General features: G+C 41.5%; 1 protein-coding gene and 1 long non-coding RNA gene across 4 annotated transcripts in view; both read right to left on the reverse strand.

Moving 5' to 3' along the window:
* Positions 1-19318: 19318 nt before the first annotated feature.
* GOLGA5 (golgin A5) lies at positions 19319-60494 on the reverse strand. 3 transcript variants are annotated; one of them, XM_034993205.1, is made up of 13 exons: positions 60267-60494; positions 57769-58342; positions 49624-49851; positions 48050-48269; positions 47283-47406; positions 43786-43989; positions 39906-40076; positions 37363-37491; positions 34617-34715; positions 32679-32904; positions 29764-29869; positions 21091-21154; positions 19319-19797 (listed from the first exon to the last, which is right to left on the reverse strand). In XM_034993205.1, exons 2-13 carry the CDS (start codon positions 58310-58312, stop codon positions 19717-19719), a joined length of 2196 nt encoding a protein of 731 aa, XP_034849096.1. In that variant the 5' UTR covers positions 58313-58342; positions 60267-60494; the 3' UTR covers positions 19319-19716. The 3 variants fall into 3 exon arrangements, with proteins under 3 accessions (XP_034849096.1, XP_034849098.1, XP_034849097.1); XM_034993207.1 differs by lacking the exon at positions 43786-43989; XM_034993206.1 differs by lacking the exon at positions 21091-21154 and having other exon boundaries at positions 19686-19797; positions 60267-60492.
* Positions 60495-70707: 10213 nt separating this feature from the next.
* The window catches only part of LOC118002614, a 1458-nt gene continuing 76 nt past the window's right edge, over positions 70708-72089 (reverse strand). Inside the window, exons 2-3 of the long non-coding RNA XR_004677072.1 lie at positions 71614-71709; positions 70708-71031 (exon numbers count right to left, since the gene is read on the reverse strand). This is a non-coding gene — a long non-coding RNA (uncharacterized LOC118002614). The remainder of the gene's footprint in view (positions 71032-71613; positions 71710-72089) is intronic.

The following is a 72089-nucleotide window of genomic DNA, read 5'->3' on the forward strand; positions in this document are numbered from 1 at the left end:
AAAATGCAATCAGATAAATGCAAAATGCAGAACCTCTGCAGGACAAATGACCCAGTTTCTTCCCCAAATGAATTGCAAGGGGGAGACAGAGGGAGGCCTGATATAGGGACTTAAAGACACATCGGCCCAATGCAAAGTGTCCACCTCCTTTGGGGCCTGATTTGAACAAACCAGCTATAGGAAAAAAAAAGAGCATTTAAACATTGACTAGACATTTTCATGATATTAAGAGATCATTGTTATGTTTTAGGTGTGATATTAGGATGATGTGAGAAACAGAGGGACCTCATCTTCTGTAAACACAAACTTACGTGTTTATAAAAGACATTGTAGGATGTTGGAAGTCTATTCTGTACTAATGCGGGAGGGGTGCGGGGAGCCCAGATATAACAATAACTACCCGGTGGTTCATTATCCTATATCCTCTAACTTTACGTATTTAAATTTTCCCTCATTAGGAAACATTAAGACCCAAGAGAAGGAAAAAAATATTTGTGATTTAGAGTCAGACCCTGCATATTGAAGACGTTTCTTTTTCCTACAGTTTCCTTTTTATGAGCGCACAGAAGAGTGAGGACTGATGGATAAAATCCACACACAAAATGACACAAGGGTAAGTGTCACGGCGGCATTGGCTGTGGTCCCCCTGTTGGTGTCTCAGCGGCTATGAGACTCAGCCCTTGCTGGCTCTGCGGCATGGAAACAGTCTCGGCTGCGTTAAGGGGCTTGACAGGTTTGGAGGGAGAAGCCCAAGGTGGGTTCGGCCCGGCAGCAAGCCCTGGGGGCTTTCCATTGCACACAAGCCCTTCCCCTGGGTTCGCGCCCCCCCCCCCCCCCCCCCGGGAACCAGGAACCCGCTGCAGCAGGCACTGATCCATAGCGGCCATGGGGCCACTGACACTCAGCAGGTGGCCTCTCGGAAACAGAGCCAGGGCTGGCTGAGGGTCAGATCCCGCAGGAAATGTCAAACCCAAACTCAAACAGGAATCATGTTCGTCCTCCGCAGAGTTTGAAAGGATGGATGGAGTGTCCTTGCTTGGATCAGACAACTGTACTATTTCAAAACCCTGGCCGAAAGGCTGACAGGGTGGCGGGAGGGGGGGGTGGGCAAGGAGGGGCCAGGAGGCAGCAGGTCACCCCTTTTTCCAGGCCAGGGTCTGCTTGTGAAAGATCATGTCTATTTCCTAAGGTTCTGCTGCTCTAAATCCATGAGAGAGGGGGACGCCCCGACGGGCACAAGAGATGGGGGCAGCGGGTGGTACACGAGAGGAGATACCCAAGTGAACAATGAGCACGGGCAGAAACACGCAGCTTTGCCAGAAAGCAAAGAGATGAAAATCACGACAGGATATCATTAGGGCCTGTCAAACTAGCAAAACAAACCGTGTAGTCCTGCGTTTGGATCCTGGCGTGGGGGTTGGGGGGCACACACTACTGTGGAGGATGATATTGAAATGATAGGTAAATTTTGAATATGATTTAGAACATAGTATTGTATTAAGGCTAAATTGCTGATTAAAAAAAAAAAAGATTTATTTATTTATTTTAGAGAAAGAGAGAGAATTCCAAGCAGACTCCGTGCTGATCGCAGAGCCTCAAACAATTAATTTTTTGGTAATTGTTTCTCTGCTTTACGCCATTTCGACTTACGGAAGGTTGCATAGCCACGCTCCACTTTCAGATAGCGGGGGGGAAAGCCTGTATATCAAAAAGTTTTTGTTTTTTTTTTTAAGTAAAAAAAAAAAAAAAGCTCACAATGCTCAGTGCTGCAGGGAGTGGGGACATGGAAACTCTTGTCCTGCCCTAGGGAGAGCAAACCAGCATATGTAACCTGGAGGATTAAGCAAGAAAGATAACAACTTTTGACCCAGACCTTCTGCTTCCAGGCAGTAAGCCCCCAAACATAAGCATAGATGTGTATGAAGATCAAAGTACAAAGATTTTTACTGAAGCCTTAAGTGTTCAACAATCGGTTGGTGAAGCAAACGATGTACATTCACAGAATGGAAAGCTGTGTAGTCACTTAGATGATCCTGTGAAACACTATGTAATCACGTGGAGAGGTGTTCAGAAAACGTTAAGGGGGAAAAAAAGGTTCCAAGATACTATGTTCAGTGTGATCATTATGTTGAGTAACAGTCAAAACCAAACCAAACCCTGAGTGTGTGTGTGTAAGTGTGAGTGTGTGAGCGTATGGGTGTGTGTCTCCATGTAAAGCTCCTTGAGGTCAGGAATCAAGTCGTATTTATCATATTCCCTGTGCCTGGGACCATGCCCAACACCCAGTAAGCAGTAGTCAGAGTTTAGTGAATGAATTAATAGCTGTAGTAAAAGGGGCCAGAAGATGTACTTTCAAAATGTCCATAACGGTATTTCTAGGTGGGGTGAATATAGGTGATCTTCATTTTCTTCTGTCTGTATGGTCTAAATGTTCTACATTGAACATTGATCAGTTTTCCATAAATTATTTAAAACAATACATGTAATTATTTAAAAACAATTGTGACTTATTCCGAACAATAAATACAATTATTTAAAACAGTAAATACAGGGTGCCTGGGTGGCTCAGTTGGTTAAGCGTCTGCCTTCAGCTCAGGTCATGATCTCCAGGTCCTGGGATTGAGATCTGCATTGGGCTCCCTGCTCAGTTGGGAGCCTGCTTCTCCCTTTCCCTCTGCCTGTCTCTCTGCCTACTTGTTCTCTTTCTCTATCTTTCTGTCAAATAAATAAATAAAATCTTTAAAAAAAATAAAAATAGGGGTGCCTGGGTGGCTCAGTCGGTTAGGCGTCTGCCTTCGGCTCAGGTCATGATCCCAGGGTCCTGGGATCGAGCCCCGCGTCAGGCTCCCTGCTCAGTGGAGAGTCTGCTTCTCCCTCTCCCTCTGCCTGCCTCTCTGCCTACTTGTGCTCTCTATCTCTGTCAAATAAATAAATAAAAATCTTAAAAAATAAATAAAAATAAATAAAAATAAAAAATAAAAAATAAAATAAAATAAAATTGTGAGGTGAGGGGTGCCTGGGTGGCTCAGTCAGTTAAGCGTCTGCCTTTGGTTCAGGTCATGATCCCGGGCTCCTGGGATCCAGCCCAGAGTTAAACCAGGATCCCTGCTCAGCAGGAGTCTGCTTCTCCCTCTCCCTCTGCCCCTCCCCGCTGCTCACGCGCACGCATTCTCTCTCTCCTAAGTAAATAAAATCCTTTTTAAAAAAATTTTTTTTTTTTAAGATTTTATTTATTTATTTGCGAGAGAGACAATGAGAGACAGAGAGCATGAGAGGGAGGAGGGTCAGAGGGAGAAGCAGACTCCCCGCCAAGCAGGGAGCCCGATGCGGGACTCGATCCCGGGACTCCAGGATCATGACCTGAGCCGAAGGCAGTGGCTTAACCAACTGAGCCACCCAGGTGCCCCAAATCCTTTTTTTTTTTTAATCTTAAAAATAAATAAAACAGTAAATACAAACTGGAAAAAAAGTTGCTTTCATCTCAGGGCCCTTGGATACAGGATCTCTCTGGAAAAAGGGTCAAGGTTACGGAAATTACTCCATCCAAACCTCACAGTGTATCAGTATTCCCAAATCCCAGTCGCAAGGAGGTGGGATGGGGGCTGTGACTTGAGGCAAGTCATTGGACCTCTCGGGTGGCCCCTGGTTTCTCCCCTGTGGGGAGGGGGAGGGTGCATGGTACATAACATTTTTATTCCTCTTTTCCCCCACTAATTATAATTTAGCTCTCTTCACGTTGCAAGTGGTCTACAGGCATCTCTTCTTGCGCATTGTTTGAAGAGTCTGCAGTATTTTCCCTCGACTGCGGGTGTCACAATTTCTTAATCATGCCTCTGTGTCTCAACTTGTGATGGTTTTCAATTTTGTGCTGATGTTAATAAGTCTATCTTGAGCTGTTGGTGCTTAAATAATTGTATAGGTTTGCCCCCCACTTGCTAAAAGTGGAGTTGCTAAGTCAGAGTTTGAATATCTTTAAGATATCCCAGAGATTTCCTTCTTTTTTTTTTTTTAGTGCATTTTTATTGTGATTAAAAAACCCATAAAATTTGGGGCACCTGGTTGGCTCTGTCGGTGGGGCTTGTGACTCTTGAAATCGGAGTTGGAAGTCTGAGCCCCACGTTGGGTGTAGAGATTACTTAAAAATAAAATCTTAAAAAAACATAAAATTTACCACCTTTATTTTTTTTTAAAGATTTTATTTTATTTATTTGAAACAGAGAGAGCGAGAGCACAAGAGGGGGTAGGGTGAGAGGGAGAAGGCAGACTCCCTGCTGAGCAGGGAGCCCGAAGTGAAGCTCGATCCCAGGACTCCGGGATCATGACCTGAGCTGAAGGCAGTCGCTTAACCAACTGAGCCACCCAGGTACCCACCATCTTAATTTTTAAGTGTACAGTTCAATAGTGTTAAGTATATGTCCATTGTTGTGAGAAAATCTCCAGAACCTTTTCATCTTGCAGATCTAAAACTCTACCCACTGAACAACAGCTCCCCATTCCTCCTGCCCCTTAGCCCCTGGAAACTACCATTCTACTCTCTGTCTCTATGAGTTTGATTATCTTGGACACCACATAGAAGTGGAATCACACAGTATTTGATTTGGTGACTGGCTTATTTCACTTAGCATCACGTCCTCAAGATTCATTCATGTTGTTCCTTTTTAAGGCTGGATAATATTCCCTTGTATATGGATACAGGGCATTTTGCTTATCCATTCATTCGACGACGGACATTTGGGTGGACTCTACCTCTTAGCTATTGTGAATAATGCTGCTACGAATAAATAGCAATGAACATATGAACAATATCTGTTTGAGTCCCTGCTTTTAATTCTTTCGGGTACATGCCCAGAAGTGGGACTGCTGGATCAGATTTTTAATTTCTGGAGGAACTTCCATCCTGTTTGCCATAGTGGTTACACCGGTTACATTCCCAGCAACTGTGTTAATCCTTCTGATTTCTCCACATCCTTGTCAACACTTGCTCTTTTCTGTTTTTGTTTTAAATTTCTTTTAAGAGCCCCAAAGGGATCATCTGGTAAGTGGCTCCCAAAGGTCATGACTTCCTTTTTTTTTTTTTTCTTAAGATTTTATTTATGTATCTGTCAGAGAGAGAGAGAGAGCACAAGCAAGGGGAGCGGGCGGCAGAGGGAGGAGCAGGGTCCCCGCTGAGCAAGGAGCCCGATGCGGGACTTGATCCCTAGATCCTGGGATCATGACCTGAGCCGAAGGCAGACGTTTAAATGACTGAGCCACCCAGGCGCCTCAGGTCATGACTTTTATTTGAGCTCATGTTTCAAGAGATGTTTGTCTCACAAACACACTTTACCAAGAATTCGTTCTTTTCTTGTCTCTACCCTTTGGTCCGGCATGTCCAAGTCTGGAGATTTCCCTGGGAACCGACTGCTGGCTGTCTTCCCAGTTCCGTGCCCCCTTCTTCCTGGGTAAGCTTCCAGCTAGATATCTTTCCTGCAGCCAGCTGGGGCCATGACTGGGGTCTCCATTGCAATGGGCCCAGAAGTGACCCACACAACTTCCGCTCTTGGCTGTTTAAAAGCCCTGTTTGCCCTGGGCTTTCTCTCTTTCTCCCTCCTGCAAACCCAGCACAGGACAGTGGCCAAGGGGATGGTGGGATTCTGTCCTGTCATCCAAGGTCTCTTTGTAACAGCATTTAACCTGGTCACCAACTACTACAACCCTACAGCACACCCCCTGTGATATTTGTCCTCCCCTTAGTGTCCTTCCCTGGGGCATTGTTTGTAATAGCAGAAGATTGGAAGTGACCTAAGGGCCCACTAGCAGGTGACTGGCTAAAGAAATGGAGACACAGCTGTCCAGTGAGATTCCATGCAGTTGTTGAAAAAATGAGGAAGTTAAAAAATTTGTTTTTAATAGATTTTATTTTTTTAAAAGATTTTATTCATTTATTTGAGAGAGAGAGGGCACAAGTAGAGGGGAGAGGTAGAGGGAGAAGCAGACTCCCAGCTGAGTAGGGAGCCCGATGCGGGGCTCGATCCCAGGACCCTGGGATCGTGACCTGAGCTGAAGGCAGACGCTTAACTGACTGAGCCACCCAGGCGCCCTAGACTTATTTTTTATTTTTATTATTTTTTTAGACTTTATTTTTTAGAGCAATTTTAGGTTCATAGCAAAATTGAGCCAAAGATAGAGATTTCCCACAGACGCCCTCCCCCCACATGCACAGCCACCCCACCGTCAACACCTCCGCAGAGTGGTGTGCTGGTTACAGTTGATGAACCTACACTGGCGGATCCAAACCCGAAGCCCAGAGTTTACATTAGGATTCACTCTGGGTGGTGTCCACTCTGTGGTTTGGACAAATGTAAAATGACATGCCTCCATCATGATAGTATGATCCAGAATAGTTTCAGTGCCCTAAAGAAACACTTTATTAATAATTTGGGGGGAACGAAAGGCAAGAATTAAAACAGTGCACGTGACCCTTGAACAACACGGGGATTAGGGAAGCTGACCCCGCCCCCCATGCGGTCAAGAATGCATGTATGACTTTTTTTTTTTTTTTTAAGATTTTATTTATTTATTTGACAGAGAGAGACACAGCGAGAGAGGGAACATAAGCAGGGGGAGTGGGGGAGGGAGAAGCAGACTTCCCGCCGAGCAGGGAGCCCGATGCGGGACTCGATCCCAGGACCCCGGGATCATGACCTGAGCCGAAGGCAGACGCTTAATGACTGAGCCACCCAGGCGCCCTGCATGTATGACTTTTGACTCCTCAAAAACCTAACTACTAATAGCCTACTGTTGACCAGAAGCCTTGCTGATAATGAACAATTAACACACATTTTGGATGTTACATGTATTATATACTGTATTCTTATAATAAAGTAACCTAGATGTTATTAAGAAAATAATAAAGAAAACACATTTGCAGTACTGTATTTATCGAAAAAAATCCATGTATAAGTGGACCTGCACAATTCAAACCCGTGTTGTTTAAAGGTCAACATGTATATGCTAACATTTGTGTTTTTTGTTTTTTGGTTTTTTTTAAAGATTTTATTTATTTATTTGACAGAGAGAGAGACAACACAAGCAGGGGGAGTGGGAGAGGGAGAAGCCGGCTTCCTGCTGAGCAAGGAGCCAGATGTGGGACTCGATCCCAGGACCCCGGGATCATGACCTGAGCCGAAGGCAGACTCTTAACAATCTGAGCCACCCAGGCGCCCTGTTTTTTGTTTTTTTTTTTTAAAGTGGGAGACGACAGAGTGCATATTTGGATTTGCTTGCATGTGCAGAACTCAACTTCTGGAAAGGCCCCACAAAAACTGGTGACAGCAGTTCCTTGTCTACCCTTGGATGGGGACAGGTGGGGGACTCAGCAGATGGGAGTCAGGGGGTGGGGGGGGAAGGAGAATTTCTAGTTTGTCTTTTCATGCGTTTTGAAGGTAGAACCACATGAATGTATTACCTATTTAGAACTTAAATAAATATAATGTAACAATTTTAATAATCTGCTTTTCCATTTTATTGTAATTCAGAGTTGAAATATGCCCCATCCAGGCCTCTGATATTGACTCCCTGAGCTGAAAGTTGCCATCTAAAGGCAGAGCCGCTCAGGGCTCGAGCTGCCATGTGGCCTCCACGTGCTCAGGGCGGCTGGGCCACAACCCCTCGCAGGACTCCTGTCCCTGTCTGGCCTACATCCGGCCCACTACGCCTGGGCAAGCCCCAGCCCTCCATCTGCTGCCCGAACAGGCAAGCTGCTCACCCACTTCCTGCCAACTGAGCATCCTAATTACACGTTAATACTAATTGCCTGTGACTAGAATCTTCCACAGTCATAGACATTAACCAAAGTCACGCCTAGCGAGCCTCACCGTTAATTATCTGTGCTTGCTGCTCCAGGATTTAATTAAGCCTTGGCAGGCAAGAGCAATCCACATAGGATGAGCAGGGAAAGAGAGCTTGCAGAGATGCCCTCTTCCCATCAGGTGGCCTGGCAAAGCTACTCCAAGTCTTCCTTCCAGACCTCCGGGATTTTCCCAGGGAACAGGCAGAGATACTGAGGAAGGGCTTGCAGTTATCCAGTGCTGGCCGTTTGCCAGGCAGAACCAGACGCCGTTGCACACTCATCTAATAATCCCTGCAGTCGCTGTGGAAGCTGGGGCTGCACTTGATGGATGAGGAGACAGAGGCTCAGAGAGTCCCGATGACTTGCCCGGCAATTGGCAGAGCCAGGTCTGAGTTGCAAGCTCAAACATTTCCACGACTCGCTGGAGGAATGGTTGGAGGAATGGTCGTAATCACATTTTTTATTCTAACTTTGAACTTGTGTCGTGTTTTTTCTTTCTCCAAAGGAATCCCAAGCATTGTTTCATCTTAGTCCCACATTCGTTTGTTAAGAAAACAAAAAGCTGGGGCGCCTGGGTGGCTCAGTCGGTGAAGCGTCTGCCTTCGGCTCAGGTCATGATCCCGGGGTCCTGGGATCGAGCCCCACATCAGGGTCCCTGCTCAGCGGGGAGTCTGCTTCTCCCTCTCCCTCTTCCTCTTCCCCTCCCTCTGTTCGTGTGTTCTCCCTGTCTTTCTCTCTCACATGCTCTCTCTCTCTCAAATAAATAAAATCTTAAAAAATAAATAAATAAAACAAAAAGCTGAAGTAGCTGAAACCTAAAGTAGAGAGTGTGACGCACGCATGGCCGCACACCCAGGCCTCATGTTCCCGGTGTCATGGTGGGAAGGCAATGGAACGGTGGGTAACGGGGTGGCCCTGAGCCCCGACTGCCTGGTTCCTGTCCCGGCTCCATTACTCGCGGCCATGCGACCTTGGTCAGGTTACTTGTCCTTTCCACCAATGGTGCCTACCTGTTGGGCGGTTATAAGGACTAAATGATACTCACATCTCTCCCTTAGCATGGGGCATGGCGCCTGGGGACTGTCGTGGTGTCCTCAGCCTTCTTCCTTTAGAGCCACACCTCACTAGCTTGTCGCTTTTCCTTCAAAGCCACTTTGATTGTAAAAACTGGGCCCAGTGATTCGTGATTCCCTGCCCTGCCTTTTGCAACATGACAAGAACATCAATAGCATTCACTTGGTTGCTCTTTTGCTGAGTCTTCCTGCTAACATGGTTTTATAAAACACATTCAAATAGTAAATATGAAAAATGTTCTTTCTGACTATACTCAACCCGACCAATAATCAAAGAAACAAATGCTCAACCAATGAGATACCGTGCTCTCTGTTGGACTTCTAGAACTGTTCTCTCTCCCTTTTTTTTTTTTTTTAAAGATTTGTTTTTATTTGAAATAGAGAGAGAGGAAGAGCAGAGGGAGAAGGACAAGTAGACTCAGCACTTAGTGTAGAGCATGACGCAGGGTTTGATCCCAGGACCCTGGGATCATGACCTGAGCCGAAGGCAGATGCTTAACTGACTGAGCCACCCAGGTACCCCATCTGTCTTTTTTATTCTAACACTGCTGGTGAGCATGCACCAGGAATTGGATTCTCTTCTGGTGGGTGGGTAAGCTAACACTCTCTGGAGAGCAATCAGCCAATTTGCAGAAAGAGTCTGAAAAGTGTCTCTACCCTTTTACCTCGTTAATTCCACGCTAGGATATATTCTCAGCCACTCATTCTCAACTCAAATATATACACACACACAGAGCTTTCCATCACTGTTATTTTGAGTGGTGAAAGGATTCTTTCTCTCCAAAACACCCTGAATGAATAGAATGATTAAGTTGTAGTCCAACCACACAGTGGAAATATAATGAAGCAATTTAAAATGGTGGTTAGCAATTTAAAAAATTGTTATGGAAGATCCTAATGTTGAGATTGTTGTTTCTAAATCCTATCCATTGAAAAGAACCAAGGGGATTTTTGCAGAAATGGCTGATTCCAGATCCAGGGCAGGGAAAGTTCCAGGTTAGATTGGCATATCTTGGTGTGTCACAAAGCAAAGAAGTGTTCCAAAATGAATGGGGACAGGTGGACAGGACATGGGAGCTGGCTGAAAGGGGCTCCCGCCAGCCAAGTCTGGGACAATTTAAATACCAATTTAATGAAAAACTAAAAGAATCCATAAGTATATAGTGATCAAATTAAAAAAGAGAAGTGGAGGGAAATAAAATGGCCAGCTAACAATGGTAGAAAAAGGATGACAGATTGAGAAAAATCACCATTTTGCAATTACCAATACAAAAATTCAGACTAGGATTGTCAGTATGTTTAAAAACCACTGTTGGGGAATAGGACATTTCCATGCTCTCAAGGTACCACCTCAGAAAACATTTGTTACCAAAAAAGGGGGGAAATATGTCTTTATGATGGAGAGGAACCGTTTTAACCAAGTGATCAAATATAGCATCACCAACATGGCGTGCCTCCTGAATGACATAACACCACCTATGTAGTATTCTTCCCCAAAATATTAAACCTGAATCCGATCATGAGGAAATAGACAAATCCATATTAAAGGTAACTGGCCCATACTCTTCAAAATATCAGTGCACCAAAACCAAAATATATATATATATATATATATATATATATATATGTAATCAGTGCACAAAGGACAAATGAAGGGGAGGGGAGAGCTGTTTTAGATTAAAGGGATTGAAGAGATAGGTTAATTTCGTGCAATCTTGGATTGGATCCTGGATCAGAAAAAAACTTACAAAACAGCTTACAAAGAACATTTTCTGGACTCAGAAAAATGTGAACAGGAACTGGATATTAGGGAATATCTTTGCACAATGTTACGTTTCTTGGATGTGTTAATGGTATTGTTAAATAGGACACTTTCTTCCTGAATCCCAGCTGAGATATCCCGGGATGAAGGGTCATGAGGTCTGCAATTTACTTTGTCATTCAGAACAAAACCAGATAACAGGTGGGACAAAGTGTTAACCATGAGGGGATCTTGGTGAAGGGCATGTGGATATTCATTGTGTTACTTCTTCAATTTACCTGTGAGTTTAATATTTTCTGTGCTGATTTTTAGCAACATTGGCAAAAATTGCATGGCAGGTATTTATGACAATATTGTTAGAACCGTTGGGACATCAAAGTATTATATAAAGTTGCATAGACATGTACATATACAAGTAGGCAGGTACCCACGGTGAACGGTCATTACTTTTATCATTCAGCTTCCATTCCACCTGCTTCAACTAGCAGCACCCTTATTTACTTTTGGAGCTTACCCCTCCCTCTCTTGGTTCATGAGGTTTGGATGTGGGCCTATGAACCACATCCATCTGTCCCTGGGGATCGGTGGGCACGTCTTCAGTTAGTCCAACCAGAGCCAATGGACATCAACCCCAGGGCTTTTGCTGGACCTATATGGTAAAAGGAGTACTCTTTTCCACAGAGGTTGTCCAGCTGATGGGATGTGTTGTCATCTTTGTTTGGGGAGTAGCTTCCTGTGAATCAAGCTGACACTGAAGAAGAACTAAGAAGGAAGGAAAAAGATACCAGTTTACAGTGTCGGAATACCTGGATTTAAACGTGCCTGAAGTTAGGTGAACCTGTCGATTTCCTTGTTGCTTATACCAGTTAGAGCTCGTGTCTGTTGCTTGCACCCAAGGAGTCCCGACCACTACAGTACGGAAATGCATAGAAAAGCGTACTAGCTTTCTATCTCAATATAACCAATTACCACAAGTCTAGTGGCTTGAAACAACACACGCTCATTGTCTCACAATTGCTGTGGGTTAGGAGTCTGGGCACAGTTCAGTGGGGTGCTCTCTTCTGGGTCTTACAAAGCTACAGTTGAGATGTTGGCCAGGGTTATGGTCTCATCTGGAGACTTGCCTGGGGGAAGAATGTACTTCCAATCTCCTTCAGCTTGTTGTCAGAATTCATTTCCTTGAGGTTGTACGACTGGGGGCCCTGGGTTTTTGCTGGCTGTTGGCTGGACATTGCCCACAGTCACCTGTGGGCTTCCTCAACAGCCACAGCCACTCATTTCATCACCAACAAGGCGAATCCAGTCTGCTAAGACAGACTCTTATATAATGTAATATAATCACAAGGCTGACATCCCATCACCTTTGCCATATTCTATTGGTTAGAAGCAAGTCATGAGTCCCACATGCACTTGTGAGGAAAGAATGACCCAAAACCATAGGCAGCAGGAGGTGAGAAATCACTGGAGATAAGCTTAGGGTTTGTCTGCCACAAAGGGGGTGAGGAGAATCCACTTAACAAGTGTCACACGCCATTAAACAGTTATTTACTATTTATGAGTACTAAAGCATCATGTGTATTAACCTATTTCTTCCTAATTTCACAGTGGTTGTCACTGGAAAGGGGCTGGATGGGGAGGTGCTGAAAGGACACCAGAATGTTCTGTATACATTGGTGCTTGGAGTTTTTGCAATGAGCATGGATTCATTGAAAACAATGATTTCAACTATACCCACTCTTTCTCCACTTCTGGATCTTTCTGCATATACACAAGGGGTGGGGGGAAAGACTGGAAGGAAACAGGCCAAAATGTGAAGACTTATTAGTTTGGAGTGATGGGCCTATGGATAAATGATATTTTCTTCTTTATAGTCTTCTGTTTCTCACTATTAAAGGAATATTATTCTAATGATCCGGGGAAAAAGCCCAAGTGATTTGAATGGTTTTTAGGTCCAATTTTACAGTTAAAAATAACACAAACCCTCTTTGTTTACCTTTTGCAGAAAGGCAATTTCCTGCTTGCGTGGCTGATGGAATGTCTGCTCCTGGAGCTGCGGGAAATAAATCAGATGGCAGCAGGGAACACACACCTGCTTCCTTTCATGCTGATGAAGAACAATTAACTCTCATCAGAACATATCTGGCTTAGCCCCAGGACTAAGTGTTATTTGAAAAAATACGGCAGGTTTTCTCCAGCGACTAAAAGCTCTTGGAAGGTTCTAGCCAAGACGGGAAATGGAAGACTCGATACCAGACAGATTTGGTAAGGGGGCATGTTCAGTGACCAACGAGTTTAACCCCATGGCTGTATGAAAACAAACAAGCAAAAGATTCTATTTGATCTCATGTTTGTAACTACTTGGGAGGACCTTGACAGGTCTCCGAACTCATTTGCTTGCAGGTAGAATGAGAATTGAATATGGAGGACCTTCTATCAGATAGCCAACTGCTCAGAGCAGCAATGGCTCAGAGAGGAACAGTGCTTGTCGAAGAGGGGAGGTTTAGTCATTTTTGTGCTCCCAAGAATGGCCTTGTCACCATCTTGCTCTAGGAAACATGGTCAACTGGTTGTCGGCAGGGTTGTTTCCCACTTTCTCAGTCCATCCCAACTTTAAAATAAACACACCACCCAACCAAAAAAACTAACATTTGAATACATCTTCAACTTAGGAAATGCTCTTTTTACCTATGGGGAAATTCCGTATGATTCTTTCCCGTGTCTCCATTCTTAAAGATGTGGGAACTGAAGTCAGAGTTGTTTAGTGGCTTGGCCACAGCCAGGTAAGCAAGCCGGAAAGTAGCAGCATCCAATTCTTAGCTTTGTATTTCTTCGTTGTCACACATCACTGTTCCTCCTGTGTCCTACGCACCCTCCGAGGCTCTGAAGACACCACTGACACAAGACAGGTGTATCAAGCGTGGAGTCCAGCTGGAGCGACGGAAAGTGAAGAGGCAGCTCCGTTCTGCACAGTGTGATGAGTGGGGCCTGCGGTGTGCTATGGGAGCTCGTAACTGGGGGGACACCATGGATGTCTGTTGCCACTGTGACAAATGACCACAAACGTAGTGGCTTAAAACATACAAATGACTTTTTACAGTTCTGGAGGTCAGGAGTCTGAAAGGGGTCTCACTGGGCTAATATCAAGGCCTTGGCAGAGCTGCGTTGCTCTGTGCAGGCTCAAGGGGAGACTCCGTTTCCTTGCTTCTCCGGCTTGGAGAGGTCGCTTGCTTCCTCAGCTCACGGCCCCTTCCCCATCTGCAAAGCCAGCAACTGAACCCCTCTGACTTCTGCTTCTGCCACCACATCTCCTTCCGACTCTTCTGCCTTCTCCTCCCATCTTCTAAGGACCGATGTAAGATTGCTGCATAATTTAGGATAATCCCCGTGTCACGATCCTTAACCTACTTGAGTCCGCAGTGTCCCTTTTACCGTAACGTATTCACAAGTTCCAGGGATTAGGACATGGACATCTTTGGGGGGCCATTATCCTGCCCACTATAGGCACCCAGCATCCATCTCTTTTCTTCTTTGGGAAGGAGAGGGAGGGAAGTGTTTCTTTTTTTTAATTTTTATTTTTTTTAAAGATTTTCTTTATTTATTTGAGAGAGAGAGTGAGAGAGAGAGAGCACAAGATGGGGGAGCGGGAGAGGGAGAAGCAGACTCCCTGCTGAGCAGGGAGCCCAATGCGGGACTCGATCCCGGACTCCAGGATCATGACCTGAGCCGAAGGCAGTCGCTTAACCAACTGAGCCACCCAGGCGCCCAGGGAGGTGTTTAGACTTCGTAGATAAAGTGGCATTTAAACTGACGGCAGGAGGGACGGGGGTAAGAAGGCAAGTGTCATAAGCAGAGGGGAGGTCTGGAGGTGGAGAGGAGGCATGGTGCATTGGTGGGTACATGTCAGCAATCACTAGGTTATGTTCCCCAACAACCAACCTCCCAAGTCTCAGGGTCCCACAGAAGCGAAGACTTACTGCTCATTTAAGCTACATGTCCCCTGTGGACACACTCCACGTCTGACTGTGCTCCATGTCATCATTCCAGGACCTAGGCTGAAAGAGCAGCGCCTATCGGGGACATGCTGGGCTCACGGCAGAGGAACGAGGGGCAAACCACAAGATGATGCTCAAAGCTCTTGCTTTGGGATGACACATATCCCCTCCACTCACATTTCACCAGCCAAAGAAGTCAGTTTATGGCCAGGGCTGACATCGGCGGGACAGAAAGTAAAATCCTCTCAAGGGAAGGGGCCGTGAATAATTGGGGAGGATCGGACTGAAACGGTCCAAGAGACCGGAGTGCAGAGTAAGATGTGTGATGGGGCTTGAAGCTCAGAGGTGGTGAGGACCAGACCATTCATGGCTCCGATGTGCATCAGTTTCCCTTGTTGGGGTGCAGGCTCCATGAGGGCGGGAGCTGGGTCTCTGCCTTATGGTCCAGCCCAGTGTCTCCCAGCCTTTTCTGTCCTCGTCACTCCCCTCCATGAAATCTCAGTGCCAGGTCGCCTGGTATTCACGGCACGTACACCCGGGCTTTACATACGAAAACAGTGTTTTTGCCGTCCTAAGAACCAATTTTCACCCCCTTGCTGGTGATATCGGCCCGTTAGAGAGCATGTTCTAGCTGTGATTCCATTTAAGGTTTTAATTAATTCTTGAATTCAATTGACTTACACCATATTTGTGAGTTCAAGCAAATTGCTAGTGGCTGAAAAGTGTGCACGCACCAACCTTACTACTTTATGCAAACTTCGCCTAAGCATCACTCCTAGAGGGGAGAGGTCCAGTGGGGAAGAGAGGGAAATTTGGTATGAGGAACAAACCTAATTATATGCAGCTGTTGCTTTGCCGAACTTCCAAAAATTGAACCTGAGTATCTTTCTGCTTTCAGAAGTCTTCTCCACTGTCTTTTGGGAAAGTCCATTAGGCATGACTGAAATTTCCCTGATGATTAAAGCAGCAGTATCCTCGGGTCACCTTTTGGTTTTGTTATTGTAAATACTTACGGCCTTTCTCCTTTTGGGGAAACCCTGGCAACCTGCCCAGTCTGAGCTCTCAGCACTGTCAACGTACCCAGCTAGTTAGTTGCTCGTTTTTGGTCTGGTTTTAGGAACCAGACGCACCGCACGAACGGGACAGATGCTGAGCGAAGGTCTCGAAGCACTAGAGGAAATGTGCAGGAGCTTGGTGCTCTGCCTGATGCAGCCAGTGAAGTTCAGTGAACATCAACTCGAGGCCAGTGATGGGCCAGGAATTGGTCTAGGCACCGAGGATACAACAGTGGATAAAAAAGGGCAGTCCTTGCCGTCTGGGGATCAGAGATGTCCAAAGACATTGGGGTTTCTGAGGTCTGACCGTGCGACAGCGGTGGGGCCAGGAAGTGAGTCCTCCTGCGCTTGGTCAGTCAAACCTGGGACACGTTTGTCTTCAGCTGTACTCTTGGATTTCGTTTCATTTTTGTTTGTTCTTGGCTTGAACAAACATGAGGAGTTAACAGTGAACGTGGAGACCGAGAAGTTGTGGGGGAATGCACAAGTTCATTGATCTGGTATTCTTCGTAACTACATAGGACAATGTAGTCACCCGCCTTGGGTTCAGCCTGTCTTCACTGCAACAAAATGAAATCTATACTGTTCATCATTTGCGTGTGGAGCAATTGTAGCCTGTGGATTTTTAAATACAGATTTTTTGAAGTTTTAAAATTTAGAAAAGAAATTTAAAGGAATTGGTGGTTCAAGGTCAGAGGCGGTTACTAAGGAGAAACAAAAGGATTTCACATTCCAAGTCCTTACCTCGGGCTATAGGTCGCTACCACACTGACCGCACCGCTCTCTCTTCCCTCATTCTGCTCCAGCCACGTTGGCCTCCTTGGCCTCACCAAGCCTGCTTCCATTCCAGAGGCTTTGCCCTTATGTAAGCTATGCCCAGGAAGCCCACTGGGTTGCGCACGGCCCACCCCTGCACTCAGGCCCTGTGCCGGGGTCACTTCTGCAGAGGACTCCCCGGTCCCCTCCCCTACCTCTCTCTGTACCTTTACATTGTTCTTCCCAGCATTTATTATCAAGGGTCATGTTATGCATATGTTTGGTCTGCCTTCCCACCAGGGCAGAGACTTGGTCCCTGCTACTCCCAGTTCCTAGAAGGGATTAGCACACAAGGCACTCATAATTTGAATTACTTTGTAGCCTGATTATAGCTTAAAATAAAACTTGAGCACTCACTTTTTTCTTTGAGATATCTTCTATGAATAAGGCTTTGAAGGTAACACACTTGACGCTGACATGTTCTTATAAAAAAAAAAAAACTTATTTTGAGGTCTTGTGTGTTTGAGTCTTAGAAGTGTGAAGTTCATTTACTCTGTGTTCTTCTCACTCAGGAAAGAGTTAATAGGAGTACTAGTTAAACATGTTCAGCATAACTACTAAGACATTTTTCCTCAATCATTTCTTTCCTCTGACCAATCACAGCCTAAAGAGCCTGCCTTAGGCCGTCAGTCCCTGACTATGCTCTTTGGCTTTAACAGTTCTTTCCTTCTACTTCCATCCTACCAAGGTGCCCATACGGGCCTTTTCCAATACAGCCGGCCTCTTGCCACAGACAGCTAGCACCCAGTGAGGCATATTCGAGTAGTTTGGGTTTTTGCCTCCACAGGGTGAGTTGGATTCTTAAGGCTTCTTAAGCTGAGGCTGGACTGCCCAGCTCCAGACAGCCTATCCCCTCCTCCACCAAACAGGCCGTTTAACATGTGTTTACAAAACCCATGCTTTTCCTTTGATGGTTTTGTTTTGTAGCAACCGAAATGATAGCTTTTGGTAAGCACAAAGTTTAGAGAAAGAGAAATATTCTTATAATAATAAAACAATCTTATTTTCTAACTGATAGCTATAAATACAAAGCAGTATAAGAGTTCTGATAATATATGTTAACATACATATATATAATGTATGTATATTATACACTCTATGTATTATATATATGTATATATATATATAACGTCTTTAAATGAATACACTGGATAGAAAAGGAAAACGATTGGCTCTCATGCAATCCTTTTAATTAGGTCAAGGTTTCGTGCTGAGGATAAATGAAAGGGAACACTTTTTAAAATTCCCCAGTTGTTAGTGGCTAAGAATACTGAAACTGAAACTCAGTTAAAAAGTAACTTTAGAAAAATAATCTTGGAAACACTTTGTCAAACTATTTCCAAAGCCAAGAAAGTGCAAAGACTGAAAAAAGATTTAGAGGCATCCCTACAAAAGCCAGGAGGACACACAGAGATGGGAAGTCTGGCAGGACACGACGATGAAGCATGTGCTGTTTTCCATTTTAAGTTACGTAACCTGGTTTTAATCATTTTCCAGGAATTTTTCCAAATTAGAAGAGAGGAAAAATCACCTTTAAAAGATATCAGTAAGACTAAACTTTTACTTTATCCTGTTTGAGATCAACCCTGGCCTCACAGCTCCACTCTGACAGGCCATCGCACCCGAGTTAAGAACGGTGACATAAACCCGCAGACTGAATAATGCGTCTCTACCCCCAATCTCTCATCTCTACTTTTAGCTGATGTGGCATTTCTGCCTTTTTCATTCACGCTAAGTTGAGAAAAAGCTCAAGCCTACATCAGATGACCTTCAAAACTTCATTTTCTGATGAAAAATAAGAAACATATACATTTCCTAGGGTATCAAAACTTTTGAAGAATGTATAGGTCAGTTGAAGTCACAGTACAGATGTCATTAAGAACAGAAACTCTGGTCAGGTTTTCAGTTGGGCACCAGCAGACGTTTTCAACAACATTCCTGATACGAAGAACTACACCCCTGCCCAAGAACTACATGTATTAATCACACGTGAAGAAAGACCACCAGTAATCAGAGGACAAAATAAGAATTCCGACATGTGGAGGAAAAGGAAAGCCAAAAGAGACATTATACTGAATTAAAGCAAAGAAAATGTCTCTTTTTAGAGAATAACTCTGCAATGTCTTTGCACGGAGTGTCTTAAAAGTGCAAAGGTTGATAAAACAGATTTCATTCCTAAATGCTACAAGCAGGGTTGTCTTGAGCTTAACCCAAGGTACAGGCTAGAGAAAAGGAGAAGAGGACAGTGAATGGGTGTGTAAGAAGCAGAGGAAGCTGGTACGGTGGGGATGGGAGGGAGAGGTGCATACAACGGAGCAGGGGCAAAGCACCAGGAATCACTTACACGTGACGCCACTGCTGATTTCTGCTCTACTCACTACAGTTCGTTTGGAAAGGTCCTATTTAATGGGGATGAGAAACTATTACTTTAAAAAAGAAAAATGCGGGCGCCTGGGTGGCTCAGTCGTTAAGCGTCTGCCTTCGGCTCAGGTCATGATCCTGGGGTCCTGGGATCGAGCCCCACATCGGGCTCCCCACTTGGCGGGAAGCCTGCTTCTCCCTCTCCCACTCCCCCTGCTTGTGTTCCCTCTCTCCTCGTCTCTCTCTGTCAAATAAATAAATAAAATCTTTAAAAAATAAATAAAATAAAATAAAATAAAAAAGAAAAATGCACAGTAAATTTTATTTATGTGTTTATACGAAAACTTATACCAATCAAGTCTTTAACATGTAAGAAGTAAATCCATATTTGCAAAGCTAAATATATGAAAATACAAAAGCAGACTGAATTATCAAAAAGAAAACATTTTATTTGTATCACTAAATACAATTAGTTTCCCTGATTATAACCCATAATGCGTGTCACCTAAAATAGGATGGTCTGTACAGAGGTGAACAAACCCAGCAGGTCTATGTGTGTACAAATATACACTGAACCTCTGACTTCAGAAAAAGCAGAGCTGAGCTTATTAAATTATTGTCTGTCTGTTTTAGAAACTCTTACCATTTGAAGGCAATGAGAGGAAGATTTAGGTAGCAGAGCACTTGTATAATAACTTAACGAGTTAAAAGGTTGTAGTGATGAAATAACCTTGTGCACCATTCTCAGCAATTTCAGCCAATGGGTCCTTTTGCAGATCCCAAGTCTGAAAAAAGACAACCAATCACTGAAGTAACTGGGCTCAGTTCATTTGCCATGTGGTTGGTCATGGTGCATTTCTGGTGTGTAAGTCAATAGAACAATCATGACCCAGAGGTGAAGCAAAGCCTAAAGAAAGAGAAAACAATTTACAGATTAGCCAATAAATCAACCTTCACCAAAGGCCCACTGTGTCGTACCCTGGGGGCGGGAACCATGTCTTGTCTTTGCAGTCCTGTGGTTAGCACTGGGTCTCTGCAACCTTGCAAGGGCCCAGTACCTGTTTACTGGATAAATAATGAAGAAACAAACATGCAAACAAACGAGCTAAGTGCAATGGAGGGTAACGGTTTGGATACCTACACAATTCTCAGTTGAGAATTATCAAAGTCGTTAGCACATTCATAATATGCATGGGTACACATAAATAACCAATCAGGTGATTACAATGCAGAGTAGATGCCAGGATTAAAATTGCTAGATATACATGAAGTTGGTTGCAAAGGCTTTTTAGAACAGAGTCATGGTGAGTGTTTTTGCAAAAGGGTTTAGCCATGATTTGGTGAAGAGGAGATGGGAAGACATTCCTGACAGGAATAATGTGTCAGGCTTCAGAGGCTGATTTAGGGTCTAGCACAGGACCTACAGTGAGGAACGTGCCCTAGCTCCCTCACGACAGCGCTGAGTATGACACATGGCACAGGTGTTCGTTATCATCTCCCACACCGGGAATCCACCTGTGTGGCGCCTATTCTAAAACCTTCTTGATGCTGTTCCATTTGTTTCTTTTCCTCTCTCCATCCCTCACTTCTTAAAAAACTTTTTATTTGAAGGAGTAACTCTTCCCTCTAGTGGATCACATAGAAATTTCTTTCTAAGTAAGCTTTTTTCTTTTTCAGGAAGACTGCTTGTCTTAACTCAACTAGATGTCCTCACTCAGAACAGTTAGAAGACTTTTTAGGGTCAGAGGACACATGAAACAGTATCCCAAACCATGGTGACCATTGTATTAGAGCTAAGAAATTGGAAAGAATGAAAATCAGCCTTGAGATCCTTTCAGAATATAAAGCAAAACAAACAAAAATAATAAAAAAATAATCAAAGAAACTTTACATCAACATAAAAATGAAATCAATTGTTTTGCACCATATTTTTGTCATTAGAGGGGCTCAGAAGTGGAGGGAACTATTAAACTGCATTCCAGGTAAATTTATTGTAGGACAAGCCTTTGAGCAATTTATATTTTAGATGTAATAACTGTAACTCTACTTGCATCCTTGAGAAAAAAAGTTTTAATGACCAGAAACGAGTTCTATTTTCTTTCAAAACTAATTACTGGACTTTTAGTCAAAATGATCAGCAGCTGAAAAAAACTTGTTAAAAATCAAGTGTAGCATTATTTTTTCAAATAAGTTTACTTACCATATATATAATTACAAAAACTCGTGCTATGGGGTATCTCCGGAGAAAAATTCCCAGGCGGATGCTGTGCAAATGGAGGTGAGGAGGGGGGGAGGAGAGAAAACAGTTACACTCAAAGCACATCTTCCTGTGGTCACAGCTAATGATGCTTTTTAGCATTTCTCTCATTTAAATTATTTATGTGGCCACCATAAAAGAAAAATCATTTTACAGTAGATTGTTAAATGACTACTTAAAATAACCATATGGAAACATCACAGTAAATACTTTCTCTACTGTTTGTGGCTTGACTGTTAAATACAATCTATTTCCCTTAATTCTTCAGCTACAACTATAGGAGGCAAACTCTCTAAATAATTTTTCTTTTAGAGACCAAAAAAGTTAGAAGAAAGAGAAGGCAAGCGTCAACACATGAATAGGAAAAAGAGTCTGTTTGGTTAACAAACTTGCAATAGCTAATCTGGAAGCTGGTGCACCGACACATCTTCGAAAAGGCTGAGAACTACAGAAACTCAAGTAAACACTTAACTAAAGTAAATGTGGGAAGAACATGAAGTCCAGACCTGACTACTCATGCCTCTTTGCAACATTTTTTCCCAGTCAAGATAGATACACACACAGGCAAAACACACCTTTCTTCTAGGCCTTTCTGCTTCTTTCACTGCCATCAGAATAATGCCTTGTATCTAGTTTCTCTAAAAATTATAATATAGGTTGAATAAATGAATAGTTGAAATAAATGTGCTTAATAATCTGGACATAACGACTATGGCATCTTTGGTCCATGGCCTCAAGAACCTAAGCAAATCATCCTCTTGATTTTTAACATCACAGCTCTATTCTGACACAAAAAGAAAAGACTGCTCTATTTTGCAACAATTCATTATAATTGTGTTTAATTATAAACACTAAGAAGCAAAAGAGTTTAGTGGATTATTTAAACATGAAGTTTATCAAGGCAAACATATACTGTTAAAACATTTTCTTCATAAGGTGCATATCTGCTAGTGTAAAGAAGTTACACATATACAATAACATGTATACAAATGATACATTACTTACATAGTATATATAAAGTATATATTAAAACGAATACTGTTTACTTGTACATATTGGCATCTTTTATTGTCATCACATGATAAAGTAATGAAAGAAAATATTCCAATGGATGTATTTACATGAGATAGAGGTTTTCTCACTGAAATTTGTAAGAGTTTACTATAGAAAGAAGAGAAATGTGGTTAGGGAGCAAGACGGCGGAAGAGTAGGAGACCTGGATTTCGTCTGGTCCCAGGAATTCAGCTGGATAGGGATCAAACCATTCTGAACACCTACAAACTCAATAGGAGATCGAAGAAAAGAAGAGCAACAACTCTCTGAACAGAAAAGCGACCACTTTCTGGAAGGTAGGACGTGTGGAGAAGTGAATCTGAGGCGATATTCAGGAGAATAGATGGTGGGGGAAGGGGCCTCCGTCGGCCGCTTCTGGCAAGTGACAGAGCCGCGGAGCACAAAATCGGAACTTTTAGAAGTCGGCTCCACTGAGGCACGTCACTCCAGTGACTAAGCAGGGGGTGGAACCCTCGCAGGACAGTGTGGGCTCAGGACCCTCGGGGTCACAGAAAGACCGGGGGTGCCTGAGTGTGGCAGAGCTCCCAGGTATCGGAGTGGGGAAGCCGGCTGCAGAGATGGAGCCGAGGCGCGGGCTCTCAGCTCGGGGTGGCCATAAGCCGTGATCCACGGCACAGTCGGGCCACTGCTCCTCCAGCAGGGACCAAACAAGTGGCAGATCCGGGGAGACTCCCCTTCCTCCCCCAGGAAGAGCGGCGTGGGAGCACACCACAGGGATCTGCTGGGTTTGGAGATTCCACACGGGGTCGGGTGCCAGAGATAGAAACGCGCAGTCACAGGCTGGGTGAGCACGGAGTGCGGCCGGAGACCGGGGAGACGGGAGTGACTGACTGCTTTTCTCTGGGGGCTCACTGAGGAGTGGGGCCCTGAGTTCTCGGCTCCTCCGAGGTGGAGATTGGGAGGACCGCCATTTTCACTCTCGGCCTCCAAAGCTGTACGGAAAGCTCGCAGAGAACAAAAGCTCCCGAGAGCAAACCCGAACAGATTACTTAGCCTGGACCGGCAAGGGCGGGGAAATTCCGCCTCCAGCAAAGACATTTGGGAACCATGGCAACAGGCCCCTCCCCCAGAAGATCAGCAAGAACAGCCAGCCAAGACCAAGTTTACCGATCAATGAGAACAGAACTCCAGCGCTAGGGGAATACTGCACATTAGAATTCATGGCTTTTTTACCATGATTCTTTAGTCTTTCAAAGTTATTTATTTATTTTTTTTTGAATTTTTCTTTTTCCCTTTTTCAACCAACATCTTATCAATCCCTTTTTTTTTTTTAAAGATTTTATTTTATTTATTTGAGACAGAGAGAGACAGAGAGAGCACAAGAGGGGGTAGGGTGAGAGGGAGAAGCAGACTCCCCACCAAGCAGGGAGCCCGATATGGGACTTGATCCCAGGACTCTGGGATCATGACCTGAGCCGAAGGCAGTTGCTTAACCAACTGAGCCACCCAGGCGCACCCTCTCAATCCCTTTTCTAAAAAAACATTTTTATTTTTCATTGTTAGAGTCATATTCTATCCCTTCATAGTAGTTAGCCTTATTTTTGGCATATATATATATAAGTTGTTCTCTCTTTAAAATTTTGAGATACAGTTTCTTCTAACAGATCAAAATATACCCTAAATCTCTAGTGTATGGCTTTGTTCTAGTCTCCTGCCTGATCACATTTTTTTTTTTAAATCCTTTTTCTTTTTTCAAACAACTTATCTTACCAATTCCTTTTATATAATTTTTTATAATTTTCATCTTTACAGTCATATTCCATCCCTTCATCGTATCAACCCTTATTTTTGTACATATGTAAGTTTTTCTTTCTTTAAAATTTTGGGAGGCACTTTCTTCTAACAGACCAAAATACACCCAAAATCTAGTGTGTGGCACTGATCTATGTACCAGCCTGATCATATTTGATCATATTCTGTTTTTTGTTTTGTTCTGTTTTTGTTTGTTTTTATCTTTTTCTTTTTCTTTTTTCTTTCTTTCCCCCCCAGCTTCAGGTCTTTCTGATTTGTTTAGAGTATATTTTCTGGGGATGTTGTTAGCCTGTTAGCATTTTGTTCTCTCATTCATCTAGTCTCCTCTGGACAAAATGACAAGACGGAAAAAATCACCTCAACAAAAAGAACAAGAGGCAGTACCAACTGCCAGGGACCTACTCAATACGGACATAAGTACGATGTCAGACCTAGAGTTCAGAATCATGATTTTAAAGATACTAGCTGGGCTTGAAAAAAGCATGGAAGTTATTAGAGAAACCCTTTCTGGAAAAATAAAAGAACTAAAATCTAACCAAGTCAAAATCAAAAAGGCTATTAATGAGGTGCAATAAAAAATGGGGGTGCTGACTGCTAGGATAAATGAGGCAGAAGAGAGAATCAGTGATACAGAAGACCAAATGATGGAAAATAAAGAAGCTGAGAAAAAGAGAGATAAACTACTGGATCACGAGGGCAGAATTCGAGAGATAAGCGATACCATAAGACGAAACAACATTAGAATAATTGGGATCCCAGAAGAAGAAGAAAGAGAGAGAGGGTCAGAAGGTATATTGGAGCAAATTATAGCAGAGAACTTCCCTAATCTGGGGAAGGAAACAGGCATCAAAATCCAGAAGGCACAGAGAACCCCTCTCAAAATCAGTAAAAATAGGTCAACATCCCAACATCTAATAGTAAAACTTACGGGTCACAGAGACAAAGAAAATCCTGAAAGCAGCTCAGGAGAAGAGATATGTAACCTACAATGGAAATATTAGATTGGCAACAGACCTATCCACAGAGACCTGGAAGGCCAGAAAGGACTGGCATGATATATTCAGAGCACTAAATGAGAAAAATATGCAGCCAAGAATACTACATCCAGCTAGGCTATCATTGAAAATAGAAGGAGAGATAAAAAGCTTCCAGGACAAACAAAAACTAAAGGAATTTGCAAACACAAAACCAGCCCTACAAGACATATTGAAAGGGGTCCTCTAAGCAAAGAGAGCCTAAAAGCAACATAGACCAGAAAGGAACACAGACAATATACAGTAACAGTCACCTTACAGGCAATACAATGGCACTAAATTCGTATCTTTCAGTAGTTACCCTGAATGTAAATGGGCTAAATGCCCCAATCAAAAGACACAGGCTATCAGATTGGATTAAAAAACAAGACCCATCGATATGCTGTCTGCAAGAGACTCATTTTAGACCCAAAGACACCCCCAGATTGAAAGTGAGGGGGTGGAAAACCATTTACCATGCTAATGGACACCAAAAGAAAGCTGGGGTGGCAATCCTTATATCAGACAAAGTAGATTTTAAACCAAAGACTGTAATAAGAGATGAGGAAGGACACTATATCCTATTTAAAGGGTCTATCCAACAAGAAGATCTAACCATTGTAAATATCTATGCCCCTAACATGGGAGCAGCCAATTATATAAGGCAATTAATAACAAAAGCAAAGAAACACATCGACAACAATACAATAATAGTGGGGGACTTTAACACCCCCCTCACTGAAATGGACAGACCATCTAAGCAAAAGATCAACAAGGAAATACTTTAAATGACACACTGGACCAAATGGACTTCACAGACATATTCAGAACATTCCATCCCAAAGCAACAGATTACACATTCTCCTCTAATGCCCATGGAACATTCTCCAGAATAGATCACATCCTAGGTCACAAATCAGGTCTCAACCTTTACCAAAAGACTGGGATTATTCCCTGCATATTTTCAGACCACAATGCTTTGAAACTAGAACTCAATCACAAGAGGAATGTCAGAAAGAACTCAAATACATGGAGGCTAAAGAGCATCCTACTAAAGAATGAACGGGTCAACCAGGAAATTAAAGAATTTTTAAAAATTCATGGAAACTAATGAAAATGAAAACACAACTGTTCAAAATCTCTGGGATGCAGCAAAGGCAGTTCTAAGAGGAAAGTATATAGCAATACAAGCCTTTCTCAAGAAACAAGAAAGGTCTCAAATACACAACCTAACCCTACACCTAAAGGAGCTAGAGAAAAAACAGCAAATAAAGCCTTAACCCAGCAGGAGAGGAGAAATAATAAAGATCAGAGCAGAAATCAATGAAATAGAAACCAAAAGAACAGTAGAACAGATCAGCAAAACTAGGAGCTGGTTCTTTGAAAGAATTAACAAGATTGATAAACCCTTGGCCAGACTTATCAAAAAGAAAAGAGAAATGACCCAAATCAACAAAATCATGAATGAAAGAGGAGAGATCACGACCAACACCAAAGAAATACAAACAATTATAAGAACATACTATGAGCAACTCTATGCCAGCAAATGAGATAACCTGGAAGAAATGGATGCATTCCTAGAGATGTATCAACTACCAAAACTGAACCAGGAAGAAATAGAAAACCTGAACAGACCTATAACCACTAAGGAAATTGAAGCAGTCATCAAAAATCTCCCAAAAAACAAAGCTCAGGGCCAGATGGCTTCCCAGGGGAATTCTACCAAACATTTAAAGAAGAATTAATACCTATTCTTCTGAAACTGTTCCAAAAAATAGAAATGGAAGGAAAACTTCCAAACTCGTTTTATGAGACCACCATTACCTTGATCCCAAAACCAGACAAAGACCCCATCAAAAAGGAAAATGACAGACCAATATCCTTGATGAACATGGATGCAAAAATTCTCACCAAAATACTAGCCAATAGGATCCAACAGTACATTAAAAGGATTATTCACCACGACCAAGTGGAATTTATCCCTGGGCTGCAAGGTTGGTTCAACATCCACAAATCAATCAATGTGATACAATACATTAACAAAAGAAAGAACAAGAATCATATGATCCTCTCAACAGATGCAGAAAAAGCATCTGACAAAGTACAGCATCCTTACTTGATCAGAACTCTTCAGAGTACAGGGATAGAGGGTACATACCTCAATATCATAAAAGCCATCTATGAAAAACCTACAGCGAATATCATTCTCAATGGGGAAAAACTGAGAGCTTTCCGCCTAAGGTCAGGAACGCGGCAGGGATATCCACTATCACCACTGCTATTCAACATAGTATTAGAAGTCCTAGCCACAGCAATCAGACAACAAAAAGAAATAAAAGGCATCCAAATCGGCAAAGAAGAAGTCAAACTCTCACTCTTTGCAGATGATATGATACTGTATGTGGAAAACCCAAAAGACTCCACCCCAAAACTGCTAGAACTCATACAGGAACTCAGTAAAGTGGCAGGATATAAAATCAATGCATAGAAATCAGTGGCATTCCTATACACCAACAACAAGACAGAAGAAAGAGAAATTAAGGAGTCGATCCCATTTACAATTGCACCCAAAACCATAAGATACCTAGGAATAAATCTAACCAAAGAGGCAAAGGATCTGTACTCAGAAAACTATAAAATACCCATGAAAGAAATTGAGGAAGACACAAAGAAATGGAAAAACGTTCCATGCTCATGGACTGGAAGAACAAATACTGTGAAGATGTCAATGCTACCTACAGCAATCTACACATTCAATGCAATCCCCATCAAAATACCATCCAATTTTTTCAAAGAAATGGAACAAATAATCCTAAAATTTGTATGGAACCAGAAAAGACCCCGCATAGCCAGAGGAATGTTGAAAAAGAAAAGCAAAGCTGGGTGGCCTCACAATTCTGGACTTCAAACTCTATTACAAAGCTGTAATCATCAAGACAGTATGGTACTGGTACAAAAACAGACACAAAGATCAATGTAACAGAATAGAGAGCCCAGAAATGGACCCTCAACTCTATGGTCAACTAACCTTTGACAAAGCAGGAAAGAATGTCCAATGGAAAAAAGACAGTCTCTTCAACAAATGGTGTTGGGAAAATTGGACAGCCACATGTAGAAGAATGAAACTGAACCATTTCCTTACACCACACACAAAAATAGACTCAAAATGGTTGAAAGACCTAAATGTGAGACAGGAGTCCATCAACATCCTAAAGGAGAACACAGGCAGCAACCTCTTCGACCTCAGCCGTAGCAACTTCTTCCTAGAAACATCGCCAAAGGCAAGGGAAGCAAGGGCAAAAATGAACTATTGGGACTTCATCAAGATAAAAAGCTTTTGCACAGCAAAAGAAACAGTCAACAAAACCAAAAGACAACCGACAGAATGGGAGAAGATATTTGCAAATGACATATCAAATAAAGGGCTAGTACCCAAAATCTATAAAGACCTTATCAAATTCAACACCCAAAGAATAATCCAATCAAGAAATGGGCAGAAGACATGAACAGACATTTTTCCAAAGAAGACATCCAAATGGCCAACAGACACATGAAAAAGTATTCAACATCACTCGGCACCAGGGAAATCCAAATCAAAAGCTCAATGAGATACCACCTCACACCAGTCAGAATGGCTAAAATTAACAAATCAAGCAATGACAGATGTTGGTGGGGATGCAGAGAAAGGGGAACCCTCCTACACTGTTGGTGGGAATGCAAGCTGGTGTAACCACTCTGGAAAACAGTATGGAGGTTCCTCAAAAAGTTGAAAATAGAGCTACCATAAGATCCAGCAATTGCACTACTGGGTATTTACCTCAAAGATACAAATGTAGGAATTCAAAGAGGTACGTGCACCCCGATGTTTATAGCAGCAATGTCCACAATAGCCAAACCGTGGAAAGAGCCAAGATGTCCATCGACAGATGAATGGATAAAGAAGATGTGGTGTATATATATATACAATGGAATATTATGCAGCCATCAAAAGGAATGAGATCTTGTCATTTGCAACAACGTGGATGGAACTGGAAGGTATTATGTTGAGCGAAATAAGTCAATCAGAGAAAGACATGTATCATATGACCTCACTGATATGAGGAATTCTTAATCTCAGGAAACAAACTGAGGGTTGCTGCAGTGGTAGGGGGTGGGAGGGATGGGGTGACTGGGTGATAGACACTGGGGAGGGTATGTGCTATGGTGAGCGCTGTGAATTGTGCAAGACTGTTGAATCACAGATCTGTACCTCTGAAACAAATAATGCCTTATATGTTAAGAAAAAAAAAAAGAAGATAGCAGGAGGGGAAGAACGAAGCGGGGGAAATCAGAGAGGGAAACGAACCATGAGAGATGATGGACTCTGAGAAACAAACTGAGGGTTCTAGAGGGGAGGGGGGTGGGGCGGATGGGTTGGCCTGGTGATGGGTATTAAAGAGGGCATATTCTGCATGGAGCACTGGGTGTTATGCACAAACAATGAATCATGGAACATGACATCAAAAACTAATGATGTAATGTACTATGATTAACATAACAATAAAAAATTTAAAAAAAAAAGAAGAGAAATGATCAGGGTTAATCATCTTCAGTGAGACACAAGCACTGGCCGACCACATAGAGCATCTCATGAGATTGAAATATCGTGAGAGGAAATAGGGAAATATCACTCTAAATATCAGCTCTGTCTGAAGGGACTCACTGTGACTGAAGCCACCAGCAAATGGTACAAAAACAGCTGACAAATCCCTCACTCATCATTACTGCCCTTGCTTACCTAAACTGGTCAATTGAACTAGCAGCTTTTCGGACTTTTCCATACATTCCTGCCAGATTTGTTTCTGTATCATTAAAAAGAACAGGAACATTTCGGAGCCGTGTGCCTGTTTAAACAAGAAAATAATGAATTAATGTACAAACACCAAAAGCAATGTCCTAACAAAATTATAGTTGAATATATTATTGTATTATAAATGGAAGAAATTCTCAAGGCCAACTTTCTAAGCATTACACAAAGAAGACGCAGCCATAAAGAAAAGACAGATAAATTTGTTATATAAAATATTTAAACTTCCATATCCACAAAAATAAAAATTAAAAAACTAAAAAAATCATTTCCCCATGAAATTAGCAAAAATTGAAGTTTACAAATACCAAGTGTTGCCAAGAGTCAATATTAATGAGCACTTTCTTCCTGTGCTAGCAAGAGTGAGGCCAGACACCCTTTCTACAATGCTGATGACTCCCAGCTTTGTATCTCCAGCCTGGACCACCAACTCCAGACTCATCTAATCGTCTGTTTTGTTTCCATCTGGATGTCTAACATCACCTGAAGCTCAGGTGCCCAAAACCATGATTCTGACTTCCTGCCCTCCCTGCCAACCTACTCACCCTGCCATTTTCCCCATCTCAGTACATGACAACATTGTTCCATCAGCTCCGGCCAAAACCCTTGACTCCTTTCTTTCTCTCAAACTGCACAACCAATCTACCCGCTCTCCTTTAAAATAAACCCCTGCAAACCCCAATCGGGTTTTAGCTGCCACCATCCCTCACACACATTAATATGATGGCTCCTCTCTGGTCCCCTGCCTCCACTCAGCTCTCTGCAGTCTATTCTGGACACAACAGCCAGAGGCATCTTGCTAAAATGCAGTCAGTCACCCCTCTCCAGATCCTTCAATGGCTTCCTACTTCATTCAGAGTAAAAGTCCGTACACAGGCCAAAACAGTCTCTTCCAAGTTCTCTGAATTCCCCTTTGACTACTCTCCCCCCTCACTCAGTCTTCTCCAGCTGCACTGGCCTCCTTGCTGTTCCTGCAACATGCCAGCACTGCTCCTACCCCTGGGCCTTTGCACCTGCTCTTCTCTTTGCCTGGAAACTCTTCCTGCAGACCTCCTTCTAGTTTACCATCACCTTACCTCATTTGGGACTTTAATAAAGTGCTTTATTTTGCCTTCTTTGGTGTGTGTGATTACTAGTGAGACTGAACATTTCTCTAATCAGAAATACCATAATTTTCTTCTAGTTTTTCCATGTTTCGATTTAATATTTAATTCTTCAATCTGACAGGATTAATTTTGTGTGCAAGTGAAATGAAGGTTTAACTTTACACAAATTCCCCCCAGCTCACCAGCTAGTCTAGCACCATAATGATTCACTGTTTTCTGACAGATTATTATATGTTTAATTCTTATATATTAATTAGGATCTTTTTCTGGACTATTTTGTCACAGACCAGAATTTTTTTGTTTTTGTTTTTTAAAGTAAGCTCTAGAGGGCGCCTGGGTGGCTCAGTTGGTTAAGGGACTGCCTTCGGCTCAGGTCATGATCCTGAAATCCTGGGATCGAGTCCCACATCGGGCTCCCTGCTCAGCAGGGAGTCTGCTTCTCCCTCTGACTCTCCTCCCTCTCATGCTCTCTCTCATTCTCTCTCTCGCAAATAAATAAAATCTTAAAAAAAATTTTTTTAAATAAATAAATAAATAAATAAATAAAGTAAGTAAGCTCTAGAGGTGCCTGGGTGATTCAGTCAGTTAAGTGTCCGACTCTTGATTTCAGCTCAGGTCATGATCTCATGGTTGTTAGATCAAGCCCTGCATTGGGCTCCACGCTCAGTGGGGAGTCTGCTGGAGATTCTCTTTCTTTCCCTCCCTCCCTCTCTCTCTCTTCCCCTCTAATATATAAATAAATCTTTAAAAAAAAAATTGATTTATATGAAAAGTTAAAAACCAATAAAACATATAAACATATATAGGAAAAAAGTCTAAAAGGAGATATTCCAAAATGTTATCTGAGGGGAACAGATTATTTGGATGATTTTATTATATTTTTGAGATTTCTTTTGACAGCAACCATTTTATCAAAAAATATATATATAAAATAATAAGTTTTTAAAAAATTTAAAAAAACTTCTATTTATTTTTTTAAAAAGATTTTATTTATTTATTTGACAGAGAGAGAGAGCCAAGTAGGGGGAGTGGCAGAAGGAGAGGGAGAAGCAGGCTCCCCGCTGAGCAGGGAGACCAACGAGGGGCTCGATCCCAGGACTGAGATCATGACCTGAGCTAAAGGCAGATGCTTAGCTGACTGAGCCACCCAGGCAACCCTTAAAAAAACTTTTAATTTAAAGCCAAAGAACTGAGAGATTTGCTGAATGACTACTTTGTAGACTTTATGAAGCTCTAAGATTAAATACCTGATCTGCTGAAGCTTATACTGAAATCTAACATTTTTCTTGATTATGTATTTTGGGAATCTACAGATTTCTCTATTGAAATTATAGAGCATGGATATACTTATGTGACTATTAACTTTAATATTCATAATTACGGACTAGAAGATTTTTAAAACAAATCTTCCTTTAAGTTTCCCCCAAAGCCCCTTTCTGCCAAATTATCTGCCTTGTCATCAATATCTTGTTCAATGTCCTACGTATTTCATTATGATCACTGTTCCTCAGGTCTCCCTTCTCCAAGTCCCATACTTGGAGTCCACTGTCCCGTTTGCTAAAGATCATGTCAAACAGTGCATGGCTCAGGCCTCACATCAGGAGAAAAGCAGTGCTTTGCTGGATGGAGCTTCTTTTCAAATAAAAATGGTCTTTCTGTAACTTTTCAAAGTCATGTCTGAATTAGCAAGGTTGGAAATTAAGGCAATGCAATGTTCTTTTCAAATCCTTTTTTTGTTACCTTCGCCATTATCAACTCCAGACATATTAATGGAAGACCCATTGTTGCTACTTCCACTGGCAGAGTTCACCTGCTGCTCGAGGCGCTCCAGCTGGAAGACCAGAGAGTTCTTCTCTGTGCTGAGACTCTCCAGCATGGTCTGCTTCTGGATGAGAGTCTCTGTTAGCTGATGGAGTCGGTTTTCTAACTCGGACTGACTACTGTTGCTTAAAGTTTTGTTAGTAAGCTGAAAGGCAAAGTGTTCATAAAATTATTACATAAAGTAAAAGTCATACAACATAGAATCTACATCCCCACATGTAAATAAAGTGTAGCATCATTGAATTTCTCAAAACTCACTGTCTACAGAAAAGATTTTCAAACTGTATTAACGGGCCACAAAATCAATTTGGTAGGTCACAATCCACATTTTAAAATAGTGACAGAACAGAAGAGGACAGAGAGTACACAGCACATAGTATGTAAGAGTACTGTTCTGTGAAACTTTTGTTTAGTGTTGAATTTCTAAGTACATGTGAGTATCGAGACACAAGGTATACTTTACTTCTTACTGTGGCATCATGGTCAAAGATATTTGAAAGCATCGATCCAATGACAGTGTGAACTTCTGGACCGGGATTCAAAACCCTCCATAACTCAGCAGCTGCGGCACAGTGCAAAGGCCACAAACTGAGGTTTTCACCTCTGCTCGGCAGTTTTCTAGCTATCTGACATTGGACAAATTGCTACACCTCTCTGTACATGATGTTCAGGGATACTATTCCATTCTAGTGAGTATCAGTAGAGTGGTATATCCCCCTGAGGTTTTAATTTGCTTCCCCTGATGACTGATGATTTTGAGCACCAACTTACGTTCGTATTTGGCCACTCGTTTATGGGTTGTTATTGTTTTTGGCAATGTATGAAGATGCTGATCTCTTTTTAAAATTGTATAAATCAACTTCCTTTTATGAGACAAAGGTTTTCCTCTGTTCTTAGATAAAAAAATCTTTAAGAAATATCCCTCTAAGATTAATTCTTAAGTAACAAAAATAGCACAATATCTTACGCTTAGTAGGCACTCAAAAAACATTTAATAAATAAGGAATGTAAAAGGATTAAACCAATTGGTGGTTTATGGTCCTTTCTTTTGACTTTCTGCTAACAAGTTATGTTACCACTTAAAAGCACTTCACAAAGGTAGGTGAGGGAAGAATGGAACACTGAAATCAGATGTTCCCAACTCTTACAAAAATTAAAATATTTTAAATTATGGACTACTATGAAGTTTGACAACTTAAAAACTAAAATTATTTGACTTTTTATGTTCAAACTAAGTCAGCAACTAACTAAAAAATGAAGACTCAATTTTTATGTAAATTATTTAAATGATCAATGAGCTCATTATTTAGTAAGTCAATAAATATAAGGAATAAAGGACAATGTGAACATAAGGGAGAAAAGGACAAGCTAGAGTTACAGGGTAAGTGGATGCATGATTTTGTCACAATTAATGATAAGCATTGGTAAATCTGGGTGGTGGGCACATGTTCTTTCTCATGTTTTACATTTTCAGAGTTAAAAAGAAGTCTTGGTGCCTTTATGAAAGACCTATCAATTGTTAATAGGAAGATTTATCATTGGATTTTTCTTAGGAAAGAGAAACGATAATTATGAAACTGGCAATCAGCACAACCAAAGGTATGAAATTTTGGGGTAAGTCACGTGTCCTCGGATGGCTCTGGCTAGAAGACACTTCTAGATGAAGAAGCCATAGAATACAGCAAACACAGACTAAAATGGCATTAGATGAAAATTCTGTATCAGATTGAAAGTAACATCTCACTGTTGTAACAGCAGAACTCCGTTGAAAATATGGGAAAAGGTCTTTCTATATCCTTTAAAAAAAATTAGCTTTGCAATGGTATCTTTTCCCAAGTTGTGAACACTCATTCATACCTGATTCCTAAGTTTTTGAATTTCTTCTTCTCGATCTTTAATCCTGCTTTGCAATGTGTTCTTTGTTCGATATAGATCTTCTTCTATGTAGTGGAACTCCTACAAAGTGAGACATGAATAAACAGAAGCGAAATCAGTGTTCCCCATTTCATCCCCAGCACCTACAACAGTTCCTGACACACATGAGGCACTCAGCCAACACGTGCCGCATCTATACTGAATGAACAAGTGAACAGACTTGGAAGGGTCTGATGAACAATACTCCAGCATGATGTGTCAAGTCTTTCCATGGTCAGAGGTCTTCATTTTTCTTGGGTAGATATGTAGCGATAGAACTGCTGGATCACATAAGTGTTATGTCTAACTTAAAGGGAAAAACTTGCCAAATTGTTTTCTGAACTGGTTTCATATCCCTGCACCGTTTTGCATTCCCACGGCAATATGAGAGAGGTCCAGTTCTTCCACATCCTTCCCAACATTTGGTATCGTCAGTCTCATTAAGTGTAGCTATTCCATGGGGACGTCCTGATATCTCCCTGTGGTTTCAATTTGCATTTTTCTAACAATTAATGGTGCTGAGCAGCTCTTCATGTGCTTATTTCTATCAGGCAGTATCGTGAACCTGTTTTGTTCTATCATAGATAAAAGAGGAAAAAAGAAATACCTCCGGGTTCACTAACAACTACACAAACCTGCTGCTGGTTTGTACAATGGATGAGTCGGTGTCAGTTGGAATTTAAGAGCAAAGCACATGCCAGGGAAGAAAGAATAATTAGTTAACTAAGAATCTTCAAAAGCATTATGCTTGGGGCGCCCAGTCGGTTAAGTGTCTGCCTTCGGCTCAGGTCATGATCCCAGGGTCTTAGGATGGAGCCCCGCATCGGGCTCCCTGCTCAGCAGGAAGCCCGCTTCTCCCTCTTCCACTCCCCCTGCTTGTGTTCCCTCTCTCGCTGTGTCTCTCTCTGTCAAATAAATAAATAAAATCTTAAAAAAAAAAAAAAAGCATTATGCTTAACTGTGCAGATTAAGTAAGTAAAGGGAGCTGTATGAAGAAGTAAACAGAAGACAGGATCAAACTGCTAGACTACTTTAGAACATTTAGTTCAACCTGCTCACTTCACAGATGAAAAAAACTGAGATAAGTGAGAACAGAGAAAATGAGGCAGTAATTAGGGTAGGAGAACCGCAATTTTCAAAAAGGTCCGCATGATTTCTTTTAAATCTCCAGGCTAGCACCAAATTTAAGGTTGAAATTATTTAAATTAATAAAGAGCACTACAGGACTATTTAATCCCAAGACTAAGCACTTGCACCTAGAACATCTGATGACTAAATAAATAGCCTAGAGCTACATTCAGCTGCACTCGCCTCTACTGGACTCATTTTAAAAACAGGCACTGGCAACGGATGTGGGAAGTCTATCTGCCATAATAAAATGAAAATTATCTCACTATCAAGAACATCAAATTTTTGCCTTTCAATATATAATAGCTCCTGGAATAAATTAAAATGCAATTTCTGGAAGGACAGCCAATTTTATAACTAAATTATCTAAGACAGCTTATGATGTATTCTGCAGGTGGCTACTCAATCGTTTTTCCTACCACTCAGGAAACAGATGTAAGTCGTACCTTCGTACTAAAAACAAACATTTCTGATAACAGATCAGTTTCAGAAATGATAAATCCTAATAAAAAAGATCTTAAGAATATAAATACACAAAGCTAAAAATGTCATTAAGTGATACACTGATCATTATAAAATAGTTTTCTGCAAAATGAAGAGAATACAGATTTTATTGTGAGGATAAAATAAGATCATGTATACTAAGTGCCTATAACAGTGTCATTATTCAATAAGTTACAGATGTTATTAACATAAGATGCAGCATCTTGTTCTGAGAATGTGGATGTAAGCATGGTTAACTGTTTTAATAAGAAAACTATTATGTAAGTATACTAAGGTAAACTAATTTGGTTTGGGGAGCAGACAACTGCTAACTGAACAAAGAAATGTAATTTTAAACATGATTTGTAAGAACAGTCTATAAATATTTCTCCTCAAACAGAAAGAGCAGTCTAATTACAGCACTAATGTTGTATTTAATATTTCTATTAAAAAATATTACTGTTGTCCCTAGAAAGTACAAATGTAATAAAATGTGAAAATCAACGGATGTTTTTAAGTTTTCCATACATACACACTGTGACAAAGAGATATAATAAAACACAGACAAGATAGTAGAAAGAACTCTGGGACAGGCATCCGGGTTCTATTCTATTCTCTAGTTAACTGTGTGAGGTTAGGCAAGTCTCATAGCCATCCTGTGGCTCTATTTTTAACCTGTGAAATAAACAGTGAGGGGGGTAGGTAGTAACAAGACAGGAGGGAACTAGAAGGTCCCATTTATCATCACCACTCCACACCCATTCTGTAAGAATTTCAGTAAGTTGCTTCACTGGAGAGTCTCCTCATAGGACTGCCAGCAAAGCATCTTCCTTGGTAATCATCCAACTAAAATTTTTACCCACAAGGTGCCTGGGTGGCTCAGTTGGTTAAGCGTCTGGTCATGGTCCCAGAGTCCTGAGATTGAGCCCCACATCGGGCTCCCTGCTCAGTGGGGAGTCTGCTTCTCCCTCTCCCTCTGCCCCTCTCCCCGCTCATGCTCTCTCACTCGTGTGCATGATCGCTCTTTCTCTCAAGTAAATAAAATATTTAAAAATAAATAAATAAATAAAATCTTTACCTGCTTCTGTCGCTCCAATTCTGCCTCCAGTTCCTGTTTAGATGCTTTCTGCCCAGCTATTTGGTCTTGCAGATCTTGTAACTGTTCTCTTGCTGATTCTGCTTCACTAACCTGCTGTGCCTCCATATCCTAAAACGATGAGCCTTATATGTGAAAGCAATCATTAACTGTTCATTTCAGCATTAATCAAGTAATCACTGTGCGCCATGAACTGGGCTCAGGAGGCACTAGAGGGAAAAAGACGAGTGAGACATGGTCTCAGCCTGAAAGGAGCACATAAACAGATGCTTCACTGTATGATACGGCAAATGGTGAGAGACACGGACAGGACACCGTAGCCGCCACGGCGCATGAACCATATGGTTGAAGGAGTATGAGTCAACAGCGGCTCATTGGGAGATTATAGCTCTATCCAAAAGCTAACAATTTCCAAAGGAACAGAAACATAACATCAAAAAGATGGCCCCTGGAATTGCAGGTTATAGTTAGTTTTTGTGTGTGTGTGTCAAGTAGGAATATAACTTCTCTCTCATATCACCTGAGGTTAGCCTATTATTTCATTTTTAAAGCTTTATTACCATTACCTGCTTTTATATCTTTATTTCTTACTGCTTCACTTAGTGTCATTACTCTCATTTCTTCAAAAAACCACCTTCTAGATTTCCTGTGGAATCTACTAGTAGCAAAGAACATGACTCTAGATTTCTATATTTACCCCCTGTATGGGTTAACCATGTGTCCATCCATACAGTACTACAAGAGATTAAAACAGCATCTTAATTTGCTTTTTATCTTTTGGTACACTGTTTTATATTCATCTACACTAACTCTGGCATTTCATATACGGTTTGAAAGAACTAAAAATTAATGATACTCCAGATAATAATACCAGTGTGATAGTCTATATAGTCACAACTTTGTGGATTTAGAGGAAAGCAGCAATAAGTAGAATGATTTTCCCCTATCCTTGAGTTTTTGGGGTTAGCAGTAGGTAAACTAATCTCTGTCATCAATTTGACTTAATTAGACAAATTCTTGAGAGGCAGACAGTATGAGCAGTGGTTAAGAACACATGTTCTGGAAAAAAAACAAACAAAAACAAAACACATGTTCTGGAAATCAGACAGACTAAGGTTCTAATCCTGACTGCTACTTCACTATAGTTATAGGAAACTACTTTCCTTCTCTGTGACTGAATTTCTTCAAACTGTAAAATGAGAACATACCATCTCCCTTAGAGGATTAACAGTAGGGAATAAATGGAAGACTGTATGCTGAGAGGTTAGTGCAATGCCTGGCAAGTTAAGTGCTTAGCTATTATAGTCATTAACAATTCTCCCATTTTGCTAGATACACTATAATCCTTACTGTAGATTTTATAAGCTTCTTGAGAAATGGTCAATGTCATCAATGATGCTGGGGTAAGGAAATTAAATAAAACAAGTCATATTTTTTATAATCTCACCCCAAATACACAGATGAATAAGACAAGGTATGAACAGGATTAGCATGTATTCAGTTTCTAAGTTCACAGGACTGAATTCTTTGGCATTCAAAATTAATTATAGGAAAAAAAAATCCAACCATACAGATTATAAGGATGACAGCCTTGAGGACCAGCTCTTCTACTTTACCAGTAAGAAAGAAATCCAGAAGTAACATTAGCTACTATTTGTTGAGGGCCTAATGCATGTTAGGAACAATGCTTGGCCCTTCGATGCATATCCCTTATCCTCAAGAAAACCTGTGTTTATCTCCACTTTACAGATGAGAAAACTAAGGCTCAGTGAGATGAAGTATCTCGTGCAGGTAACACATCTACTAAGTGCCAAAGACGGACTTCTCTCCATATCTGATATTCAAGCCCATACTCCAGACAAGAAACCCTACCTTACAACTTCCATACTTTCCTTTATAGGTCATGCACATCTTACAAACCAATAATTTGCTGAGTTAACACGTTTTTTTTTTTCTTTTAAAGAAGGGTTGTCAGCCTGCATTTTACCTTCTCTCGTTCTCAGAGACTCCTCCTATGATATTTACGTCAAAGACTCCATGTTTAATCTAAACAAAAGGTCCAACTTACTTTTGGATTAAAAACTGCAATTACACATAAACTATAAATCATAAGATTATTTGTGAAACTATAATTAAGGGACTGTCCCTGTGTCCATTCCAGTATCAGAAAACATCCCAGTTTTATAGACAAGCCCAAATCTCATTTGTGTTTTAACCACTGGATTGTTATAAGATCCATAAATGTGAAGATTCTGTCTGGTTCCTTGCTGTAACTCCAAGCCTACAAGAGGCCTGGCACATGGCAGGCACAGGGTAAGAATTTAACTAGTGCATCTAGTTAGCTACATGCCTGTTATTGCCAGGACTTCACAGTCCGTCGACAGACAGGAAACCAATCGCCTTAGACGCACTGCTGCATGGTGACCACTAACACCCTGCCCCCAAAATACAGACTCCACCGCCGCTCGCCTGCCAATCGCCGGGGTCAGTGGCTGGTCGTGCAGCACAGCCATACCGAATCTTACCTGTAATTCGGATCTCAGCTGATGTATCTGGCCCAGGAGCTTCTGTATTTCCTCCTTTTGCATCTCCTTTTCGTGCCGAAGTTCTTCCAGCTCCATGCTGTTAGCAGTACTGCTATCGAGGCCTTCAAAACCAGATCCTTCCTTTAAGCTGTTAATCAATTTTTCTTTGGACTATTATAAAAAAAGAAATATCTTTAAGCAAAACAGAGATTAGCTTGTACACTGAATAGCATCAATCTTACACCAACTAAGCCACTACGGAAATGGTCCAATTATGTTCTCCATCAAAGAAAGTCCACATTGGGATAAGAACGCAGCAGGGCCTTGCTGTAAACCAGCCTTGGATTTTAGTATCCAAGACTATGTTACTGTTGAAAACTTGTTATTAACAAGATTTCCCTCGTATTTTCTTCTCATCCTTTCTCATGCTTTTTATCTCCATCATATGCTACTCAGCAAATATTTACAGAGCACCTACAATGGGTTTGGCATTATGCTCCGAGTCCCATGCAATGAAGAGGTCTCTCATTTGAGATAGTACCCTCCGCCTTACAAACTGGAGGGAAGTTACAAGAGGGCAATAAACAAGTTGAGAGAGGCATCTGCTAAGATTACTTGCAGAGTTCCAAAGAGAAGCCACTTACTGGGGAAGAGAAGGCTTTACCTGAAAGCAGCAGTTATGCTGATCCTGAAAAATGGCTCGGATTTTAACAGGTGTGGAGAAAACAGGACAAAGCATAAAAATGCAAAAGCATTAGGGCGTGTAAGAAAGTACTGTTGAGATGCGCTCGGACAGTATGTTAGGACCAGTCTGTGGGGGGGGGCTTCAGATGCCAGGCTAAAATGTTTGGACTTTTATCCTGGTGGGCGAAAACAAACAACTAAAAAAGTAGACAGGGAAGTGATATGAGCACAGATGCATTTAAGGAGGGTTAATGTGGCAGTGGTATAAAGCAGATGTTCACCAACTATGGCTGATGGGCCAGATCTGGCCTGTGGCCTATTTGTGTAGAGCCCACAAGCTAAGCATGATTTTTACATGTTTAGATGATAAAAAAAATAAAGACAAAGAGTATGCGATGGAGACCACATAGAACCTGCAAAGCCTACCATATGTACTATTTGGCCCTTTACAGAAAAAGTTTGTGACCCCCAATGGAAAGGATGAGTTGGGAGAAGAGATTCGATGTGGGAAGACCAGTTTAAGAAGTGCTATATAATTCTAGGCCAGCAGTAAGGACTATCAGCTCTTTCACCTTCAATATGAATATCTGAGAGGCACTCTCCTCCATCAAAAATAGTTTTTCTTCTCATGTGGTAGGATTATGGGTGACTTCGTTAAACTTCTCTGCATGTTTCATATTTTCTGTAACACACATAATTCTCTCTCTCTGCTCCCACATGGCTAATGCCCAGACCCATGGGCTGAGCTTCAGGCCTCTACTTCTGATTGCCTTCCTAAAACTTTTTTTTTTTTTTTTTAAAGATTTTATTTATTTATTTGACAGAGAGAGACATAGTGAGAGCAGGAACACAAGCAGGGGGAGTGGGAGAGGGCGAAGCAGGCTTCCCGCGGAGCAGGGAGCCCGATGCGGGGACCCTGGGACCATGACCTGAGCCGAAGGCAGACGCTTAACGACTGAGCCACCCAGGCGCCCCTGCCTTCCTAAAACTTTCACCTTGGTGTCACTCGGTGCAGTCAAATTCTGCAAACTCTTTGTCACTTGTCCTAGTGTCCATCAGTGCTAGCCGGATGTCTTTCCTGTGTCTCTGCTGCACTACCCAGGGCGTATCGCTTACATCTGAACCCAGAAAACCGGAGTCCTCCTAAGGTCTGCCTGCAGTTCCCCTTCCTCCAGTTGAAACCCCAAGTGTCACACATCCCACCTCCTACACGTCTCTTAGCTGTCCCATCTGTCACCCTCACTGCCACAAATTAGACCAGGTCCTCATTACTTCACACCATTAATTCCGATACTCTCTTTACCCTCTCACCATCCTATCCTCACCCATCAACGTCCGCAGCAATTTACTGAGCACCGCCTAAGGGCCTGACCCAGTGCCAACTCTCCTCTTCACCGCAAGTCCTCACGCTGCTCAGTCTCTCACCTCTCATCCTTACCACTACCTAGGAGATAGAAATCAAAACTCCTCTGCACAGGATGCGAGGCCCTCCATGGTCTGGCTTTTGCCTGTCATTGAGTTTTCTCTCCCCGCTTTTAGTCCCTAACCCTTCATGCTCCAGCGGCAGGGAACCAGCTGCCATCCACTAAAGATGCTGTGCTCCCGCAGACCCCCTTTGCTCTGGCACAGCTGTTCTATCTGAAATCTCTTCCCTACCACAAGCCCTCCTACTCATCCTTCAAGTTCCTCTTTATACAGCATCTCCAGTCATTCCTGACATTCCCTGGCAGATTTTAAGGGCTTACTGCATCAATAACTTCATCACGTCGATTACCTCAGTGTCTTTCTGCTAACTGAACGCTCTTTTCAGAAAGAAAACACCCCCCCAGCATCTATCATAATGCCTCATTAGAATAGTTAGGTGCTCAATAATAAATTAGAGTGACACAGCAAAAGTAATCAGAACAGTTTGGAGGAGATGGGTATGCTGTCTCATGAAAGTAGAATCAAAATAGTGCTCACACGCAACAGGAGGCAGGAGATAAAGGAAAAAGGTGGAGTCAAAACGTCATCGTGGTTCAAGCTCTACTGCCTGGGAAGGAGGTATAATATTTACCAAAATTAGAGAATGAAGGAGAAGCTGGTGTGAGCGATGGGGAATCCCACACAGAGAAGCCTGGCAGGCACTCAGAAACCGGGGTCAGGAAGTTAGGCTGGGAGACACGCTGGAGTCACATCGAGGTGACAGACAGAAGCAGAGTGAGTATATGATAACGCCAGGTAAGGAGTGAGAGAGGTCTTGGGACTGAATTTGAGAGAACTCTTTGTCTCCGGAGACTCTGGAGCAGTGAAAGAAGACGCAGAGAGAGGGCAGCTCGAGTAGCACCGGAGGCAGGAGTTTAAGAGGGTAGAAGGGCTAATGGTGTCCGATGCTCTATCCACATCAAAGTGGATGGATATTAAGAAAAGGAAGAAAATACATATTCAGGTCATTAAAGATGTCTGGGAAGACAATTTCAGAAATGTATCAGGGACAGAAATGATACGAAGGAGTTAGAGTTAACAGCTCTAAAATAAGGATGGCATATTTACAAGAATTCTATTAAGTCTGATATTGAAAGAAAGAACAGGGAAATGGATCCAAGTGGTCAAAAAAGACAAAGGATTGTTTTTTCCCTAAGCAGGAGTTCCAAGATCTAGTTTTTGATCTTCCACCCAGCAACCATATGCTCTTGAGTAGGCTGAGCCACAAAAAGGAGGCAGAGTGGAAGAAACAGAGAGAGGACAGACTCAGACTCAGGAGGAAGAGCTTACATACAGCGAAGAGGAACCCTCCTAGGGAAAGATGAAAGGATACCTTTCCCTCAGGAGGCAAAGGACAGAGAAGCCCAAGACTACATGAGATGACACGGGGGAAGCTGGCTGAGGCCGAGACCGGCTGTTCTGAAAAACTCAACGGGGGACCAGCCAGGAAGAATAAAGTGGCTGCTTAACGACAAACGTCGATGGTGCCGTGCTTAAGGTGACAGCTGAAGACCTGAGCTAGGCTGTGGCAGAATGAATTTTAAATAAAAAGAAAGAAAAACGGCAGGAACAAGGGACATTTCGGACTTTTGTAATATCTCTAAGTGCAGGAAGGCACCTGAAGCAAGCCAACCCAGCCAAACACGAACAAATCCTCTCGCAGATCTATATGGAGTCGAAAAGTGTCTCCCACCTGGCAAATCTTAACATCCAAAAGACATTTCATGCTTACTTGGAGTATTCTAGTAGCTTTTTGCTTGTAGTCAATTAATTCCTGCTTAGAGGACTCCAAGTTGGACTTGTACACTTTAATTTGCTGCTGTAGCTCATCAACTCTCTTCTTCTCCTCCGCATATTTTCTTTCCGCCAGAGTGACTGCTTCTGCCAAATTCTGACGTTCCTCTTCCATTTTATTAAGGCGTGCAGCAAACTCACTCTGTGACAAATTTTTATATCATCTTTACATCATTTCCTCTGAAATATATTTTACAACCATCCAATCAGATGTCTTATGGGATTGTTTTTTTTTTTTTAGCTCAGCCCAACAACATAACAGGGAGGTTAAAAACCAAAACAAAACAAACCAAACACTTCATTTGTTAGGAACTGAAGAATAGGGAATCTAAGGCTGTTGGCTCCCAAATATGGCAATGCATCAGAATCAATTAAGAGTTTATTTTTTATTTTTTTTTAAGGATTTTATTTATTTTGAGAGGAAGAGAGCACAGAGGGAGAGTGAGAGGGAGCAGCAGACTCCTTGCTGAGCAGAGAGCCTGATGCAGGGCTCAGTCCGAGGACCCTGAGATCATGACCTGAGCCGAAGGCAGACGCTTAACCGACTGAGCCACCCAGGTGCCCCAATTAAGGAGTTTTAAACAAATACAGCCACCCAAAGCTGTCCCCAGGCTTACTGAATTGGAATTTCCAAGACTATGCTTGGAAATGGAAATCTGTTTAAGAAATTTCCAAGGTGAATCTGGTCAGCCTGATACTAGCTGATTAATGAATAAAACAGAAAGTCTATCAGAAAGCAAATAAAGGGGCACCTGGGTGGCTCAGTCGGTTAAGTGTCTGACTCTCGGTTTCAGCTCAGGTCACAATCTCAGGGTCAGGAGCTCAAGCCGCATGTCAGGCTCTGTGCTCAGCACGGAGTCTGCTTAAGTCTCTCTCAAATAAATAAAATAAATCTTAAAAAAAAAAAAGGCAAACCACAGAGATAAGTAAACAGCTACATCTTTTTTAATAGCATGACTAACATTTTCCCTTTATTTCAAATTTTCTAATGAACTATTCAATATAATTTTTTAGCTTAAGAAACTTCCAAAGCACACTCTAGAAAAACACATGCCTATCACTTACTAGCCTAACTAGTTCTGAGAATTATTTATATTTTGCTTTATTCTCAAAAGTTCCCATCACCAGAACACTCAGAAGGTGAGGCAAAAGTCCAAAAGCAAAAGTTCACACACCAATAACTAAAGCCACAAACCTTTGACCCAATATTAACTCCTGCTTTGAATAAAAAGAGCAAGAGGACTATGCTAATGTCTACCAAGCATGTGAAATGTGCCTAATGCAACTAGAATTGAATTTTTCTGTTTACTAACTTTAGCTAATTTTTCTGTTAATTAGCTTTAATTAAACATAAAAATACTTAATTCAGGGGTGCCTGGGTGGCTCAGTCATTAAGCGTCTGCCTTCGGTTCAGGTCATGATCCCAGGGTCCTGGGATCGAGCCCCACATCGGGCTCCCTGCTCAGTGGGAAGCCTGCTTCTCCCTCTCCCACTCCCCCTGCTTCTGTTCCCTCTCTCGCTGTGTCTCTGTCAAATAAATAAATAAAATCTTTCAAAAAAACCCACTTAATTCAATTAATAGATTCATTGGGATATAATTCACATACTATAGAATTCACCCTTTTACAGTGTACAATTCAGTGGTTTTCAGTGTATTCACAGAGTTAGCTGTACAACCATTACCACTACCTAATATCAGGTACATTTTCAGCCCAAAGGGAGATCCTCTACCCACTTCTCCCTTCCTCCTAGCCCCTGGCAATGATTAATCTACTTTCTCTATAGATCTAACTATTCTGGACATTTCATGTAAGTGACATCATATAATATGTGGCCTTTAGTGTCTGCCTTCTTTCACTTAGCATAATGTCTTACAGGTTCATCCATGTTGTAGCACGAATCAGTACTTCATTCCTTTTTATGGCTGAATGCTATCTCCTTGTAGGCATATACCACACTTTGTTTATCCATTCAGCAACTGATGGATATTTGTATTAGTTCCAGTTTGGGGCTATTGTGAATAATGCTGCTATGAACATTTGTGTACAATTTTCTGTGTGGACAAATATTTTCAATTCCCTTGGGTATACACCTAGGACAGAGCTGCTAGGCCATATGGTAACTCTATACCTAACTTTTTGAGGAACTGTCAGTAGAAAACTTCTGAGTATGTTTAGAACAACTGGGCATGTGAATTATTTTTTTACCTCTAAATTTTATGAAATCTAAATATAGATCAAGTATTACATAAGCAAATTTATGACTGAATTAAGTATAAAATATATTTTAAAGTATCAGTTTGCAAAAAAGAATGTAAAATATCTCATTAATGATTTTTATTATTAACTATATGTTGAAATGATAGTACTTTGATTTTGTTGTTGTTTTTAGGAGCCCAATGCGGAGCTTGAACTCATAACCCTAAGATCAAGACGTAAGCTGAGATCGAGTCAGATGCTTAAGTGACTGAGCCACTCAGGTGCCCCAAAATGACAGTACTTTGGATATACTGTGTTAAATAAAATACATTCATAAGATTTTCAAAAAGTCCACATTAACTGATAGTTACTTTCAGGGCTCAACTATTTTCACCTGTTGAAAAGATAGTCTGAACCAGTGGTTTTCAACCTCACTGGCTAATAGATACATGTAAATCTTATAAAACTCAAACACCACTGCTTATGCCCTACCTCACACCATGGGATCCGACTCCCTGGGAGTAGAGACCTGGCATCAGAAAATATTAAAAGCTACACAAGTGATTCTAATGTATAGACAGGGCTGAGAATCACTGAACTAGATGCAAAAAAATTCATTTAAGTGTAAAACTCTACATTTTACGTACAATTTCCTCTGGAAATAAATCAATCAGATTGAACTAGAATCAGAAAAAGCTTAAATAAAAAAATAAACAAGATGCCCCACATCAATTTTTTCCCTCATTTGGCAGTGTTTTATTCGAAAGTTTCTCAGCACCATCTAATTTTAAGAAAGAGGACCCAAATCAGCTTTTCATCAAATAATGGTAACGTTGGTTGAAAAACAAAATTAAATAAAGAAATATCTATCTCTACTGAATATTCTATTTTAATTGTATTCCTTTTTTTAAGGGGTGCTGAGGGGCTGCTCCCCTTTTATAAGTATAACACCCCTCCTCTCTAGGACCATTGTCCAACCTGTGCATCGTCCCTTCAAATACCATCTCAGAAGAAAAGCCCCCACATTTCTGGTCAATGCCTTGTTGATCATAGAGGATGTTGACATTTATTTTAATTGTATCCCAATACATAAGATTAAGTAAATTCAGCAAGAATCAAGCTAAATTTTCAAATACTTGGTTTCTGTGACAGAAACAGATTTTTCTGAAATGCACTGCAGAATTTTCTTAAAGAGTAAATGTTATCAAACAGCATAAAGGCATTCTTCCTTTCTAACCTGCATTTGTTTACAGCTCTCCTGCTCTCTCTTCCGGGCGGTGTCCGCCTCATGCAGTCTCTCCTGAAGAGTTTGCAAAGCTTGGTTCTGCAGGCTGCTACCTTCGCTGTGATCCTGCATTATTCTAAAAGAAAAGACATCACTTGAAGACTTATTTCCACAGTGTACAAGGTGGAATAATTTTTAAAGCATCGGCTTGACAGCACAAAATAGATGATTTGACTGGGGTGCTTAGGTGGTGCGGTCAGTTAGGCATCTGACTCCTGGTTTCAGCTCAGGTCGTGATCTCGGGGTCCTGATATCAAGCCCCCTGTTGGGCTCCACGTTCAGCACAGTCTGCTTGAGATTCTCTCTCTCCCTGTGCCCCTTCCCCCACCCCTCTCTCTCTAAAATTAAAAAAAAAAAAAAAAGATGGTTTGACTAAAATATCCTTAAAGAAATCTTTTTGCCTTTTAATGGAATGTAACCTATATTTTTAGGCATCCAAATATAAGCACACACATCATTATATGTCAAAAAATTAAGGACACTATATTCTTCAAATATTTTTAAATTCAGAATTTGCTAACAATGCATCTCAAGGTTCAAATAATAAATCAACTTTTAATCGCACACATTTACAACAGTACCGAAAGATAAATTTGCCCCCTCTAAATTTCAAAAGCTAAGTTTTCATAAGGTAGTATACACCACCACAGTATTTATCATTACTTGCATGGGAAAGAATCTTTCTAGTTCCCTTTCTCATGATCACTAGGATGAGCTACCGTGATTTCTCAGTCTGCAAGGCTTCCAGGGCTTCGGTGCGTGTGGTCAGGAGCTGGTCGGCCTCCTGCAGCCTCACTTTCAGCACAGCCAGCTGCGAGTCCTTGGCATCCACCGCTGCAGTCAGGTCATCTACTTGGGCTCGCAGCTCTCGGGTTATTCGATCACTCTTTGAATGGTCGACATTCCACTTTTCAACTCTTGCTCTTGCTTTGGTTAATTCTTAAAAAAAAAAAAAAGAGATTTCTCTCTTCAAGCAGACACACTTTTCTCAGAGCACACAGAGACTCTCCTCTGTATCCCTGTAGTAATTTCTGCCAAAATTAAGAGCTTACAAATATCTTCAAATCATTTGCTTCAAATGGGATACCCATATCTCACGGCCAACATTCACATCTACATCACAGTTAATAGGTTGGAAAGGGCACGATGCCAGCTGCTCCCTACAAAAAAAACTTTTTGAGACCTATCATAAAGCATTTGGGAGCCCACCCCAGTATACAGCAGAGTTCAGAACACTAGAGAAGTCAGTGGATTTGTTGAGCTCTGCTAGAGACAGGAAGAATGCAAATACAAATCAAGGGTAGATGGTGTACACCCTGGTATAAGACCAAAACAAACAAAATCAAAACCTATAGGTTTCTCTTGATTACTGTAGCAAAAAGATTTTATTTTTTAAACCTAGGACATTGGTGCAGAAAGAGCAATGCAGTGCAGATTTCCACACCCTCACATATCTATAACAGCAGTTTGCAGGCCAAAAAAAAAAAAATTTTTTTTTTTTTTTTTTTAAATTGAAGCAAACTCTACAGGGTCTCAGGAAAAGCTCTATTTCTAGGTCTTTATTAGTCTGGTAAAGCAAAGCTTTTTCTGAAGTCAGTCCAACAAGCCCTAAACTTTCTTCCTCTTTCACTCTTCTGGGCCTCCATCCATATCTTGGCAAAACTTTTCCCACTGTCCCCGCCCTCCTTTCTAATCACTGCCAGGAACCAAGGCAGAGACTTCTCTTCTCCCTTTTGTTTTCCCTCAGCCCACACGTACATTAAGACTAACATATTCCTCCATCACCTCATCCATGAGATTATTTACTTTTAAATTACCCATTTCTGAGGAATCTAAGAGTTTTCTACTCTAGGGACACTTCACTGCATATTTCGAGAGTGTATTATTCAAACTGAATTCCGTGGTCACTTTACATCTCCTGGAGCAGTACAATACTGTGACCTTGTCTACTGGTATCCACTCCTTTGTTTAATCCCACCTTTGGTTCTTGAACAGTTCCCCCTGAAGGTTCAGAAGAGAGCAAATGAACCAGATGACTACTAAGGTTCTTAAATTTCTTAAATTACTAAGTTCTTAAATTTCATGACTCCTAGGGAATGACCAAACAAAGGCAATGTTCTGTTTCAGACTGGTAGGAGGATGACTGGTTCTATTTCTAAATCTGGGCCCTGTATTTCTATGAAAACACGATTTTGTAAGTCTTGTGTTTTGTTAAGTTCCGATGTCCTCAAGTTTTCAGTTTATTTTTGAAATGTTAAATTCCTAATCCTCCACAACTTAAATAAGACTCTACCTTCTTGAGTTTCCTTGGATCTTTGAAGTAATGAGGCCATTTCTTGATTTAAAGACTGAACTTCATTCCTCAACAGTTGATTCTCCAATCGAAGATTAGACAGTTCATGTGATTTGCCATCGTGAGTAGGTGTTGGGTTGTGGTCAGCACAGGCAGCACTTGATGATACATTTTCCTTTGAAGAATCCTCTTGAACTTCATGGCCAGAATCTGAATTATTAGACGTTACTATAAAAAAAGGAAAACATTTTTGTTACACTGGAACACTCACTACATACACATTAGCTGCTTACTTTGGTAGAATGCCTTTTGGCTCAAGTTGACTGCTATAGCTAAAATATCATAAAAAAGTAAACTTAAATTCTCAAGAAATTTCCTTCTGATAAAATTTCATTCTCCTACATGGGAGGCTATAGATCTCTAAGGATCTCAAAATTTGGATATACTGAATGGATGGTGGTAAAGGATAGACACAAGAATACAGTTTTGGAAAGAAGAAAATCAAGAGATAATCTAAGCAGTTGGGATTAGGTAAAAAGGGTTTCAGTCCCCCTTTGTCTCCAAAGCATTTTCTTAAAAAAAGATGAAAGTCTCAACAGTGAAAATACTAGAAAGGCACAAAAGAACAGCTGTGGGTTTCAAGGCAAAAGAGTAATAATAGGTCAGAGCCATTTGTTACATACCAAACTGGAATCTAAAATGCCTTATACAAAGAGAGAGAGACTCATAAATTCAGATTCATCTTGTTTTTGGACTAAATGTGATCCAAATGCATTTTTTAGAAGATTTTATTTATTTATTTGGCAGAGAGAGAGAGAGCACAAGCAGGGTGGAGTGGCAGGCAGAGGGAAAGGAAGAAGCAGGCTCCGCTGAGCAGAAAGCCCAACGTGGGGCTTGATCCCAGGATCATGACCTGAGCTGAAGGCAGACGCTTCACCAACTGAGCCACCCAGGTGTCCGCCCAAATGCATTTTTTACTTACTCTAAAAAAAATTAGGTATGTGCTAAAAAGTGAACTGTATCTAAATGATAAAATGCACTAAGTAACTGTATGGGCAAAAGAGTTGACACTTCACAAAGGAAGATAAACAAATGATCAATAATCTTATGAAAAGGTTCTCAACATCTTCAGTGATCAAGGAAATGCAAATTAAAACCACAATGAGAACCAATACACACCTGCTAGAATGGCTAAAATTAAAAGGACAACACCAAATGCAGACAAAGACGTGGAGCAACCAGAACTCTCATAGATTATTGGTGGGAGTACAAAATGGTATAACCACTGTGGGAAAAGGTTTCCGCAGTCTCTTATGAAATTAAATATGCACCTACCATTTTGCCTAGTGATTCCCTTCCCAGGTTTTCATTTCCAAGAGAAACGAAAACATTTCCCCACAAACAGACAAGTACAAAAATGTTCATAGCAGCTTTATTCACAATAACCCAAAACTGGAAACAATCCACTGTCCATAAAAGAGAATGGATAAATTGTGGTGTATCTCCAGTAGAATACTACAAAATAAAAAAGAACTATTGATATACCCAATAACATGGATGAATCTCACTAACATGGTGAGTAAAAGAAGTCAGATAAGAGAGTGTACATACTACATGATTCCATTTATATGAAACTTTAGGACAAAAACTAAGGTGAAAAAAATCAGAGCAGTGGTAATTGGGGAAATGGGATGGAAAGATTAACTGGAAAGGGATGTGAGGGAAAGAAGTGTTATCATAAAAGTGTGGGTTACACAGGTATAGCCATTTATCTGTATAGCTAAGGTTTGTGCATTTCAACATACAGAAAAAATTATGAGAAATGGAAATTTGAATAATGACTAGGCACTAGATGATACTAAGGAATTATTACATTTTTAGGGTGATGATGGTATGAGTGTTTCTAAAGCTTGCATTTTGGGGCACCCGGGTGGCTCAGGTGGTTAAGCAACTGACTTCGGGTCAGGTCATGACCTCAGGGTCCTGGGATCAAGCTTGGGCTCTCAGCTTAGCGGGGGAGTCTGCCAGTCCCTCTCCCTCTGCCCCTCCCCCTGCTTGTACTCTCCCTGTCTCTCTCTCAAATAAATAAAATCTTTAAAAAAAAATAAAGCTTGCATTTTTTTAGGGTAATAAAATGAAATATTTCTAGAAGAAATGATATGAGATCTGTGATTTGCTGCAAAATAATTCTGTGGAGGGTAGAGGTAAAGGAGGGATGGAAAATGGGAGGTATAAATAAAACAAGAATGGCCATAAGTGTTGATTAATACAGCCAGACAGGTAATATTGGAGGGAGTCATCAAAATCTACTTTGATATGTTTGAAATTTCCAAAACAAAAATTTTTCAAAAGAAATAAAGTATATATCCAATAAAGTAGTATTTAGAAGGACATCTATAGTCTTTAATATTTACATTAAAAATGAAAGTAAGAAAATTAATGAGTTTTCTATCCACCTTAAAGGCTATAAAAACAGCAGAATAAACCCCAAAGCGGAAATTAACAATAAAGACCAGAAATTAACAAAATAGAAAAGAAACTTGCTAGAGAGAATTAAAATGGTATTCAGAGGGACATATCATTAACATTATGCCAATGAATTTTTAAATGTATACTACGTTGAAACCTACCAAATTGTATACTTAAGTATGTATAATTTATTATGTCAGTTATACTTCATTAACACTATTTGAAAAAAAGGCATTTAGCACAGTGCCAGATATTGATATTTTTCTGGTAGTATCTGTGATCAAGCTTTAGTTTCTGCAGGGTTAATATGAATGATTAGGGTCCAAATGGGCTTGTTTCAGCTGTGACACTTTCATTACTTCCTGAAATTAAGTGAAATAAATATAATCCCCCAAAGTGTACATAGAATAGACAAATTCTTAGGAAAAAATGTAACTCACCAAAAAGAGAGGAAATGGAAAGTCAATGCAATCAATAGTTAAAATCTTCCATTAAGAATACCCCAAGGACCCAGGGTGGCTGTCTGCCTTCAGCTTGGGTCATCATCCCTGGGTCCCGGAATCTAGCCCCACGTTGGGCTCCCTCTCAGTGGGGACTCTGCTTGTCCCTCTCCCTCTGCCTCTCCCTGCCAGCTTGTGCTCTCTCTCACTCGCGCTCTCTCAAATAAATAAATAAATAAAATCTTAAAAAATAAATAAATAAATAACCCAGACCCTGATGGTTTTACCAGTGAGTTCCAGCAAACAATCAGGGAATAAATAATCTTACATCAAATAATTAAGACAACAGAAAAGGAGGGAGCACTTTGCAAATCATTTTATAAGGCTAACATAACTGTAATACCAAAACCTAACAATATTACAGATCAATCTTGCTTATGAAACAAATGCAAAAATCCTAACCAGAACATCAGCAAACTGAAAGTTAAGTTTGGTTTTAGGTTATAAAAAGTCAATTGATTTGTATACCATATTAATACTAAAGAACAAAAATCATATAAAAAAATACGGTATTTCATACATAACAGGAAAAAAACGCTGCTAAAATTCAACAGAAAAACTGAAACTAGATATATATAGAAATATTCACCTGATAAAAAGTACCTGTGAAAAACCTAACAAACACTGTTTGGTGAAACAGTTGAAGCCTTCTATTTAAGACAAAGATACAAAATTGGTTTTCCGTCCAAGCCAATGCAGTGAGGCAAAGAAAAGATTTTTTTAAAAAGATAAAAGGGTTAAGAAACCAAATTGTCATTATCCACAGATACTGTACTGTTGAAAATCTAAATGAATGTACAGAAAAATATCAAGATTAAGAGCTATGTAGGTTGCTGTGTGTCAAAAGAAAGCAAAAATTTATGGGGCACCCGGGTGGCTCAGTTGGTTAAGTGGCTGCCTTCGGCTCAGGTCATGATCCCAGGGTCCTGGGATCAAGCCCCTCATCGGGCTCCCTGCTCAGCAGAGAGCCTGCTTCTCCCTTTCCCTCTGCCTGCCGCTCTCCCTACTTCTGCTCTCTCTCTCTGTCAAATAAATAAATAAAAAATCTTAAAAAAAAAAAAGAAAGCAAAAATTTAAAAAAGATACCATTGGGGCGCCTGGTGGCTCAGATGGTTAAGCGTCTGCCTTCAGCTCAGGTCATGATCCCAGGGTCCTGGGATTGAGTCCTGCAGCAGGCTCCCTGCTCCTTGGGAGCCTGCTTCTCCCTCTGTTTCTCTCTCTCTCTCTCTCTCTGTCTGTCATGAATAAATAAATAAAATCTTAAAAAAAAATAAAAAATAAAAAATAAAAAAATAAAATAAAAAAGATACCATCTATAAGTTTCAAAAAAATATAATCTGATAAAAAGTATGCAAGACCTTCATGGAGAAAATAATAAAATCTTAATGAAAGACATTTAAAAACTGAATTGAGATTATACCATGTTAGAATGGGTAAAACCTCAGTATTGTAAAGACGCTGATTCTCACTCAACTAACTGTCCATATAGAAGCAATGGACTCCCAATAAAAAGACCAACAGAATTTTTGTGAAACTTGGCAAGCAAATTCTAAAATGAATATGGATGTACAAAAAAAAAAAAATTCCAAGAATAGCCAAAACATTCTTGAAGGACCAGGTAGGAGAAATTGCTCTAGGAGATATCAAAACACTATAAAACTACATTAATTAAGATAGTGTGGCATTGGCACAAAAACCACCCAATGAAACAGAATTAAGTGCCCAGAAACAGAGCGATGTATAGATGGATGCTTGATAATATGCCAGGGGTGATATTGCAGATTGATAGGGAAAAGGAAATATTTTCTTTTTCTTCTTTTTTTTAAAGATTTTAATTATTTATTTGACAGAGAGAGACACAGCGAGAGAAGGAACACAAGCAAGGGGAGCGAGAGAGGGAGAAGCAGGCTTTCCGTCTAGCATGGAGCCCAATGCGGGGCTGGATCCCAGGATTCTGGGATCATGACCCGAGTCGAAGGTAGATGCTTAACTACTAAGCCACCCAGGTGCCCGGAAAAGGAAATATTTTCAATGAATGATGCTAGATGCTGAGATAACAGATTTCCAACCCTCTTCTTTTTCACTTGGAAAACTTCTACTCATTCTTTAAGACCCAGCTCAAATTACAGACCCTCTGTGAATCCTTACCTGAAGATAAGAGAGTACACATACTACATGATTCCATTTAAATGAAGTTTTAGGACAAAAACTAGGTGAAAAAAATCAGAACAGTGGTAGTTGGGGAAATGGGGTGGAAAGATTTTCCCACATGGGAAAAAATGGAACGAGATGCCTACCTCACACCATTCATTAAAAAAACCAAAAATTTAAATAACCATATAGATATGACAGGTAAAACTATAAAACCCTTAGAGGATAATATAGGAAAATATCCTAATGATCTTAGGATAGGGAAAATTTTTCTAAGACACAAGGAAACATACCATCAAGAAAAGATCGATAAATTCATCTACATTAAGAACTCTATTGAGACACCGTAGAGAGAGGTGGGGGGAAAAACCAAGGTAAAACTGGAGGAGGTGTAGAAAGAGTTACCATCCGGAATACATAAAGAATATCTATAAATCAGTAAGGAAAAAGACAAATGATCCATTGGAAAAAATTAATCAAAAGACTGAACAGGCACTTCCCAGAAGATGAAACCTGAATAGTTAAATATTTGAAAAGATGCTCAACCTCATTAGTAATGAGAAAAGTAAAATATAACAAACTTTTCCACACCTGATTAACAAAACATAAAAAGTTTTTGAAAATATCCAACCTTGGTGAGAATGCAGAGCAAAAGGAATATTAACCACAGTTGGTCAAGTATAAATTGGTACAACCTCTTCAGAAAACTAGTGTACTTGAACACCGTCACACCCTACAACTCAGCAATTCCATTTAAAGACATTTCTAGGCATCCTCGGGCACTGGTTCTCAACCTAGGGTGATTTTGCTCCCCAAGGGACATTTGGCAATAAAGAAAAACATTTTTAGTTGTCACAATTGGGGATGTCACTGGCATCCAATGGGTTAAGAGGCCAGGGATGCTGCGGAACATCCTACAAAGGACAGGACAGCCTCCTACAACAAAGATTTATTCCACCCAAAATGTCAATAGTCCCAAGACTGAGAAACCTTGCCCTAGAGAAACAAAACTTAATCATTATAACTCCCATGTATTAACTGGTTCTAACTCATTTCCCTGTCAACCAGGTTTCCTTTGATCCATCCTTTACAATTAAATCTAAGTAGTTTTCCCTAAAAGTAGAAAATACTGTCAACTTTCTTTGAAAGACCTCTATTAGCATCACATTACTGGGTCACTGACACTTACATAGGCCTAGCAATCACTTGGAGAACAACAAAAAATAACATGCCATGGCTCCTTCCCCAGAAAAACCTGATTCAAGAAGTCTGGGGAGGCACTCAATGATTCATTTTTTATTAATCACACAAGTACTTTCAATGCAGGTTGTTCAGGGACCACTCTTTAAGAAAGAATGATGTTTACAAATAATAGGTTTAAATATGTAAACAGAGGCATACAAAGGCAGCTCCCAACTTTCTTTGCTAGTTTCATTTTCTTCACTGCTGTCCATCTCATATGCACTGTTCCCAGGACACTCTACCAAACTTTTAAAGAATCTCTGCATTGAATGCTGTCTCCAAACCCTTTTCTTTTTCACCCGGAAAATTTCTACTCTTTTTTTAAGACCCAGCTCAAATTACAGACCCCCTATGAATCCTTACCTGAATACCTTAGACAATTACTTTCTCCTTAGTGCCTCCACAATACTCTAAACATATCTCAATCGCTATACTTACTATACTATATACTAATATACTATATGTAAATTATCTGTTTACATGTCTGTCTCACCCACCAGACCCTGTTGAGAGAAACTGAGGAGTATGTGTACATAGTCAACAGCTACTGCATGATCTGGTCTTAAATACCCCAAACACTTGTCTCTTTACCACTTTATCTCGAAGATACAAGACATATTTTTATTCACCAACAGCCAAGACTGTGGGAGAAGCTGTAACATTTAAGAAAACAACAAGCTTCCATTAATCATCAACTTTATAAAGAATCTCTGCAAGAACCTATCATGTACATTGTTACTTTAAAATGGTTAGTAAGGGGACGCCTGGGTGGCTCAGTCGGTTAAGCGGCTGCCTTCGGCCCAGGTCATGATCCCAGGGTCCTGGGATCGAGTCCCACATCGGGCTCCTTGCTCAGCAGGGAACCTGTTTCTCCCTCTCTCTCCCTCTGCTTGTGCTCTGTCAAATAAATAAAATCTTAAAAAAAAAAAAAAAAAAGATAAAATGGTTAGTAAGGGGACGCCTGGGTGGCTCAACTGGTTAAGCATCTGCCTTCAGCCCAGGTCATGATCCTAGGGTCCTGGGATCGAGTCCTGCGTCGGGCTCCTTGCTCAGCAGGGAGCATCTAGCATCTGCCTGCTGTTCCCCCCTGCTCATGCTCTCTCTCTCTCTCTCTGACAAATAAATAAATAAAAGCTTTAAAATGGTTAGTAGGTACTTGAATTAGCCACATTACCATGTTAACCTCATTTTTGCGGGTGAGAAGATATACACGTAGAGGTAATTTCACGGCAAATTAAACAATTGAATACCAGAATTCTAAACTGTTACTTTACCACCAGGTCAACGCCTTCAACCCTTCAACTTGGATTCAAGTTCGGTCTCTCAGCTTTACTTTTGAGGGATGCAAGGGGGAAAGAAAAACACACACAAAAAAATTCTCACAATCCAGAATATATGTAAAGTACAGCCTCCTATTTTATAATCCCAGAAAGAAATGAAATGAGATAGTCCCAAATCCCAAACTAAACTGTTTTCTTTCCGATTTCAAAACTGTCCTTTTTTATTTTAAAATATCTCAGAAAACCATTCTGGACAGAACTTCTTAGATGCGAGGCTGGGTAAAGTTACCCAACAGATAGCATTTAAAGGTCCCTATTATAACTGTATACTGACAGCATGCCACATCGTCTCCCTGGTTTATATCACACGTTTCAGAGACTGCCTTTACACCAGTGGGGAAAGGTAACAAAACAGAGGATGGGAAACACTACCAAAACGTTTAGACTAGGATAACACATCCAATTTGCTTAACTCTAAAAGAAGCAGAGGGCCGATTAACTACCATCGCTTTGGCTCCCAGAAGGATTTTCCTCAATGGTTTTGACGGCGGTTATGCTGGTGTTCACAGAACTGACACCTGCTGTCCGAGAACTCTGAAGGACAGGTGTCTTGCTCCTTTCTTTTTTGATTTCCACCCTCCCAGTGGGTTCCTTCTGTGAACTGTTAAGAAAGTCAAACAGCAGCTCATCATCCGGTTCTGACTTTTTTCTTCGAACAAACTGGGATGAAGGCCTAGGAACAGATGCGTTTTCAACAGGATGGGAAGCCTCCGCTGATGTCCTAGATCCTACTTTTACATTTGCAGTGCCAGCTAAGATAGTGGCTTTCTGATTTCCTATGTTATCAGCTGCTGAGGAAATATATGTAGCTTTGGATCCAGTCTGATAAGTCAAATCCGTATTTTGCTGAAGTTCAGGATAGTCAGCATTTTTGTTATATGTGATGTTGCTGCTGTTCTCTTTTCTACTGAGAGCTGTTGCAGCTCCTTGATCAACTCGATTTAAAAGATCTTCTGCCTTTCCAGCAAGATCAGCAAACCAAGACATGATGGTAGCAGAATAATCCTATTGGTGAACCTGTAAAAAGGACATAAAGGGATCAGTATGGCCGAACAGCAGAGCATAGCAGTTAAGACCAGTGAGGTCCTGGACTGAAAGTCTAACCCTGCCTCTTACTAACTGTAACCTTGAGCAAACTACTTCACTGAAAGTGAGAAGCTTTATCTAGAAAATGAGAAAAATAAATGTATTTACATTATAGGACAGTTTAAAGATGAAATAATATATATAAAAAACTCTTTGCAAAATGCCTGACACACAGTAGACACTCATTTTAGTAGTAGCTATTAGCATAATAATTACACCTATCACTACTGTTATAACTCCTATTTCAACAAAAGGCAAATGTTACCATAGCAAAAACATTCAAATAGCAAATCATCAATATGGCAAAATTGCAGTACAGCCAAATAAAAACAATTCCCTGGAGTTTGCTTCAAGGTGCTAAAACTTGAAACTTCTGATACTAAATCCATCTTCATGTTAAAATGCAGCACAATTATGGATAATTTAGGTGTGCACATAATCTATGTAAAGTACACCTACAATAATTTAAATACTCAGTACCCACTATGTGCACATTGGCTAAGTTCAGAATTTTTTTTTTTTTTTAAAGATTTTATTTATTTATTTGAGAGAGAGAAAGAGCGCAAGAGGGGGTAGGGTTAGAGGGAGAAGCAGACTCCCTGCCGAGTAGGGAGCCCGATGTGGGACTCGATCCCGGGACTCCGGGATCATGACCTGAGCCGAAGGCAGTTGCTTAACCAAGTGAGCCACCCAGGCGCCCTAAGTTCAGAATTTAAAAAAAAATGACTGCATAGCCATTCATCTGATAAATAGACCTAAGTACTTATGGTGTGCCAGAATGAATAAGAATGATGAAGTAATTAGTCCTTATAGATACAGAAGTGTACGATATCATCAGCCCCAAATCACAGCTCTCTTTCTTTCCATCTAGATTAGGTTTGATCATTCTCTGTTCATATGCTATGCTTTTCCCTCACAACCCTTCATGTTTTATATGGTTTTCTTCTGTCTCATTACCTTTATCACACATAATTTTCACAACCACATTATGTGGTTCGTAGTAATACCTTATTTTCCACAAATGGGGAAAAGATTTAGAAAGATCCCCAAGTTTAGATGGCAGCTGAGCAACTCAAATCTAAGTCGGCCAAACCCACTTTTTTTTTTAACCCCTGCCTTTCCCATCTAGCCTCTCAGGATCTGAATAACCTCATAAAGAAATTCATCCTCTAAACCTGCTCCTTACAAAATGGGACTATTACATGCCTGTGTATTTCACAGTTTATGTGTCATCAAATGAAAATGGAGGTGCAATGATCTGTAACATATAAAACTCCCTACAGATGTAAAGTATTATTAAAACAAAACTCCGTGCCTTAATATCGATTACCCAATTTAAATACAAACATGGAGCCTTGGCACTGGCTCCAGTGACAAACTCCAGCGGACTTCAGAGGTACAGTGCCCTCAAGTAATTTCTCAAGCACTGCTCCCAGGAAATGGCCCACACGGCGGTGAAGAGAGGGTGACAGTGCGTGGCATGGGGAGGGGTCCCCGACAGCAGTGGCAGGACCTGCTTCGAAGGCCAAGTGTCAACACAGAGGAAGAGAGGCTGGGGTCAGCCGGTGGGCCCCAGGTAGCCGAGTTACAGACCCCCACTTCGCTCCCCACCCCCCTCGCAGAGCCTCTGGAGCGGGAGGAGCGGCCAAACCAGGCTGGGGAGGGAGAAAGGAGGAGAGCAGAGGGCACTAAACAACACCTGCTGAGGGCCCGGGGGGGCTCCCCTCCCCCTCTCTCAGCTCCCCCAAAGGGGAGGGGCCAGAGTCTCCGCGGAGGGGAGGCCAGCCCCTCGCCTAAGGCCGTTAACACACCACACGGACCCGTCCGGCCCACAGGGCTCACGCTACCGCCTCACCTGAGGACTCTAGAGCGGCTGCACCGCCGTCTTGTCGCCCTCCTGGGCCGCCCCCCACCTCAGCAGCCCGCGGCGATAGGGCCCGGCAGAGTAAACGTGGCCCCCGCCCCGCCGCGGCCCCGCTACTCTTCCGGGAGACGTGGAAGGGCGGCGAGGACCCCAAAACAGAGTGGCTTTCGAGTTGCCTGAGCGGCCCGGACCAACAGCAGCCACCTGGAGGCGACTCAGGCGGCGGCGCCGGCGGCTGCGGGGGCCTCGCTCCTGGCCACGCCCTTCTTCCGCCTGGTGCGTGTTGACGTAGCTCTCTTCCCGTGGAGGCGGCCTGCACAACACTGTAGGCCACGTCCACCAGGGGGCGGGACCCCGCTGCCGCCAGCTAGGGTGACAGAGGCGGTGCCCCGCCCCCAAGGAATTGGAGGTCAGTGTTGGGCGGGGCGTGAGACCCAAGTGGACCCGACAGCCTTCACCTCTCCCTCTTCCTCCTTCGCCTGCCAGTTTTACGGATGAGAATGCTGAGGACCCAGGGAGATGGGAATACAGAAAACAAGATCCCTGATTTCACGGAGCTTCCTTTCTAGTGGCAGAGACAGATATTAAATAAACCAGTGATGGAAGGAGTCGATTTTAAGAGGTGGGGGAAGCACTTTAAAAATGGTGTGATCAGGGAAGGTCTCTCTGAGGAGGGGACACTTGAGCTGAGACCCAAAAGATGGAAAAGACCTGTAAAGGGGCTTTCTATCCAGCAATACTGTAGTTATGTTATGCATACAGTTCATTGAATATTTGGAAATTAGTCTAAAATCCACATCAGTAATTAAATACTCAGCTCCTACTATGGTGCACAGGATCAGGCTAATTTGGCTCTGATGGCAAGCCCACAACATAGTCCCAGGGATCCCCATTTTCAGGTTGATGAAACTAATGCTCAGGGAGGTTAAGTAACTTGTCTAAGATCATCTGTCTTCGTGAGGAGTCCACATTACTCCAAAGCCTGCGCCCTTAGACTCAGTGTGTTATTTTCTCCAATTGAATATTGGGAGTGATTAGAACTCCTTTTTCTCTTCTCAAGTCAGGTTTTAGCCCAGTTTAGTGAATGGGAAAACTTTCAGCAGCAGCAGGAAGTAATAATAATACTATCTAACAGTTGTTGAGCCCTTATTAAGTGCAGACAACTGTCACACACTGGGCGTGCTTCACCTCATTTCATCCTTACAGCAACTGTAAGGAAGGTGCTGTTATTATCCTGTGATAGGTGGTCTTGTTCCCAACCAGTAAGTAGCTCTTCCTGTTAAGGATTATACATCACTACCTGTTGCCAGGCGATTGCAATGCCTCCTACAGGAGTGTCCTTTCCAGCCTCACTGACGTCAAGCTTGACCATGTGACTTGCTCTGGCCATGGAATGGGAACAGAAGACCTTCCACCACATCTGAGCAGAAGTGTTAAGAGCTATTCTGTATTTCCATCAGCTTTCTTGATCTTCTTCCTCTCTCATGAGAATGGCTAGTCCAGATAGGGCTGCTCCCACCCCCTGGGTCCTGGAAGGAAAAAGAAACGCAAAGCAGCCCACATCTAGCAGGTCACAGGAGTGAAAAATAAACCTTTGCTTTTAGATGCCACTGAGATTTGGGACTGTATCTTACACAGCCTTACCTAATGAAATATGATTAATACCCCCCCCCCATTTTACAGGTGAAGACACTGAGATTCAGAGAGGTTTAGTTACTTTCCCATGGTCACTGTATGGTACACACTGGATAGCTAGTTTGTGCAAGCATACCCTGAATGCCCATGTTTATCACTATCTTGAAAATGTAGAGATCTTGTCCTCTGACTATATTCCTATCAAGCAGAATGTGCAGTAGAATGTGTTGTTCAGTGTTCAAGTTCAGGACCTGGGGGCAGCCAACCCAGAGTGTCTCCCTTGTAACGAAGAGTGTCCAGGTGGCAGGCCTCAATCTCCTCGGTAACACTGGTTGTGCAAAGAGGGAAAGGGCCACTGATAATTGCTAAGTTAAGTTGCTATGATATAAAACTCGCTGCATGTAGATCCCAGCAGTGGATGCTTTGTCTGGTCAGTGGCTCCTGGACTCCCCATACATAAGTTATCCCAGTAAACCTACGTCTCAATCACTGTCTCTGGGTCTTTTCTCTGACCTCCCCAGACCATCACCCACCTTAGCTTAGAGTCAGCTAGGGTGCAGCTGCGTGGGCATGCAGCGTGTAAGCAGTACATCTGGGATTCAAACCAGGTTAGTGTGGCTACAGAGACAATGCTCTTAACCACTGAACGGGTGAGGATGAAAGAAGCTGAAGCAGAGCCGAAGCTCCATGTCAAACATATTAGCAGTGGGCAGGCCCCCAAAAGAATGTTTCCAGAATTTTTACATATACTCCCTAAGAGAGTCAGCATATAGAGATCTGCCACCCTGAAGTCACTGGGGCCAGGCTGGATTAGCCAGAGAAACAGCAGAGCCAAGAGACAGAGGTTACAACCTTGTCCAGTAGGTAAGAAAATGTGCTTTTTTCTTTTCCCTTCCTCCCTGTCCTCATGCCACCAGAGGAATTAACTCCTCAAAAAAGAGAGAAGGTATGTGAGGACCAGATGGAGAATCCAGCCTCCACTCTGTCTCTAGTGCAACCAATAGTCTGCTCCAGGGGCCAGGGGGGAGAACTTTGAATAGAGCTTAAGAATAAAATTTTAGGGATGCCTGGGTGGCTCAGTCGGTTAAGCATCTGCTTCTGGCTCGGGTCATGAACCCAGGGTCCTGGGATCGAGTCCCACATCAAGCTCCCTGCTCAGTGGGGAGCCTGCTTCTTCCCTCTGCCTGCCGCTCCCCCTGCTTGTGCTGTCTCTCTCTCTTTCTCTCTCAGACAAATAATAAAACCTTAAAAAGAAAAAAAAAAGAATACGATTTTAAACAAACCGGGCTGTATTATGACTTTTGGAATGGCAGAGTGAGGAACTCAGCAAATCCTCTCCCCAAATAGCAATGATGAGACTGGACAAAATTGTGATAAAAAAAAAACACATTTCAACTCCCTGGAGTCGATCCCAGGCATAACACCAATTAAGAAGCATTTATTCGGGGTGCCTGGGTGGCTCAGTCATTAAGCGTCTGCCTTCGACTCAGGTCATGATTTCAGGGTCTTGGGATCGAGCCCCTTGTCAGGCTCCCTGCTCAGTGGGAGGCCTCCTTCTCCCTCTGCCTCTTCCCTCTGCTTGTGCTCTCTTTCCCTCTCTCTCAAATAAATAAAAATCTTTAAAACACAATTTAAAAAAAAAGAACAATCATACAGCATAATTCTGGTTAGTAAAAGAAACAAACCCGGGAAAAATAAAACAAGATGAAATCAGAGAGGGAGGCAAACCATAAGAGACTCTTAAGCATAGGAAACAAACTGATGGTTGCTGGAGGGGAGGGGATGGGGGGAGGGGAGGGGGATGGGGGGATGGGGTAACTGGGTGACGGGCATTAAGGAGGGCATGTGATGTAATGAGCACTGGGTGTTCTATGCAACTGATGAATCACTGAACTCTACCTCTGAAACTAATAATACACTAAATGTTAATTAATTGAATTTAAATAAAAAAAGGAAACCCCACCTCCCAAAAAAAGAGAAGCATTTATTCAAGAAAAGCTACTAAGCTTTGAGTAGGAACAGTGAGAGTATATGACATTTTAGCCCAGAGCAATTCCCAATCTCCCCCTCCAGTTTCACGGAAATTGTCCTACCAGGGCTGGGAAAGCTGGGAAACCAGCAGCTTTGCTCCCTGAGAAGGTGACTTGATTTGGAGCGGAGCCAGAAAATCCTCATGACTGAGGGGAAGCCTCCGTTTGGAATGCCAACATTGCAGCTGCCCGGGGTTGCCATATTGGTTGGGTCAACAACCGACGAGAAGGCTTCCTAGAAGTTTAGCAGGGAGATCCCTGCTCAATGAGACAGTTATTATAATGGACTTTGATAAGCTCCCACATACTTTGGTGGTCTGGGAGGTTGTGTGCAAGGCTGTGTAAACTCAGGAGACTCTTGAGAGAGCCCTAGTCATCTACTCATCCTGTCTCAACATGAAGCCTTACACAGATACAGAGGAGACACTAGAAAACCCAGTAGAATAAAAGACAGGGCAGTCTTGTAAACTGCTTGACTTCTGAATGACTCCTCACACACAGGGCACAAGAATAAAAGCTGATGTCACGTCAGGAATAATGGAGATGGCAGTGGAAGAGAGAAGGCAGTGGAATGGCATATTGAAAGTGCTGAAGGAGAGAAAAGCTGTCAAACAAGAATTCTCTAATAGAATGATCCCTCAGAAATGAAATCAAGATAAAGACATTCCCAGAGAAACAGACGCTGAGACAATTTGTGGTTAGTAGATCTGCCTTATGAGAAATAAATAATATATAATAATAAATATAATATATAATAAATATTAAAGGAAATCCTGCAACCTGCAGGGAATGATACCAGATGGTAACTTGAATCTAAGTGAAGAATTAAACAGAGCTGAATGTGAAATACCAGGACAAGTCTGTTCTAATAATTGAAAGTGGCTGAAAGTTATAGAATCAAACAGATCATCTCAAGGAAACTATCATGCAAAGGAAAAAAATGGGATCTCCTACAAATCAAAAGTAGAGTTGAAGAGAATTAATGGAAGAAATGGAATTATTTCCTGTTGGTGCCCCCAGTGAGTTGGGACTTCCTAATAAACTGGTTACGCTAACATATCAGAGTATTTGCCTCCCCCAGCAGTAAAAATGTAAGATCCATGTGGGGAGTGACTCCCCTTCTGTGTCTCCCACTTGACTAGCATCCCACTTGACTGGCATCACACAGCTGTTATACTCTTTCTTCCACCCTATGCTGCTTCTTCATAGCATTTACATAAGTGTGATTACATGAAGGAAGACAGGGACTATCTTTCTTGTCCATGGCTCTATTAGCAGAGCTTAGGAAAGTACAAGGCATGGGCAGATGCTCTGCCATATTGAGTAATGAATGAATGATAATGTACAATGAATTGAGACAGCATGGTAAAAAGGCAGAAATTGGATGATCTGGATTCTTATTTGGCTGTCAATTAGTTTCAAGTGCCTTAATCTCTCTGACCCTCAATTTTATCAGAAAAAAAAAAAAGACTATAATGAACTAGAATATATTTAGGCTGAAAGTAAGAAAACCTTGGTTCTGATCATAGTTCTAGCTCCTAGCTGTGTGAACTTGGGCAAACCGCCCCACTTCCTAGGCCTCATTTATGAAATGAATAGTTGAACCAGGATTAGTGGTCATAAATTTGCGATCTCAATTAATTGCTTTTGTTTTGTTTTGTTTTGGCCACAGCCAAATGTTTAATTTTAAAAACCCACAAACATACACTCATATTGTGTTGGCAAGAGTGTGGAGAAATAGGGGCACTTGGGTGGCTCAGTTGGTTAAGTGTCTGCCTTCGGCTCAGGTCATGATCCCGTAATCCCAGGATGGAGACCCAGGATGGAGTCCCGCATCCGGCTCTCCGCTTAGTGGGGAGTCTGCTTCTCCCTCTGACCCTCCCCCCTTCTTGTGCTCGCTCTCTCTCTCTCATTCTATCTCAACTAAAAAACCAAAATCTTAAAAAAAAAAAGTGTGGAGAAATAGACATTCTTATGTATTATTAATAGAAATGTAAATTGATACAACCTCTATGGGGAGCAATGTAGAAAGTATATCAAAATTTAAAATGTACAAGCCCCTTGCTGAGTTTGATATCCACATGGGAAAAAAATGAATCTTACTCCCTTGCTATAGACTGAATGTTTGGGTACCCCCAAAATTCATGTATTGAAATTCTAATCCCTAATGTGATGATATTTGGGGTTGGGGCCTTTAAGAGGTGATTATGGCCTTAAGGGTAAAGCCCTCATAAATGGGATTATTGACCTTATAAAACAGTCCCCAGAGAGATCCCCTGCCCCTTCCACCATTAAGGTTATAGTGAGAAGACAGCTGTCTATGAACCAGGAGCAGGTTCTCACCAGACACTGAATCGGCTAGTGCTTTGATCTTAGACTTTCCAGGCTTCAGTACCATCAGTAATAAATTTCTGTTATTTATTTATTTATTTATTTATTTTTAAAGATTTTATTTATTTCTTTGAGAGAGAGACAGAGAGAGCAAGTGGGGGAAGGGGGCCAGGGAGAAGCAGACTCCCCACTGAGCAGGGAGCTCGACGCTGGGCTCAATCCCAGGACCCTGAGATCATGACCCGAGCCGAAGGCAGATGCTTAACTGACTGAGCCACTCAGACGCCCCAATTTCTGTTATTTATAAACCACCCAATCTTTGGTATTTTTGTTATAGCAGCCCAAATGGACTAAGACACTCCTACTTACACCATACATAAAATCAGTTCCAAAAGGATCACAGATCAAAATGTGAAATGGAAAACAATAAAGCTTCTACAAGAAAACAGGAGAACATCTCTATGACCTTGAAGTAGACAAAAAAACCTTTTACAAGACACACACAAAATATTAACTATGAAAGAAAAGATCGATAATTTGGGCTTTGTTAAAATTAAGGATTGCTTTCCATAAAGGAAAAAAAAATTGAGAGTGAAAAGTTAGCCAAAGATTGTGAGAAGATATTTACAATACAAATATTTGAAAAGGGTTTGTATCCATAGTAGGTAAAGCTCTTTTACAAATAAATAAAGAAGGGCAATCAACCTAACAAAAATGGACTAATAAATAAGCACTTCACAAGAGAAAATATATAATTGGTCAAAAGCACATGAGAAAGCTATTAGTCATCAGAGAAATGCAAATTAAAATCACAATGAAATACTTTTATACATCCGCCGGAATGGTTAAAGTGTAAAAGGATGGTAAATACAAAGTACTGGGGTGCCTGGGTGTCTCAGTAGGTTAAATATCTGCCCTACTGCCCTAGGCTCAGGTCATGATCCCAGGATCCTGGGATGGAGCCCCACATCCTCCGCATTGGGGGGGGGGCGGTCTCTGCTCAGTGGGGAGTCTGCTTCTCCCTCCACCTCTGCCCCTCCAGCTCGTGCTCGCTCTCTCTCGCTCTGTCTCAAATAAATAAATAAAATCTTTAAAAAAAAAGAAAAAAGAAAATACCAAGTACTGATGAATTCTCGGAGCTGCTAAAACTCACAGGCATTTCTGACAAGAGTGTAAGTGGTAGAACCACTTTGGAAAATCGGGATCTATTAAAACTAAATATAGGCCTGTCACCAGCTAGCCCCCAAGACCTGACCTGAATGCCCACCTGCTTGTATTCACTTCCCTTTGTCTTACATTTTCCCTTAAGCTCTTCTTTCCAGCTTACCTCTAAACTCAGGCAGTGAAACCTGAAACACCCCTCAGGTGATAGTGACTATTTGACAAGACCTCCGGCTGGCCCAGACCACCCAGAGCTTTTGAGCTAAACCACTGACTCACTCACACCTATGCGGATGGATCATCGAGTGACCCCTGGAATGACCTACAATTACCTTTACCTCCTTATAATACTAAAATCTCCACCCAAGGAGGGGCCTCAGACCCATTTACATAACATACAATGTGTATATAGGCATGTTTTCTTAAGGCGCATGCACGACCTTATGCTCATCTCTACATACGATGACAAGGCTTCCCTAACTAAATGTTCATCCTAATCCTAAACAAGAGGTACCCATTCACCTTCTCTCAGGGAGTCACGGCTTTGGAAGCTATTCCCTGTGACCTCCTTATTTGCTGCAAGTGAAGTTTACTTTGTATGACCACTCCACCTGGTGTATCTGGGACTCACCAAAGAATGAACTCACGTTGGTTCAGTTACAGGTCTGGTCTATAACTGGGCAAAAAGCCAGTACAATGAAAACTAAGATACTGTAACTACATGCAACAACGTGGGTGAATCAGACACAACTGAGTTAAAGCCATAGTGTTGAGTTAAAAGAAGCCAGTTCAAAAGACTACATACTTACAATTCCATTTACATGAAGGTGAAGGACACATACAGCTAAACTATGATTATAGAAGTTAAATAATTGTAGTTACCTTGGTGGAGGGAGGCAGATATTGACTAGAAGTGGTCACAGTGGAGGCTCCTAGGGTGCTCATAATGTTCTACATCTTGAGTTTGGTGTTGATAGGAGGTATGGATACATATGTAAAATTTCATTAAGCATATACTTAACATTTATTAATTTTTTTGTATCTATGTTCTATCTTAATTAAAACAATTAAAAAATACACACTCTCTTTAAGAAGGCAATTTCACTTTTAGGAAATTATACTACAGCTACGCTTACACATAGGCAAAATGACATATAAAAGTTATTAACTACAGTGTTGCTTATATAATAGCAAATACTGGAAATGAGTTAAATTTTCATTGATCTAAACATCTTGGTACATTCAACCAATGGAATGTCATGCAGCTGTTTAAAAAAAATCACAGAAGCTCTTATGTAGAGATAGGAAATGAACTCCAACATCTGAACAATCGATGTTAAGCTGAAAAAAAATGGTGTTCATGTATGCTATCATTTGTTTAAAATATCATTTATGGGTAGAGTCTATCTCTTGAGGGGCACTTTCTTAGCCTCCTGGGAGGAAACATGATTGGGTATCAGGGGTGAGAGGGAGGTCTATTCTTCAATGAATCCTCTTCTGTATGTACCCTTTGCATTCTGTACCATGAGAATCTATTATTTTTTGAAAATAAATAACTTTAATTTTTTTTTAAACTTGGAATACCCTAGGAGGCTGAATGTATTCCCCATGTCCTTGTGGTCCTGCCTCTTGGAATCAAATTATATTCCTCATTTCCATCACCTGCCCAGCTGGTGTAGGCATCCCTTAGGAATTTTGTGACCCTCATTTGAAGATTCCATGTTCCTTCAGCTCTTGGGTTCTGTGGTTGTACTTCCTGGTTGAACAGATCTGAAGAGTGAAATTTGTGCATTTTTATCTTCCAGCAGTAGGAGGCACTGACTACTTACAATATACATATGTGTGTCTGTATGTCTGTATATTCTATCTGGATTGACAGGCAAAAGGGGTATTGCTGTATCCTTTTGTTTATGGAGCACAGCATGCAATCTTTCCATGAACTGACCCTGAATGATGCACAGGAACTCATATTCCCATACTTGTTTGGAAGTTCCTCCGGATGGGGCAGACCAATTCTGTGTTTTCCATGTCATCTGGAATGCTATACTGCTCCGAGCCCCTGATGAAACCTCCTAGGCCCCCATCCATGCCACTCCTTAGCCCGTCTTTGTCCTTGCTGAGAGGTCCCTAGCCCCCATATGACCCCATATTGGCCGTGAGGCTGGGTAGAAAAGAGGCTATGTGTCCTGGAAACAGCCCATGCCTGGGCATCAACAAATAGCATTTTGCGCCTTGCTTTGGCGTCATGGACAGCTCCCTTGATCTCTCAGGGCCTCCTCAATTTCTTCATCTGTAAAATGGGTCATTAGTAGTTTTTAACATTATGTGAGTGATAGTTATGCATAGAATTCTTTCTTTAAAGGAAATCTTATGTCTATGCCCCATATATAAAATGTGTCACAGTGGAGCAGTCCTGATTGAGGATTGTGGATGAAGAGGTTAGGAGTGGGGAAGAGGGTTAAGCAGAGCCCCACCCAATCATTCCCCACACCCCATCAAGAGATAGCTCAGAAGAATCCCAAAGGAGTTAAATGTGTTTGCCCTCAGTCCCTTCCAGCTCTGAGATGCTGGGATTCGGTGGACTCAGGTGAAACTTTCTCCCTCCCTCAGTTAAATAGAAGAATCTAAATTAAAGGCCTTTCCAAGAATAAAGGTTATTACCAGAGATAAATGTTATCGGAATGACCTATGTGTATGGGAGGGCAAACATCTAATTACCTAATGTCTGCTTTTTTTTTACTGCCTCATGAGGTGCATTCCTTCCCTTGAAGCTCCAGACCCCTGCCCTTTTCTTCTTCCTTCAGGATGGACATACAGACCTCATTTTGCCTGACCATCTTCGGAATTCCCATGTCTGTGTGGATTCCCCATACATATGAAATTAAATTTGATTTTCTCCTGTCCATTTCTCAAGTCAAGTGGATTCTTAGCTTAGCTAGAAGGACCTTGTAGGAGACAGGAATTCTTGCTCCCCAACAGAACTGAATCGTGTGCCCCCATGAGTTCATATATTGAAGCCCTGACCTCCAATGTGACCGAATTTAGAGATAGAGCCTATAGGAAGGTAGTTAAGTGAAGTCATAAGAGTGGGGCCCTGTTAAATAGGGTTAGTCCCCTGTTAGGAGAAGATACCAGAGAGCTCTCCCCTCCCCACCAAGTAGGAACACAGTGAGAAGCCTGCCATCCCTGTTTCTCATCCAAGGTTCACCTGCTGAATTTAGCATCCATCGATGTTTCATGCCTGAATTAATGACTGCCAAATGATGATTTTACGATTCCATCACTCCTCTCACATTTATTAGGTAACATTCCACTGCAGGAAGTGCTTTTCTTTCTCCTCACTCATCCGTTCATTTGTGGATATCAATGTAGACTCATGGATTCCTGTGTCATTCAATGGAGCACCATCTGTCACTCCCACTAACTATGGTGATGTTCAAATTGTCCTAGAATCTGGCTTCTTTGTCCCATTGGCATGTCACCCTCATGAGAACACCTCCTTGATTTCTGATACCACAGCATGTTTCAGATTTATTGTATACTTCCTGTGCCTCATTCCTAGAATCAGTAACTTCTCCAAAGGTCCCTTGTTCACTTGGCTAGAAAAAAAAAATGGCATTTAGAAACCAAGGTCTGAGTGCAGGGTTTGTTCATTGTTACTTGCTGTCTATTTCTATAGCTATCTTTTATTTTGAGGAACAGGAGTTCAGCAATACCTCCAATGCCAATCCAACATCACAGGTTTGTTCTAGATTTCTCCCTTATAAGATTTGGAACTCCCGGGCACCTGGGTGGCTCTGTCAGTTAAGCATATGCCTTTGGCTCGGGTCATGATCCCAGGGTCCTGGGATCGAGCCCTGCATCAGGCTCCCTGCTCCTGGGGGAGCCTGCTTCTCCCTCTCCCTCTACCTGCCATTCCCCCTGCTTGTGCTCTCCCTCTCACTCTTTGTGTGTCAAATAAATAAATAAAATCTTAAAAAGAAAAAAAAAAGTTTTGGAACTCTCTCCCCTGACATTGAGAAATCCGCCTCCCATTATCCATTATCCTCAATATATTTATGTATTTGCCCAATCCCACTTCATGTAACTAATCTCCTAGCTCTGCTGTGTCACTGGCCAACTCGGCCACCTTCCTTTCTGAGACCCCAACTGCCAGGTCGCTGACCTGCTGGGCCTCTTACCTGTCTGGGTTCTAACTGCTGCTGAGGCACCTCCAAACCTGGTTGTCTTCCTTGTCTGGACCTGCCCAATCAATTTTCAGCTGGACTATTAGGGAACTGAACAAAGAAGGAACATGGGGAGCCCATATGAATATCTCACATAAATATAAAAAAATTTAAAAAAGAAATCCCTTAAATCAAAATAAAAAATGAAATAACATCTGTGTATTGAGTTGTGGCATTACCACACAAACGGAAACTATTTCAAGTGACTTTAAAACAAGATAATTTGACTGCACATTCTCATATATACCCTAAGAACAAAAAGAGTTGCAAGAAAACTTAAACAGATTTTAGTAATGACCCAGAAATTCTACTCCTTAGTGTATACCCAAGAGTCATGAAAAAATATGTCCACACAAAAACTTGTACGCGACTGTTTATAGCAGTACTATTCATAATAAACAAGTGGAAACAACCAGAATATCCATCAACTG

The sequence above is a fragment of the Mirounga leonina genome, unplaced genomic scaffold (assembly GCF_011800145.1).
Source record: "Mirounga leonina isolate KUSES-001 unplaced genomic scaffold, KU_Mleo_1.0 Mir_82, whole genome shotgun sequence".
In the NCBI taxonomy this organism is placed as follows: Eukaryota; Metazoa; Chordata; class Mammalia; order Carnivora; family Phocidae; genus Mirounga; species Mirounga leonina.

Coding starts and splice junctions, on each gene's coding strand:
- GOLGA5 (XM_034993205.1), bottom strand. CDS start 58,312: ATGTCTTGGTTTGCTGATCTTGCTGGAAAGGCAGAAGATCTTTTAAAT. Junction 43,990..47,282: donor AGAGCTGTAAACAAATGCAG/GTTAGAAAGGAA, acceptor AATTTGTCACAG/AGTGAGTTTGCTGCACGCCT. Junction 21,155..29,763: donor AGTTCAATTGACCAGTTTAG/GTAAGCAAGGGC, acceptor CCATTTGCACAG/CATCCGCCTGGGAATTTTTC.